The following is a 63,573-nucleotide window of genomic DNA, read 5'->3' as shown; positions in this document are numbered from 1 at the left end:
GGTGAGACGGTCTGATAGATAATCACTTAAAAACAGAACTATTCAGTTGGATATGTAGTTTTCCTTAGTCACTCCTAATTTAAAATGGAGTTTTATGCTGATTTATGCTGTGTAGGAGCCTAAGTAACTACAACAATATGTCTTATTCACAGCGTGTTTGTCTGGAAATGCCTGTAACATGGATGCTCCTGACTGAGCCAGTGACCTAAAGATGAGAGTGTCTCACTGCCTCTACGAAGCTGCTGCTGCTGCCGCAATCTTGACCTGACCTTCGACCTTTGACCTGAGATGCTGCATCCACCTCAGCTACACCCATAGGAGACCTACAGGACGTACTTGCATTTCACCGTTCACTCTCTGAGTCAAGGGTGCTGTCTAGAACCTCTAATGGTCCTTTGGTTTTATTTGCCTAGAAAAGCATTCATACGTTCTACTCTGAACATTCTGATGGACCCTTCCAGGGTTCTTTGTAGAAGCCTTTTAAGAGTTCAACGGAGTAGGAACCCTTATCAAACCTTTAAAGAGTTCAACGGAGTAGGACCTTATCAAACCTTTAAAGAGTTCAACGGAGTAGGACCTTATCTAACCTTTCAAGGGTTCAACAGAGTAGGACCCTTATCAGCCCTTATAAAACCTTTCTGCCAACAAAGGGTACTTTATATGCAAAGGGTTCTTTTTGTAACCTCTAGCTTTTTAAAGAACGGATACAGATATTTTGGGGGCATACAGGGGGCTAACTGGAGAATGCAGAAACATTATATTCTGCCCATAAATTAAATGTATTATAGGTTATAAATACAATAAAAAGAGTATATAACAGTTTCAGGTACCTATAGATACATAGATATAGAAACCCAACCAGAGAATTGTGTGGTAACTATCTGAAATCAGAGTTTTATTTCACAGGGGGTGGGGGGGTGAAACTTGAGGGTGAAGTCAGCTGCTTTAATGCAAACAAAAAAAATACCTCCTCAAAGATTCTCAAGAAGTTATGTTCCTAGTATTTATCACGTGTTGGCTCTTCTGGTTGGAAAATCTATTGATTTATGGATCTATTGATTGACAGCCTGATGTTCAAACACTGACAGATTAACCTATAAAACAGAAGCCAGGAACTGAGCAGGACATCCACACCATCAGGGCACGCAACAAAATCAGAGGATCAGAATGGACTAAAAAAAACAAACATCTTATCTGGCCGAGTGAGGAAGGACTAAATGGTGTGGTGTCCTTGACAATATCGAGCCCATTTCTATAAAGGCTTAGTGGCTGAGAACAGGTTTGTTTCTTATTTTCCAACCGAGTCATGCTATGGTAGACGGTGTTTTTGCCATTCCATGAAGTGCAATGTTTACTTTCTCGTGTTACATGTTAAAACTGTGGCAAATCATCACTATCATGCCAAGATATTTTGTGTGTTTGTGTGTGTTTGTGTGGGTGTGTGTGTGTGTGAGGGTCTGTGGGTGGGGAGGATGCAAAAGGGATCATTTGATTTTATTTTTCCCAATGTGTGAAGTGCCTTATACGCATCATCAGTGGAAACATAGTTTCTTTTCTAATTCTCTTCCATGGTGCTACTCAAGGTAAAAGATTCTAGGGCTTACAGACGAGTGGTTTACTTAAGTGATATGCAAGGATTAAGGATTGACTTGTACATAACATGAGACATATTATATCGCCCTGTTATCACCTCTACCACCTCACCCACCTTCCCAAACACAAAAGCTGGACTCAGGGGCCACAGTTGGCAGAAGTACTGTAACTTTACCGTTTGTAGAAGTGTTTTAAACGTGTTATATTTTTGTTATAATGACAACTTTATTTTTAAATGTATGTACGTGTGTGTATGTATGTATGAAGTAACCATTTTTGTGAGGGTTTTGTCTTGAATAGAAGGCATGCAGACATTGCGACCAACTTACTCTGGTGTTTAAAAAAAAAAAAAAACTACAAGTCTGCTCTCACGGAGCAGACAAGCTTAATATACAGTATATTAGCCTACAAATATATGTTTATAGCCAATTATGTATGACTGCAAAAGTTGTTGAGTGTGTAGTTGCTCTTTTTGTTACCTATCTAGATATCCACATAGCGTATTATTATATTATTAAACTGAGAAGCGAGAAGAAAAAGAAAACATTTTGCATGAATATGCCGTCACACATTCCAAAACTGTACTTAATGAAGTCTTCTCTGGGGGATACTGTGTTTTACAACTCTGGGGTGGGAAAGTATGTGTACTGAGAGTAATGAAGAAGAGTTTTCTATAAACGCTTTAAAATATAAAGCAGTTGTGTTTGTCTTACCTCAACCTCAGGATAAAGGTTCACCTTTAGGGTAAGAACACTTGGTGCTAGCCCAAGTGTCTTCTGTAAAGTACCGTATGGTGTTGAACCCATAACATTGGTGCTAGCCCAAGTGTCTTCTGTATGGTACCGTATGGTGTTGAACCCAAAGCATAGCAGGACACCAAATACAAAGCAAATACTCCCAGATAGAATTGGGTACCCATTTCAGAGCAGTCCTTTTGTTTTTCATTATATAACTATTTTATTTCTAATAAGACCGATTTACACACAGTTCACCAAGTCCCTAGATCTGTACGGAATATATTTTTGTGAGGGAAATAAACACACACACACACACACACACACACACACAGAGGTTTGTCACGCCTACCAATAGCTCACTTTTAAACTGGCATGTGCCATTTGAAAGAATAAATTCAGACACGGTTTATATAAACTCCCAAGTTTCCAGACTCCGACACCATTTAGAGGTCATGCTCATCGGATGATTCAACTGATTTAATACAATACATTTAAAGTTCTATAACCTTAAAGGGTCATCCATCATTTTATTTATTAACCTCAAAAGCACTTGTGAGCTTCACCTGAAATGAACCCTCACTGAAACATATCAGTGTTTTCATCCTATTTCAACACACATTAGGGCTGCAAAATTGCAAATACGTTTGGAAATCAGACACTTCCTGATGCTGACCGAATTCTTACAACTTGTAAGGTTTTCAGTGCACTATGGCCGAGCAGTTTTAAGGCGTTTATGAGAACACATACAGACCAAAGTGTGGGGTGTGCCTAGGCGCTTTTTATTGGTTCTTGTTTACACTTTCACAAAAGCACTTCACAGGTTGAGCCCCCCCCGCCCCCTCCCCTCTCCCTCCACCACTGGGAAGTGAGTTCCCGCCCACAGAAGGTCACATGACCGATGACTGACAGCACTGGGAAAGCAGGGATGAGCAAAGAGAAAAATCTGCAGCGTAAAATGACAGGACTATGAAATAAAAAAAAAAAGAAAGAAAACAAAACAAACAAAAGCGATGCCGTTGAGCTTTTGTAAACTTTTACCTTTTTTTGTCATTTCATCCACAAAGTGAGCTGTAACAGGGTGAGAGGAGGCAATAAAAAGCTTCACTTCTTGCAATTCATCCAAGCAAACAAAAAACAAAAACTTAGAATGGTTCTTAATTAATGGTGTGAGAACAGGAGTGACTGACTGCTCAAGTGCACATGCTGAAACTAGAAGCATTGCTTTTGTATTGGGTGACTAGTAAAATGGCAAATACCAGGAAACACACACTACACCCCACCACCCCTAAAAAAAAAAAAAAACCTTGACCGGTGACAGTAGTTGCTACAGTACCCTCGGGTGTTTTAGTCCCTTTAAGAACGACAAAGAAATTAGATTGCCACCGCTGTTGTGAAACAGAAAACTATGCACTGGGATAGCATACATCAGGCAAAAACAAACCAAACAAATCCTCAAAAAAAATGAACAAACAAAGAACACATTAAAACATTCATCTCAAATAAACATTTCCCTCATGACAAAGTGTGGTTGTGAGACTTTCCTTATTGAGGTTACAAAAATGTGAATAATTAGGCTTATTTATTTATTTATTTTAAGTGACGGGGACGTACAACATTGAGCTGGTAATGACAGGAACTGCTGCCATCAAATTAAAGAGTGCTTACTCAGCTGATGGCAGGACTGCAAGAAAAAAAAAAAAAACCCTCTTCAAAACAAAGAAAGGACAAGTTTACATTACAATGTCGAAGGCCTTGTTCTCATCCCTCTCCTCTCTTCAATCATACAACTTCCTTAAGGTTTCAATCTCTCATCCCTCCCTCAAAACACACACACACACACACTCACACTTCCTTAAACATGAACATGGACATACATGGACACACACGCACACACACACACACCAGCTCAAGCGCAGTCTTCTCATTCTGCTTTAGGTTTCAGCCCAGGGACTTTGGCCTGGATCCTGAGGAGGAGAGAGCACAGAAGAGGTACACCAAATCAGCCTGGATGCATTTGAGCCCACTGAAGAACAAACAAACAAACAGCCAAACCACACCTTCGAAACGCCACCTATTCTGACATTTGTGTCCTAATGTGCAGGTTATGAAAGGACAGAGGTGCTCAAGACACAGAAACCGTAAAAAAAAGTGGAACAAGGGTTTTGACGTAACACTGAAAAGGGAAAAGCGACGATGCCAACAGAAGGTCCAGTTCTGCCGGGGTATCTGAGCTAGTGCAAATGTAATGAATGGGTATATAACCCAGAAAGTTCTAGGGGGATTTTTTTTATAAAAATAAAGCTAAGGTCTGAATATTACAAAAAAACCTCTGCAAGATCACAACTGAGTGTCCGACAGTTGATATACCAAGACCTGGCTCTGACCGTAAACGAACCCTTCTGAGTTTGTGTGGTATGAATGCCTGTTTAATGGCATCTGACATCAGATATGCTGGCCTGGGAGGGGAACTAAACCAGCCTGGGAGGGGAACTAAACCAGCCTGGGCTCTCCACTAACAAATCAGAAACTAGCCAACTGGGGAAAAAAAAAAAAAAAAAACACGTTTGTTTGGAGGTGTCCATATTCTCCATTTATGTCTAGAAACCTGTATTCACAGGTTATCTACAGAGAGGGGGAGGATACTTACTTCCCGACAACGTCCTTGATCTGACCGCTCACCATCCCATAGTAATGATCAATCTGAGTCTGTGGGTTGGAAAAGGAAAATATTAAATTGGTCAGAGGAGGCTTTACAGGCAGGCAACAATAAATGAAGTCAATAAATGGTTTGGAGTAACATCGCAGTTTTTGCAAACTGTGGGTTAGAAGACAGATCTACACACAGTTCACCAAGTCCCTAGATCTGGATTGAATATATTTTTGTGAGGAAAGTGAATGAGTCATGGTAAGGCTGACTGTGTATGTGTGTGTGTGTGTGTGTGTGTGTGTGTGTGTATCACATACTTGGTGTTTCTCGTAAATCACTGGCCAGGCGAACACTCCAACCAGCACTGAGGAAGAGGAAGTAGAAGAGGTTACGGAAAAAAAAGATGATAGCAGGAGAAAGAGGTCACACACACAGTAAACAGTACGTTTTTTTTAATATATAATATATATATATATATATATATATATATATATATATATATATATATATATATATATATATTACTCCATAGCTTATCCCTTGGTATTTTAATGCAGCACCTTGAAAAGCAAGGAGGTCATTGTGGGCTGCATGCAGCATGGAGGAAACGAATAGACTGGGCTGCATTAGTGTGGCGTCAACCACTATAAATCCATCTTCTTATTTTTATGTGCTTGCTTTCGCTCCATTACCACGCCTGGGCAACTGCCAGTGGAATGCATTTGAGAGTAATTATATATATATGTGTGTGTGTGTGTGTGTTCGCATGCAAGACAGTGCTCAAGGTGAAAAGCATGTGCGCCATGTAAGTGTACACACGATGACCTAAGTATATAACCATTTTGAGAGAGTGCGAGTGTGAGTGGTTACCCATGATGGCCAGGGTGAGGCCGTTGAAAAAGGCACCAATGTAGGTGAGAATCCACAGCAGGGCACCAAACTGCAACAGACACACACGCCGACATTAATATTTGCATCTCGATTATGTTCTATATTCATTTCAGACCCATCTGTAGCTCAGAATCTCACAAACGACAGAAGTTCCTTGGATGACATTACAGTGCGGGCTCTGTAGGATTAAGCTGTTAATGTAACATGTTACAAAAAAACATGACATTTTAAGCGCCTGGTGAGGAAGCATTTTGTAATACAATATGGAATGAAATAACTGATAAATCCATACTAGACAGAGAGCAAGAGACAGACAGCGAGAGAGAGAATGTGGTTTATGAGGTAACTCTACAGTATCAAATGACTCAAATAGCAAAACCTGGTTTCTTCCACATGGATGTTAATATGAAGCCAGGATGGGGAATGAAGGTGGCGACTTAGCATGTGGACTGCATCATCATAGTCACGCTTTTAAATGCCCAGACAAGAGACCTCTTCTTCTTGGTTGTGTGTGTGTGTGTGTGTGTGTGTGTGTGTGTGTGTGTGTGTGTGTGTGTGTGTGTGTGTGTGTAAAAAAAAGAGGAGAGTGTGTGTCTGGGAACAAACATGGGCAAATGGGCCCATCAGTCACCGGTGGCCGCTCATTCCAGAAGCCCGTTTCTCTCCGGCCATGGCTGAGGTCCCAGACCGTGCAAAAGGGCACAAGGTCCAGAGGAAACCTTACCCCTGCCTCCCTCCCCTCCCCCACCCAACCCCCAGGCCACATACCCATCACTCCCGCCAAAGACGCCATAGAGCTCTCCATACACGGAGGGTTTTTTACTGCCTGAGGCCGGACGGTTGGCAAGCCAGTCAAGTTGGTCCCTGGAAGATTAGGACCCAGGCCAACATGCTGACGGAGAGGGCTCCCAGAAGGTGCTGACTTAACACAGCCGAGAACACCACCAGCCAACAGCTCAGGGGACGAAGCTTCACTAGTGTGTGTGTGTGTGTGTGTGAGAGAGAAACACACGGCTACTGACGCCGTCAAGGACACTCGATGGTCACTTGACGCTGAGAGCCTCAAACGGACAAGAGGCTGGTTGTAGAAAAGGAACTAGCGTTAGCGTTTTCCCATTCGACCAAAGCTGACGCACTAATGGGGCTACGTCTGAAAACAGAGATCAGATTGATTTACGAACTAATTAGTCATTGCCATGACGGCTACAGGAGCGCTTGGTATGAGAATGCCAACCAACTGCCCAATGCGACTGTTGTGCCATGTACTAACTGGCATCGTTTCCTCAGGATATGACTACATGACGACACAAGAGGAAGGTCTTGGTCGAGTTGTCTTGTTACAGAAACAAAAAGAACACAATCACAAATTTAGACATGACCCACTTATGATTCACCTCAACCAATAGGGGTCTTTCAGCAACTTTTTAAACTACAACGTAATCTCTCTTGCCCACAACACACATTGGGGATCAATAACATTGTTGACAAAGAAATAATGTAAGTTTGTGTTAACTTGCCATTTTATTTATAACAAAGTGTCTGCCCTCACTTCCATTAAAATACAAACATTAACCTGCACTGGCAACAAAAACCTTCTTACGCATCGTGTCTAGCCTAGCCTACGCCAAACACTATCTTTGAGTCCCTCTAGTTCGGACACCAGCACAGGCAACTTGGAAAGAAACGCATGTTCTCTTAACAGCAGTCCCCAGATTAGACCAGCAGAAACCTGAGGCGCAGTTAGTCCTCAGATGAGCTCTACCTCAGAGTTTCTATTCCTGCTCCACTGTGTGCGCTATGAACAGTACAACAGTCCAGGACAATGGCAACAGAGGGACAGACACAATGGAGCTAATACAGTGCTAATGCAGCCGTCTCGCACAGCATATTTGGCTAATTGTGGTTACAGCCATGGATTTACATTTCACAGCTGTCACCAGACACATCACCGAAATGATTTACATAAATACAAGCGTCAGATAAGGGGCCCCCCTTCTTTTCAGTTGTGAAGGCAGTTCTGACAGACTCCTGGACTGCCTCACAGTTCCGTGCAACCAGCTGTTGGCATAGTGACCGTAGTGCGGAGCATGTTAATGCCCACAAATGGCAACTGCTGAGGCAGCACGGACCATGAGACAAAATAAGAGTCCTGCACAGCCACTGTGGAGCCTAGCAGCAGCCCTACACAGAGGAGCCATTGTCCCACCGTGCCACATTTAATAAAGTGAGGGAAGGTGTGAATGGGAGAGAGAGAGGGGGGCGGGGGGGGGGGGGGGGGGGGGGGGGGTGTATAGGCCTATTAAAAGAGGGAGAAAAAGGGAGACGCAGAGAAGGGAGAGCCAGCTTGGCTTAGTGTCAAAAATGTCTATTTTTACATTCAAAGGCAGCGATACAAACCTCAAACCTGCATACACAGTTTGGTCTCAGGACTAGTGTTACATAACAAGAAAGGTATGCGCACGTGTGATCGTGTGTGTGATAGTGTGTGAGTGCGCGTTGGGCGGGGGAAATTTTACTAGTCTCAGAGTTGCATCTCATCATTAAGACCATTTTCATTCGAGACTAATCGATTAATGAAACTAGCTGGTGGCTCCAAAATGAACAACCGTGGCAGTTGCAAGAAACACACAGCTCCAGGGACAACCACTGACACCCAAGTACGCCAACACTTCCCATGAGCCTGAGACCGGTACAGACTGTCCAGTTGCCCCCACCTCTTCACAGATGCCCTGCCAACAACTTCCCACTCTTCCAGTCCCCCCCTCCCCCACAAAAGGACATGTGCAGACTTCTATTCCGTTGCCACATAGAGACGGGGATCTGTCAGACACCAGCCTAAAACCCCTAAATGATTCTCTCTTTCTCCCCCCCCCCCCAATCTGACTCACAATAGGCCCCTTGTGGAGCTGGAGCCACAGACACACACAGCTGCTTCAAGATGCATGAGCTTCTTTTTCTTTTACTCTAGCTGTCTGTTCCATTTACTTTTCATTCCTTTTTGTACACTACGTCCCCCTCTGGGATATATCTTTCTACCCTCCTCAGGAGCTGGTGAAGTCGAGCACCCAAAATGTGAGGGCACAAACACACAGAGAACAGACTTAACATGCATACAAAACGCACACACACACATACAGTCAGAACCTCAAAGACGCACACAACACACATTTGAAGTAGATGGACAGCTGATATTTCTGAGGGTGGGGGAAGCTGAAGCACAAGTCAGCTCTCAGGCCAATGTGTTTTAATAGGGCAAAAGCGTTCCTATTGGTCAGAGCCTTCAGTGTGCTGCAAAAGACGGCTCTGTTTGGGTGTGCTCACCCAGTGGTCAGAGCCTTCACTGTGCTGCATGAAGGGTCTGTTTGGGTGTGCTCACTCAGTTGTGGCCACTGAAATCTCCATCCTCCAGAGCCAAAGCTGACTTTTGTAAAGCTGTGACCATTAGCAGTTCATAGAAATGTACAAGGATAGGAACGTGACTGTTAAAAAAAAAAAAAAAAAAAAAAAAAAAAAAAAGAAAATGACTTCGACTTCATAAATAATATTTATATATATTTTTTAAAGATTCTATTTTCTACTTAGGTGATCTCTTGAATTTGTTTGCTTTTCAATGTTTTCTTGGTATTGGAAAGTACAACTCAGTTACATATTGTCCACTACACTGGACAACATGGACAGTTTGTCCACTATACAGGACCACATGATGGACCCTGGCCTGTTCTTTTGCCAATACAGGGTTAGCTTATTAATAGGAAGCTAGTTGCTCCTGCTCACCTTGATAGAGTCCACCAGGTCCTCCACCAGGAAGAGGCGGCGCAGCTCCTTGATGCCGGTGTTGACGTGGCGCAGACCCACCTCGCTGTACTTGTGCACCAGGTCGGCGGGCACACCTACATCCTGCTCCAGGTACAGCCTGTGGAGAGGAGGAAACACCCATCAGTGCCTCAATCACAGCCGCCACCACCATCATCTTCATCACTTTGACAACCACGCTTCCTACCATCACCCTGGCACAGTGGGGACAAACCGGTGCAGCAAGGCCTTGGCAAAGCTGCCATGATGGCGCCCCAATCTGGCCATAGCAGGGCTGCCCGCTTTCAGGGACGTGCTCTGAGTAGTCACTACTAGCGGGCTTCATTTCACTAGCTTCAGTCTTGCATGAGGCAACTGATTCGTATGGACCTAGGGGTACAAGGATTTTTTCCCACAAAGGGATGCGGTAGACTGTAGCCTTTGAAGGCAAATGGATAATGACAATTCTTCAGATATGCCTAATTATCGTTTAATATGACAACATTTGCCAACCACTTCATGGTCACTCAGACAGCAATCTTAAAACTCAAAAACTAGCAAAGCATTAGTTTATACCCTTTGGTTAGGCATCTCAGAAAATGACATCCAAAAGGGCTCCTACAGCATTTTAAATAACATTAAGGGGGCATTCCCCGTATTAACATGATCCGTTAGTGAGGGCGTTTTTCTGGCGTGTTTGAGTGGAAATTAAAGAGTCTGAGGTAAGAACTGTGGCGGTAATCGTCTCTCCACAAGCTCAAACTAAGCCCTGCAGAATCGGCCTGGGCACATAAACGCAGTGGAATGATCAAAGAGAGGATTAGAGCAGTTTCATTAGCTGAACAAGCCAGTGTGTGTGTGTGTGTGTGTTTGAGACTAAGGGTGCTCAAGGGTCCATATTTGGGTGTGTATGCACTTGTACTTCAACTGATGAGAGTGTGTGGGTATAGAAATAGGAGTCAAAAGATCTATGGAAGCATGCAAGTTTAACTGCGTGTTTGGATAGATGGTGTACACTCTTAAGACTTCAGGTGAGTCAAACTCGAAATTCTGTTTCTGAAGATCGGGGGTATATGCAGGTATAACTGAACAGTGAGGGACAACCAGAAATACACGTGTCGTGTACATTAACCAAGTAAGAATGATATTTGTGAGTAGACATCAGTGTGTATTCATCAGGGTGTAGTTTGAGTAGATATCAGGGTGTAGTTTGAGTAGACATCAGTAAACATGTACACCTACATGTCCATTGTGAACATACCGCAGAGGAAAGATCCCGTATGCTTCAAATGACAACAAAAAGGTGCACAAACAAACAAACAACTCACTTGAAGGGATGTCCCTCCTCAGACTTCTGCACAGCCTGCAGGATGCCCTTGTAGATGCGGAAGGAGATGGTGACGGAGAGCAGGGCCAGGGCTATGTAGGCGCACACGCTGACGATGCTGCACACCGACAACGACAGCAGCAGGAACAGACTCGCCCCAAACACCACCCCCGACCTCTGGGTGTCACGCCAGTACACGAGGTCCACCACTGCAGGAGAGAGAGAGAGAGAGAGAGAGAGAGAGAGAGAGAGTGTGAGAGAAAATTATTACACAGACATGGAAGGAAAGGGGAACATAAACAGAGAGAGAGGGTCAGGTCTATTAGATCAATGGTATTTCAAACTAATATAATATATATATATATATATATAGTGATGACACCTTCAGCACTATACAGTGTGATACCTTGCAAGGGTTTGTTGCGATTGTTGCAGCCAAAAGTGTGATTTTATTTAGTCCCAACCTAAATCACCTCAACTTTTGGTCTTCCGGAAATATTGTAGTAATAATAGAAAATTGCAACCAGCAACTGCAGAAATTTGCATGTAATTGTGAACACACAACATTGCCAAATCCTGGAGGGACTGACTGTAGATGTCACATTTGATTAAGGTAAGTCAAGACAACGTACATAAACGATTACATGATTCTCACCACCTGCTTCTTCCCCGAATCTACAAGGCCACACAGCCTTGGACACTTGACTACATTTCCTCAAAACGTGATCACTGTTTAAGGATAACACTGTATTAAAAAAAAAAAAATAACAGCTCAAACAAAACATGCTTGCTTGCAAGGTATGCAACTTCATCGAAGCCATTGCTCAGCCTGACTGCAGACACATCTGATGTCCATTTTCTTTTTACAGTTAAAACGTGCTCAATTAAAAAGTACAGCAGTGAAAACACTTAAGTATCCTTAGTCGGGCTCCAAATTAAAGATGTCATGACTTCTCTTAAGCTGTGGGGCAGCATATTTTAAACTGATCCAGCGGTATCGCAGCGAGATCTATGATCGCTGTAAATAGCCTGTTCCCTGGCTGCAAAGGCCTATGGAATGCAATTTCAGCCGACAACAGCGTAGCCCCACTATAAATACATATTGGAACACGGCAGAGAAAGAACCATACAAAAGGACTAACGTTACGTTAGCTGGTCACCAACATGCTGTCGGTATTTAAACATTACGGTATGCATGTTGACTGAGCCTAGACGCTTGGGGCACAAGGAGAATAAAGGTCACAGAACGTCTGTACGGACAAACTATTAATCGACAAGAAATTAAAAGGAGTCACATATAATATTACCAAATAATTGTCGAGTTAGCTAGACTCCGAATATATCAAAACGACAAACCATGGTTTACAACCAAAACGTACTGAGCGACACATTTGCATGATTCAAAGGTGTGGTGTTCTAATCAACTGTTTAAATCCTCCTTCGTGTTTACGGTTGAAGTCTATCGCGGATGATGAAATGTGGCTTAATTTGCCTATCGTAGTGCTGACACAGACTGCCAACACAGTGTAGATAAGAGAAAAGTAGCTGCCTAAGCAAGTTAGCTTTCGCTAACAGCCAACGGCAGCAGCTAACCACCTATTCAAGCTAATTTACAAACGGACTGGATGATATTCGCAGAACTAGCTCACGTTTATCGCATTTATTAAACACCGTTGCCTATTAGGTGACTAAATAGCGTGAATATGACCTGACAGTAAATATTGACAAAATGTTGTGTGGATATGGTACTTGTAACCAAATTATTGATTTACCCCAAAGAGACCAATTCCTAGAAATCCAAAATAAATGTAACTTAAGGTAAAAAGAATCGGGCCAGATAACGAAAAGATATATCATTTAACTAATTACAGAATTATAATGAGAAATGTACTACAAATGATTTTGACACGATGACAGTGATGTTATTTATCGTTGTGTTAAGGCACCCAACGTTTACGGTTCTCTAATTAGCGTAACGCATTTGCTTAACAGGCGTTTTAGATTAGCTTAATGTTTTTTTGACATCATGATGCAACCGGCTGCTTAACTAAATGCTGCCTTACTAAATAGCAAAATATTCTGACATAACGAGTTGCTTCTGAATAGGCAGTTCAAACAGACGGCAACATCCAGGTATTGATGAATCTTCCCCGCACACGAACAAATGCTGTCAGAACAAATGTCGCCGAGCTAGGCCAAAGCCCATAACCTCAGTAGCATGTTAAACAATTGCTTGCCAATTTAACTAAATATAAATACATTATCTCCGTTTTGCAAAACAGCCAAAGGAAACAATAAAATAATCTAGGATTTGGCAAGAAGACAAAAGAATGTACGCTAACCTTGTTTGGAATCCATCTTGCTCCTGCTAGTGTGCACCGTGCACCAGTCAACAGAGAGAACGAACTACTTCACTGACAAGTTCTACTTCCGCTTCTTTATCACGTCCCGCTACCTGACTTCAAAATAAAAGCCCGACAAATCGTATTCAACCATTTGACCAAGTCCACAATTCCTTTTACACAAGGCCCATGGTGTTCAACAATTTATGTGGAACTCACAATGCGACAGAATTTTTTGGACTGCCCTTGCATCCAGACTACTGCAAGAAGGTTGTAAGTAATCAAAATAGCCTGGTAGATCTAGACTACACTCTACACCAGGGCAAACAAACCACAAAGTGCAAAAGCTATGCACTCCCTTCAGGTGGTTAGGGGCAGTGGAATATTTTTCCAGTCGGTGTGGTAATGCAAAACAAAACCTACGATTAAATATAGTCATACAAATCACTCAATCTTAACTTTCTACAACAAGCATGGAAGGAGTGGTGCAGGTGCCAACTACAGCCACAGGAGGCGCACTGCCAGCATTCTTTTGCAATCACACCCCCCAGAAATGAAGACACCGCCGACAAACTGCACCGTCAACACAGCCCAGAACTTTCCACCAGCCGTGGCCTTAGTTCACCCTTCAATGGCTGTGGAGGACTCCTGTTCCAGGTCACTCAAATAGTCAAACAGCCATCATGCATTTCATTCTCATACAACCAAATTTATAAAAAATAAAAAAAACATTTAAGCTATCGAGAGGGGCAAGCAAAAGCAAAAGTTAGTTAGAATTACCAATTTCTTTCCAGGGTTTTGAATCCATCGCTTAAAAAAAATAAGAAATACGTTAAGTAAGCAAGAGTAAAATCCAAAAGAAGCTCCGCTTGAGGAGGTGCAGGTTGCTCTGCTTGAGGAAGTGCAGGTTGCGTTACTTTCTCTCAAATGTAGTTGCGCGTTCCAAAGAAACACCCTGGCAATTACCAAGCCGCAGGAGAGCGAGAGGCAGCTGAAGAGCAGGTGGCGAAGGCCTCTCGCACGCCCAGGGAACAGGAGGTGGTGGAGGTGGTGGTGGTGGCGGTGTAGGTGCTGCTGCGGCGACCGTGTGCGTGTGTGTGTGTCCACAGATACCGGTGGGGCAAAAGGGGAAAAGGGTGGGGGAGGTCCTTCACCTCTCACACCCTCCAAGCACAGCTGCCAGTCAGCTGACAAGATGACACAGAACAACCCCACCACCACCACATCCCATCCCGACCGCCTTAATATATCCATTACCGCCCACCTGCATACTCACACCATATGCCATCTGCATACACAACTATTGTGAATAACAAGTAAGGTAAGTGGGGAGTTGTTAGAAAAGACTTATGTAGACACACACACACACACACACACACACACGCTGCAGTCCTCCCTGACTGATCACAACAAACAGTTATTTGCTTAGGGCCTAAGGGCATTCACACAGCACAGAGCCAAGCTCCAAAGCCCCGAGTTATGAAAACACGTGAACATCCAATTATAAACTATCTTACTAGCGCAGCCACACTCATTATGGCAAAGACTTCTGATTGGGCCCGTAGTGTTGCAATGGGCAAACCTACAACCCAGGTGTCCCCATAGCAACACTAATTACTCCCATGCTCCTCGGCCAAGGAGTCTTCATGGATTTGGCCAAGACCTCATGAGGTCAAACTGTAACAAGCGAACAGATTTCACAAAAGGGAATTAAAGAGGACAAGAAAAATGTAAATGTACTGCCAGGCCCCATTTTCTTTTAAACAAAACAACTGCTTGTGCTAGTGGTGCTGCAGTGAGTGAACCAGGTGTGTTCTCAAGTGGCAGTGATGAAAGGTGAGAATTATTGCAACCTAACGCATATGCACCTCCTCAAGCAGAGTTTCTTATGGATCTTACTCTTTCTTACTTAACGTATTTTTTTTAAGCGATGGATTCAAAACCCTGGAAAGAACTTGGTAATTCCAACTAATTTGTGCCTTTGCTTGCCCTCTCGTTAGCTTAATTGTTTTTTTTTTTTGGTTGTATGAGGATGCAATGCATAATGGCTGTTTGACTATTTCAGTGGCCTGGAACAGGAGAATGGCCCCTAACATATCACATTCAAGAGGCTTAGAAAAAAGAATCTTGTGTTTTCTTTCCCATTTCTAAAACCATCCATATTGCCACTTTAAAAACTTGGCTTTAGAGGCCAGACCATTAACATGTACTTCCCATCGACATTGAAAGCAATACTATGCCACTTTCTGTTTTTTATTTGTATTTCTTTATGAGCAACTACTTATTCATCGTCAGTCATTATGATGCAATAATGCAAGGATAAACACACCCCTCTTTCCCACTAGCCATCCAGCCTATGCACCATGTTGTTCTGTGGTTCGGGTTGAAAAAAAACACCCCACGAAAATCTATGAAAAGCTTTGCAACATGACTGCCAAAAAGACCACTAAAAGCTTTGATCAGTGCCTAGTACTACACTACTGTTGGTGTTTGCAAGGTTTGCATGCATTTAGGTAGGTAGCTTGCTAGTTTTACACCAAAATTCCATAATGCTTCTTTAACTACATCAATATACACCTGAAGGCAGTATCCAGCGTCAGTGTGGGCAAGTTGTACAACCATCTCCTCGTCATGGTGTGCTTGTACATTTTGTACAGTATGGACTCTGACGTAATGTTGGAATAGTACACTTGCATACTATGAAAAACCTTTCAAATTGTAAAAATAAACGTAGTAGTTGCAGGAAACACGAAATAGACAGTGCCACTACGAAGTGATGAAACTGGGGTTTGCGTAGTCTTAGTTTTTAAAAAGGTCCATGTGTGCTTCCCTACCAAAACCATCCTGTACATCTATCGGTACGTCCACAAGATGGCATGCTTGTGTTGCAATACATCCATTTGAACTGGAAAAGGATGTAACTTCTCTCACTGGCGTATATCCACATCGGTACAGTTTATGTGGCAAAAAAACATACAGTTTATGATGGCTTGCTATTTATTTAAGTATTTAAAATGTGTTCTTATGTAAACTGATCTTTGTATTCTAGAGAACATATATTCTTGTGAAAACAACGTCTTGCTTCAACGAAGGCTTAACTTATTGATGACAGAGTAACAGCCTTCATAACCTTAGCTACGGTGTTTCTTTTCCCTATATTTCAACAAGAATTCTCATTAGCAGACGTTAACATAATATCTAGTTAGCTGCTTCAATCATTCTGTGAAACATCATTAAGTGATCATCCACTGATCATGCTAACGAGGTCTCAAAGCAGTCACGTCACTCTTAAGCCTTCTGACTGGAAATTGATCCTCAGCGTTAAAATGGATATTGCGTCGCTTAATCATTGAACACCTGCTCAAAAGCCGATGGGTAAAATCAGCTATGAGTCAGATGCAGTGAATCACAGTGCGCTGTTAACGTAGCAATGTTAGCAAAGTTACGCCTCGTGTTAGCTATTGTACAACAAAGTTTCCCCTCAGAACTATGCACAGATAACCAGTAAACTAAATTCAACATGCATCAGTCGCACAATAGTTACTGCTAACGTTAGTTTTGCAGTTGGCTACTTACAGGGGCCTGATTTCGCTCTAGACTTCGGAGTCACGGTGGCAGTCCTTTCTTCTTTTTGAGGGGCATCTTCCACTTTTGTAGGTTTACCGCTGACATCACCAAATCCACTAACCAGGTCGTGCACAGCTGCTTTGGGTTCTGGTTCTGGAACAGAAGACTCTGGCTCTGGTTCTGGAATTGGGTCCGAAAACGACTCAAAACTCGGCTCGTCGAACCGCGGTAACGTTGACCTGTGCCTCTCAATAGCATCTTGTGCGCCGCCAGCCAGATCCAAAATCTCCTCGTCCAGCTGCTTTGGCACAGCCTCTCTCGTGTCTATAAGGAAATCTGCTGCGTCGTCGAGAAGTTTAGAAGTCGTCTCCTCGGTTCCGTACTCGGGGCCTGACTCACGAAGCTCATCCACTGACGGCGTTGTGGAGCTAATTCCTGTAAATTCCTCCATCCTCGCTGTTTCCTAGGGAGTAAGGGATATATTTAGTCAAAAGTGTACAAGAGCAAACACCACCACGGCTAAAAGTATCTTAAACAAGAAATCCTGTAAAAGCCGAACATTTAGCTTACGTTAAAAGACGAAAGGATGACTGGTACAGGCGTGCACTGCACAGAGAAAGTAGGAACTGGAAGTTGTCAGCCTAGACAGCGCTACACAGACTAGAAAAAAAAAGTTAATTGTTCTTGTTTTGATTGGCTGTTGCTCGAGAAGGGCGTCACCGGCCACGCCTCCTGCGTTTGAAATCTGTCACTGACATCCATTAATTTGCGAAATAGGTGCGAAATATCGTTCGAACGCATGTGAAGCCCTTCATTGCTCTTAGTGGATTTAGTGGCATAAAACGTCTACTTTTCCTTGTAGCCTATATGCTTGTAACCTTGTATGTAATCAACGGACAAATTGATTGTTGACTACCTTTTTACGAAATGTTTAATTGTGCCGTAATAGACACGTCATGGCTTGCTCAATATCGATTCGTGGGCCATTATGGCGTTTTTTAAATGACACGCTACATTATCTTGAAGATCATTCCTCTAAATGCAACTCCTGTTAACGTGCAAAGAAGTTGTATTTCAATGTCTATATACGTTTTTTTTAGAAACGAAATGCCTGCCATTTCTTGATAGGGAAAAAATATACAACTGCATTTCACTGTCAGGTTAACCAGTTCAGGCCAATCTGCTGCATAACTAATCTTAACTTGAGTGGGCATATAGAAGACTCAAGTGTAAATAAGACTTTGACCGTGCCCAGATACAGCATATGTGTGAAATGTGAGCATGCCAGCACAGTTGTTCTTGGACACAGTGGTCTCTGTCATGGAACAGCCCATGAGATAGCCCAGATAAAGAAAACCACTGCGGACAGTTCTTGTGACTCAGAGAGAAAGAGTTCTTAGTAAGCACAAAAGATAGCTATATCTGTGCCTCCCTTAGTTATGGATTAAGGTAGCCTATCTAGCAGCACAGCACTGCTGTACATTGTTGACATACCGGATACATTTACATTACAGTTTTATAAACTATTCCACATTTTGCCTTCAGGTAAGCAACTGTAGAACAAAGGTCATAGTGCTTATATCCCTCAGTTAAACTGAGCTAGATAAGCACCTAAACAGTTCAGTTTAAAAACCCTTTGAATTCATGAATAACTTTGGCCCGCATCTTATTTTGTTGATTGACCTTCTACAATGGGCTTAATCCGTCATTCAGACGCACACGATATGCGCCTAATGTTGAAGCTCTCTGTGTGTCATGGTACTCGGCGTCTAATGGCTTTGACTGTACTTCAGTACCTGTCCGTCCTCAGGGGGGAGTTGATTGGCTGGTGTTGGTTTTGTGTTGTATATTATTAACCCAAGGCACTTGGAGCTGGGAGGGTAAAATGACCCATTTTGTCACTGTGTGTTTGCTTTGACCACCCTTCCCAAAACTGGTATTACCACTGCTCTATTAGAACTCTAAACATCTATATCATTATTATGCAAAATTTGGAGATTTGAGGAAAGAATTCAGATCACAAAGTGGCTTTACTAGATTTCATCTGTTAAGGACATTTAGTATGTCTCATAGCTCATGCACCCTTGTCTAGTCTTGTTCTGGTCAGGAATGTGATGTAGGCTAGTCCTTCTGATGTCATAATATGTGGATTTATGGGTTGGCCTGGAAATCCGTATGGCATGAATCATAATGAGTAATGTTTCAGGGTAAAAACAATGTGGGAATACCAATGGGATAAACGGTACTAGTTGAGTGTTATCTTTGGGTTGGAATGGGTCAATAGAACATGAGAGTTGCGGAACTTGCCAAACCACTCTAAACTATTTAGTCACACGCAGATTGAAACACTGACATGCAAACTTTGGGGAAAGATGGCAACCTTCATGGTTTTTATGACCTCCTTGAATCGCACTGACTAGCAAGAGGATCATTAAGGCAAAACTAGAACCAAAAGGCCAATGGTCATGAGCTCTAAGTGTGTACTGTCTACACTATTGAAAGAGCGTTTATGATGGTCATGAGCTCTAAATGTGTTCTGTCTGCACTATTGAAAGAGCGTTAATGACGGTCATGAGCTTTGAATGTGTACTGTCTGCACTAATGAACGAGCGTTAATGAAATTCATCACATCTGTTTACATTACTTGCACTGCACTGACAACTGTTAGTCGAGATTCCTCTCAACCGAATCAAGGGGAAACAGCATTCTATAGGAGGAGAAGAATGAGCTATTTTATCTGCCTGAATTGGATGTATGTATTAAATACATCTGTGGGCCACACAGAACCCTGCAAGACCTGAGGACTTCAGTTGTGTTTGTGTTCTTACCAGCCTAAATAGGCAGTAGCAAAACATACAAAGAATAGTTTAAGAAGAATAGCAGAGAACAAACTACAAAAACTAAATATTTTATTGGCCCCACAGCTTTTTCGGAGATATATTTACGCAGGCCAGTTGTGTTGTGTGTCTCCACAGACCTCCCCAGCCATCTCTGTCTGTCATTATTTAGCTTCACTGATGTTAATCTGTGTCCAGTCATAATGCTTCGCCTGTTGGCTTGAGCGAAACCCAAGGACAGGCTGGGCTCTGGGCAGGGTCGCACCACACAGAGACAGGCCTATGCAACCCCCCCCCCCTCCTCCCCTACAGGGTGACACTGGAGCCTTCTTTGTGCGCACTTTGAGGCACCAGACAGACAACGCCTCGGACCGGTTCTGCAAGGTCTTTGTGCTGGCCGGCTGCCGGCGATCCGTCACTGGAAGGGAAGACAGACAGATGATTCTTCAGACTTTGATTCCAGCACCGAATTTTGCACGGCAGGGTGGCAAAACATGATTTTGCAGAGCAGGGTGGCAAAACATGATTTTGCAAAGCAGGGTGGCAAAACATGATTTTGCAAAGCAGGGTGGCGAAACATGAATTGGCAGAGCAGGGTGGCAAAACGTGATTTCAATCACATGCCTCAGCTGGTCAATGACTGGGTTGGCGGCGCCCAGAGAAATATAAAAACTTTCAGAATCAGGTTGTGGAGCTGGAGACAGTAACCTTCAAAAGACTGTCAGCTCAATGATCATTTTCACTAGTGAAGCCACTGGTGGATGAAAAATTATGTATTTAATTAAAAATGAAGGCATAACTGATCGAGTGGAAATGTATGAATAATTAAATTAATGGTTTTGACCTGGAAGGCTTGTTATTCGTATGCAGTGTAAGTAATATCTTATCTGTACTCTGAAACAGGCTTTCCCACATACTGGGGATGTTTTTCTAACCACTGTTGCATTGTGGATTTGTTATATATCGAACATAGCGAACCTCTTTTGCACACACGCCAGCAAAAACAATCTGAGAAAAATATTGAAATAATTCCAGTGAGACGAGTAACAAAAACATTTGTTCAATAATAAGTACAGAAAAGCTCTGGCAGCGAATAACCACAAGGACCAAGCGATAAAGTAATCAAAATGTGTTCACTGAGACTCCTGTCACCATGCTCCCTGACAAACACCAGGTTCCTTCACAAATCTGAATTTGATCAGCAGAATGGTTACACAACAGCTGGCCCTGGCTGAGGTAAAATGTGAGTGTCTGTTTCCTGCCATATTAAAATCTGAGGACGAGTTCAGGCGCACACAATGCCTACAGGCTTCTGGCAGTACAGCGCAGATCGTGAAAGGAGCCCCTCAACAGACCAGAAGAGACAGGTCAAATAGATCTAGGTCAACCAAACATGTGTGTGGTAAGGTGCCTTTTTGGGTGGGGCGGACCAAGCCTTTGTGATACCTGTAACAGCATTGTAATTGTTGGTTTAGAGTGATTTTGTTTCTCTTGTGTTCAAGAAAACATGTGTGTCTTCGACAAGCGCAAGACTGAGAGAAGAGTGTGTAGCAAATAGGCTTAGTAGGCATATCTTTTCTGCCCTGAAAGGAAGATAATTAATATTTCACAATCACCAATTCCATTCTGGTTTCAAGCCCTGTTAAACAAGTGCTGGTCCCTTTAAAGATTCTTGCAGGTTTTTGCGATGTCATCCTCACTGACTTCATTTCCCATTGGATGTTGCCTGGAATAAGTCAGTCACTTATTCTAGAATGATGACTCATGAAATTAGAATTCATGGAGAACTACTCTTCACAAACTCTTACATGACACACATGCAAATACCTTTCTCTCACGCCCTCTCTCTCTCTCTCTTTCTCTCTCACTCCCTCTCTCTCTCTGGGTGCCTCTCTCTTTTTCTTCCTCTCTTTCTCACTCCCTCTCTCTCTCTATTGGTGCCTCTCTCTCTCTTTCTTTCTGTCACTCCCTCTCTCTCTCTGGGTGCCTCACTCTCTCTCTCTCTCACTCCTTCTCTCTCTCTCTTTCTGTCACTCCCTCTCGCTTTCTCTGGGTGCCTCTCTCTCTCTCTCTCTCTCTCTCTCTCTCCACTGCAGAATGAGAAACCCTCCCTACTCTGGCCTTCTGTAGTCTCTCGCTGTCATGTTTGCTTGACTGTTACATCAGCTCTCGTCTTGAAACCACTGATAAGTCAAGCACCTCTCAGCCGAGTGAGAGACAAGTCAGAGATTGGACCACAAGCTGAGGGACAGCTTGTGATTTTAAGAGCCTAACGACCCAGCGATGACCGGTGACAAGAAACCAAAGGAAGGAAACCGGAAATACCCTGTTAAAACAGTTTTTCAAAATTCTTCAGGCGATGCGACATATAGCTGATTGAGAAACAGTTTTTTTTAAGCTATTTGACTTTCAAATGCTGTATTTTGTTGTGTGAGTGTTGGTTGAAAGGATTAAGCCATGGAACTGTTTCCAGGGGCTTTGTTTTTGCAGCAGAAGTGAAAAAGACTACAACAGGGTTGAGTTGAGCTTCACCTCAGTGGATGTACACACATGTTTTGAAATCCATCCACACAACTTGAACACTTCCTCTCACACACACACACACACACACACATATGCACACACACACACACACACACACACACACAAACATACACTATTGTTTCTGGATTTGATCAGCTAAAGTTCTTGTTCCTTCTAATTGCTCCCAAGCCTCTTAGCAGCACTTGACTCGCAGCTTTTTAAGGAGCTAATCCTGTCTGAGGATAATACATTCCAAACGGAGGAATTTCAACAGGGGCGGATCACATCTCGCACAGAGAAGGGGGGTCAGTCTGGGGTGTGTTTGCTTATGGAGGCCCATTGGCCAGAGCTCCGCACCCAACAGCACAGCTGATACAGGAGCGGGTCGGGCCCAAGTCCGGCTCAGGTCCGGCCCAGTTCCGGCTCTGACCTGGCACAGGGCCACCGCCGCATCAGCTGGAGTTTTGGAGCCTGTCTGCTAGTTTGACTCCACTCCCCCAACACAGTGCCATAGCTTAGATATCTAATCAGTGCCCTGGAAATGGATGTTGAAAGAGTGTGTGAGTGTGTGAGTGTGTGTGTGTGTGAGTGTGTGTGTGTGTGTGTGTCTGTGTGTGTGTGTGTGTGTGTGTGTGTGTGTGTGTGTGTGTGTGTGTGTGTGTGTGTGTGTGAGAGAGACAGGAGGGCCTCGTGTAGGGGTGTGAGCATGGCCAGATTAAATCAAGCACTGCTGCCAGTTCGTAGTCAATTCAAATCAGTGCAATCCCGACCAGCGCACTGTAACGGCTATGCAGCTTTTACAAGTGAAAATGATCAACATGAGGCTTCACAGAAACCGTTAAAAAACAGATTTGCATTCAGACTGCATGATGACAAATATACCCAAAATGTATGCTTTACTTTTTTCCAAACTCTTTCCTGGTCTAACAAAATAAAACTAAACCAACTAAACTAAATTAAACCAATCAGGGTGCAGGTGTTTGATGGCTACGTAACATGTAGTAGGATAAATCAGCAACACAACAGCCTTTGCTTAGCATTAACAAGGTGGGTCAGAGTTCAACCAGACAGCCTTGATGAGCAGAGTATTAAAGGGCAAACTGGTTTTGTGATGTTTTTGACAAAACTCCACACCCCAAGCCACCTAAAGCTCACAGGACTTACATCTCTTGCAACTGGCCTGCTGAAAGTTCAGGCCTTCCAGACAGTATGAAAAAGATTTATGAGTGATGGGATAACTTTAGGTAGCGAGAGACTAAAAGGTCTAAAAGGCTCTCTCTCTCTCTCTCTCTCTCTCTCTCTCTCTCTCTCTCTCTTTTTCTCTCTCTCTCTCTCTCTCTCTACACTTAGTTTATATGTAAGCTTTATAGTAGATGCAACCATTCATAAGGTGATATTTTGATGTGTGACTTTATCAATCTCCCTGAATCTCCCTCTCTCTCTCTCTCTCTCTCTCTCTCTGCCTTCAAACAATTGCATGTTTGCTCTAGGAAATAGTGCACTTCTACAATAGATGTGCACTTATAAAGTATGAAAAAGGAAAAGCAGGACTGAAACACTGAGCCCTGCGCACCTACCCTTCGCACTCTCAGTCATCACTTCTCTCACTTTCTCTCTGGTTTTAACCCCCCCCCCCCCCCCCCTCCCCCTCCCCCCTCCCCACATTCTTTCATAAGTTAAATGGTGTATAATGAGTTTGCTCTTTCCACATTTGGACTGCCTAATCTCTTTCTTTATCCAGACACACCACCAAGCCTTGGCCCGCGGTGCACACGTTCCTCCCACCCACGGCAGGCATCTGCGGGTCAACACAAGTTCCACCGGGTTCCTTACATTTGTTCCTCTGAAGCGTTCTGCGGAACGGAACATCCAGACCTCTTAGCGTTAGTCAGGGAGAATCTTGTTTTAGTTTTTGTTCTGGTAAGTGAAGATCTATGAAGTGTGTGAGAGAAGTGAGAAATCTGACATGACAGTCTGTCGTGTTTTGTGCACATGGTGTCTCTCTCTCTCTCTCTCTCTCTCTCTCTCTCTCTCTCTCTCTCTCTCTCTCTCTCTCTCTCTCCCTCCTTCTCTGCCTCCCTCTCTCTCTCTCTTTCTCTTCCTCTCTCTCTCTCTCTCTCTCTTTGTCTCTCCCTCTCTCTCTCTCTCTCTCTCTCTCTCTCCCTCACCTGGTCTGTCTTCTCTCTATCTCACGTTTGCTCAGACCTTCATGCTCTGACCACAACCAGTCATGGCTACGCATCTGACTGCTTTATGAACCTCTTAAACCTCTCTCTATCTCGTTCTCTCTGACTTCATCTGCACTTTAAGCTCAAGCGAAAAATACACTTCTACAACATATGTGACTAGTGAAACAGGACAAACAGGAGCTCCGGAAAGGGGCAAAAAGGGGGAAAGAAGGGCAAAACATTGGTATCGAACACCGTTCCCTCCCCTCTCCTCCTCGTTCTCTCTCCCTCTCTCTCTCTCACACACACCCCTGGCTCCTCCCTCGGTGTGTAGCTATGATCCGGGGTCTGCTTCACCCCTCCTTCAGAACCAGTTATCAGTGGGGTGGGGGGCAGGAGCAGACCTGTGCACGGGGACACTGTGTGCCTTTTTGGAGCTCAGGGCAGGCTTCCACACTCACACTCCCCTGCCTCTGTGTGTCGATAAGCCTGTGTGTCTTCTAGCCTTTGTGTGTCTGTTAGCCTGAGTGTCAGTTAGCCCATGTGTCTGTTAGCCCATGTGTCAGTTAGCCTATGTGTCAGTAAGCCTGTGTGTCAGTTAGCCTGTGTGACAGTTAGCCTGTGTGTCAGTTAGCCTGTGTGTCTGTTAGCCTGTGTGGCTAGCAGTGGTGTTCCAAAGTGGGAGGTTCTAATGTTGAAGTAGCAGCACTCTGCAAACACAGCAACAAACGTAACCTTTGCTTACAGTAGAGTGTGAGGCCAAGGAGGAGGAATGGGGGTTTCTTTACAGTCTTACGGGGGGGGGGGGAAAGGGTCTTTCGTTTATCCACATAGAACGTCTCTATGGTTACACAGAACTCTCCAATAAATTTTTTTTACGGGACTACTTTAGAAGCCTTTGGGACAATGTGAACCCTGTAAGCAAAATTACGTCCCCTCGACTTCCTGTAATGGTCTCTCTGAACGTTCTAAAAACGTAAATGTGTATGGTTCCCTTGACAACTCAAGGACCTTTTGCACGACGTTCCAAGACCGTCCCGAGGACGTTGCGGTGACAACTGGGAAACAATTCTATAGGTCCTGGGGACGTTCTGCAGGACGTTGCAAGCACGTCCCGAGGATGTTGCGGTGACAATTGGGAAACGTTTTCTATAGGTCCTGGGGACGTTCTGCAGGACGTTGCAAGCACGTCCCGAGGATGTTGCGGTGACAATTGGGAAACGTTATCTATAGGTCCTGGGGACGCTCTGCAGGAAGTTGCAAGAACGTCCTGAGGGCATTGTGGTGGGAAACGTGTTTTAGACATCCTGGGGACGTTATTCAAGGACGCACCGCGGACGTAGCAGGCACGGTGGGGGTAAAGCCCGTTTTTGCTGAGCTAAATGAAAAAAATTAAATAATAATAGATCGCGGAGCCGTCATTTTGCTTAAAGGGCACACACAGACACAGGTTCAAGTTTATTTATGTAGCACATTTCACATGATATACATAGACACAGACACATACACACGCGCTTACAAACTTGATTGCGAGGCTTGGGAATTGAACCCTTAACCTTCCTATTACTAAACCTCTTCTCTACCTACTGTACTAACACTGTCTGATAATTATTTTGTCACTTTAACACGTTTACCACAGTGTGAGACAGCCAACAAACGTAGTCATTTTTTCCGAGGGTTTGAGGAAAAGCATATTGTAGCGATCTCAGTCACTACGCATTGAGGGATTCCTTTTTTAATTAACATCCATGGCACGTCACGGACGTGCGGGCAGGGAGGCAGAATAACTAGCCAAACTAAGAATGATGAAATAAAATAAATATGAATGCTTCTCTACTGATCTGTGCTATAAATCTAATGTCTGCATGATTCCAATACAATGCATACATAGGAAAGTCTATCAAGTCTCTAGCTTTAACATTGAGCTTTCCACAGGCCTTCAAAGATGCTGCAACAGAACGTAGAGCTCACCGGTCAAATTGTCTGATTGGAATTTCTTAAAAAAACCCGTCTCGCAAACACAATCTGGATTTGACAACAATCCTAATATTTAGGCCTATAAAGCAAACGTGCACTTCCCTTATTATGTTTGAAAGGAACAGGCTAATCTGCCGTTAGAAAGTTATTTAACAACACGCATATGCTGCATTTTAAAGCGCAAACCCTCGGTTACAAACAAGAAGCGAACTGAGTGAGAAGGCCAAGCAGACTAGCCTTAAAAGCTTTTTTTCAGAGGCCAAACACAACTGATGAGGGTAAACCGTCTGACGAGGATGAACCTGTAATACCTGTAGTGTTGCGTCTGAACGCGTTTCATTTCATTACTGTCTATGCCCGTGCGTGAGCGCGCAGAAGGAGCCGAGAGCGGTATTGCAGACAGAGATTTGGAAAAATTATAGCTTGCACTCGCAGCATATTGAAAATTGGAGCTGTGAACTCAAAATTTTGAATTACGGACAATGAACTGAACTAGTTCATGTAGAAAGTGAACTTTCCAAACACTGAATACCTGAAGCCCTAGATGTTCGAACAGCTTCACCAGAGAAAAGGCCGAAATGTCGGGCGTTTATGTCGTTATGGAGTGACAAGTTCTCTTGGCTAAGGTGCGAGGTAGTTGATAGTCACAGTAAATTTTTCTGTTAGCACTGCGAAAAGGCGATGCAAAGGATTCACAAGAGGGTCGAATAATTTTAGAATCTCTGCTCTCATTGAACAGAGCAATGACCATGTTGCGGCGCTCATTTTAACGCCACAGCAGGTTGCGATTAAAGGCCACTTATTGACGCGCATTAGACATTAATGTTTTTGTTTCCCATTGTAAACTTAGGAAAATAAACATGTTGCATTCTCAACTACCTGATTATGTTATTATTTAAGCTACGCAGGCCATCAGTTTTCTTCAATAGGCTAATTTAGAAGCAGAAATAGATATTTGGCCGGCTTATCATTAAAATGTCGGGCAAATGAAAAAAAAAATCTCTAGCGGAACCTCTGGTTCAGAGAGGACCATCAGAGGACGTCAAGGGGACGTTTTGGAAGGACCGAATGCGAATGTCCCGCAGAGGACCACAGGTAAAGGTTACGGGGACGTTTTTGAAGGACGACCTGGGGACGTGTGCCTAGAGACCAAATCAGAATGTTCCCTAAAAGTCCGATTTAAGGCTCATGCAAACGTCACGCAGAGGACCACAGGTAAAGGTTACGGGGACGTTTTTAAAGGACGTCCTGGGGACGTGTGCTGAGTGACTAAATTATAACGTTCCCTAAAAGTCCGATTTAAGGCTCATGAAAACGTCCCGCAGAAGACCACAGGTAAAGGTTAAGGAGACGTTTTTAAAGGACGTCCTGGGGACGTGTGCTGAGTGACCAAATTATAACTTTCCCTAAAAGTCCGATTTAAGGCTCATGCGAACGTCCCGCAGAAGACCACAGGTAAAGGTTAAGGGGTCGTTTTGAAAGGACGTACTGGGGACGTGTGCTGACAGAGCAAATTATAACGTTCCCTAAAAGTCCGTTTTAAGGCTCATGCGAACGTCACGCATGAGGACCACAGGTAAAGGTAACGGGGACGTTTTTGAAGGACGTCTTGGGGACGTGTGCTGAGAGACCAAATTATAATGTTCCCTAAAAGTCCGATTTAAGACTCATGCGAACGTTACAGAAGGACCAAACGTAGACTTGCTACGAACGTCAAAAACGTTCTGGTAACGTCCTCTAGCGAACGTTGTGGCGGGGACCAATTGGGGACGATTGGGGACCTTACGAATCTCCTGTTAACGTCCTGGGGACGTTCCCTGTTTGCGGGGAAGTCCCTTACCACCACCACAAGGAATTGATCATCTTGTCCTGTGTGGGACTGAAACTACTATGCAAAAAGAAGGAAAATGGTGGCCGGTGGAGCCTTTAAGGTAGAGAACAGTGCACCACTGCCCAGACTCAGTTACAGTAGCTGCTCTCACAGTGGAGAGCATCAATCAACGCTTTGCATGAGGCTTTACCACAGACAGCAATCTACACTGATAACAGCTGTCTATCTGGGCGCAGCTACTGTGTCCCACATAGGCACCTAAAGAGGTCGACCATGATACGAGGCACAGTCATTTCACTGGACCCCATCCAGCAACTCATATGTCTGTGTGTGTGCGTGTTTGTGTGTGCATTGGTGTGTGTGTGTTTGTGTGTGTGTGTGTAAGTGTAAGTGAGTAGTGCGAGCGTGCGTGCGTTCTTGCGTGCGTGCATTTATGTGTGTGTGTGTGTGTGTGTGTGTAAGTCTAGTTGAGTAGTGCGTATGTGCGTCCGTGCGTGCATTTGTGTGTGTGTGTGTGTGTTTGTGGGTGCGTGCGTGCGAAGTGAGTAGTTCGTGCGTGCGTGCATTTGTGTGTGTGTGTGTTTGTGTGTAAGTGTAAGTGAGTAGTGAGTAGTGAGTGTATATCCATGTGTGTGCGTGATTGTGTTTGTGTGTGTGTGCGTGCGTGTGTGCGTGTGTGTGTGTGTATGTGTGTGTGTGTGTGTGTGTGTGTGTGTGTGTGTGTGTCAGGGGAGCCGTCCAGACACGTCCCAGCAGGCGGGACAACTGAGACCGTGGCGCCTGTGGACAGCGTGAGGAAGAGCATGAGGGGTGGGGGGGGGGGAGTGGCAGATGCTGCAGACACATGCCTCTGTCCTAAACCCCTGCCTGATATTCACCAGGTTGCTCTGCAGAGGCTTCTGCTAGCAACAAACAAATATTTAGTCTGTCGGCAAGAGGCAGTCCCATTGAGCCGAGATGGAGAGAGAGGGAAAGAGGGAGGAAGAGAGAGAAAGACGATGTTCATTTCTTTATCAATGCACTGCCACCAGATAACACACAAAACCTTCCGGTTTGTGTTGCTATCGTTACTCTTCCGTATTGCTTGTTACTAGGCATTACACAACAAACCATAATAAACATTATGCAATTTCCTTGCAAGCACTAAGGCAGCACTATGTGTCAGAAGTCCATATGTGTCTTGAGTTTCAGAATGCCCCTCTTTCCCAGAGAATTCAGGGAAGGGTTAAGGTCTTATGTAACAACTAACCACAGCCAGTCAAACAGTGAAACTGTTGTAAGGGAACTCCCATTTGTTCATACGTGCCATATCTGACATGAGTCAGGGAGTAGAGCTTGAGTTGCGCCCTCTACTGAAGAAGCCGTGCTGGTTTGGAGAACGTGTTGACTTGCATTCGACTCACTTCTGCCACCTGGTGGTTATTGCAACACACACAAACTCAAAACGCTGAGCAGAGCTATGTGCATGGCAACTACGGAGCCAAATGAGAATGTATTTGTGAGATTATTGACATCCTTCACTATACCTAATTGAATGAATGAAAAACATTATAGTAAGATTTTTAAAGATTTTAGTAATTTAAAATGGTTACATTTGTCGCATATCCGTTCAGAAAATGACCAGGCTTTTGAAATGAATGTCCAAGACTATATTCGAGAGTTTCATGGGTGTCAAATAAATGGTAAATGGTTATCAGATGTCACATTTGATGCAGTCAGTTGGCCTCTCATATGAATAGGTGCATTTTCTCCATAAGTCACATCTTTTAGATTCGTCAAAGTTGCCACCTTTTGCTTTGATGACAGCTTTGCACACGCGAGGCCTTCTCTCAGTCAGCTTCATGAGGTAGAAACCAGATTCAGAGGACGAAATTAGATGAAAGTGTTGTGTGACAAACATGCGTTTATGTGTGCTTGTGCAGTCGTTTCGCACTGATTAAGATCTTGTGATCTCTTGTGTTTGTTCTTACAGTTAGCTTTCCTCCACATTTATCACTTTTCCTTTTGTGGAGTTTTTTCTTTTCTTTTCTTGTATCCTTCCTTTGTAGTGTGTGAGCCTTCACAAAGTATTGTAAAATACAGAAGTCAGCGTGCACTTATGTCCAAAGGTTTATAGTGTTTTATCCAACTGTAACAGACCAACAGCCCTGGCCGTCATCTAAAGAAACTGACAATCATTTTTTTCTTATTCATCCCTTCTTAGCTTGGTGACCTATGACCCAGTAGGCAGCATTTACAGTCTGTATCAAACAAACATAACCAAACAAGCTGTATGTTCTTTATTTCCTTGTAACTACACTTATATCTTTATCTTCCCTTTGGCTCTTATTTACGTAAAGCCCATTGAAATGCCCCTGAGTATGAGATGTGCTATAAAAATAAACTATCCTATGTGTATGAGATGTGCTATAGAAATGAACTATCCTAGGTGTATGAGATGTGCTATAGAAATGAACTATCCTATGTGTATGAGATGTGCTATAGAAATGAACTATCCTATGTGTATGAGATGTGCTATAGAAATGAACTATCCTATGTGTATGAGATGTGCTATAGAAATGAACTATTCTAGGTGTATGAGATGTGCTATGTAAATAAAGTTGCCTTGCTTTATTTATGGCACCAGGATATTAGATGCAAATAAAATTTAAAAAAAGCTCAGACCAGGTTTGGACCACGTCCCTTTTCTATCAGCATGTCCCTTTTGGGCCTCCATACTCCAGGAGTCCATGCTCCTCCTACCGTTAGTGTTCAGACTCAGGGGTAGTGCCAGGAAGAGGAAGAGGTTTTTTTAACACCACACCCAAAGAAAAAATAAGCACAAGAGGAACAGGGGTCACGTTGGCTGCACTTGACTACTACAAGCGTCTCCTCATCCAGTCATCTCTACTCATAATATTCACCTGTAAGACAGAAGAGCGTGTGTTCGTACAGAAGAATTACTCTTTTGCTATGTGTGCCCCTGGTTATCGTTCATAAAATGTGGTGGTTGACTCATGTATAGAGGGGCTGATGAGGTTCTGTATGTGATTATCACTGTCCATGGTCTTGTGCGTTTCGTTTAGCGACTGCAAGTCATCTGGTGTATTTTGTTGAGTGACAACGAGTGAATGAACACAAATATCCCAAATCAAACACAAAAAGGCTCTATGAAGTAGCAGTCAATGGCATCTCAAGTACAAAGATATTTAAAACACTAAAGGAAAGCATTTTCGTGTATCTTTGAGGGTTTAGATTCATAAATTCATAGTTCATAAATGTTTTGTGGAACTACTGTCTTTCAACATTCAGAGAGAGGGGAAAAATAAAACAGGTTTGTTTATCATAAAGCATTTTAATTATTTCACATTAGCAATATTATTTACACACTAAAGCTCCGCGTTGACATTTAGATGACAGATGCTGTTCCCACACACTGATATTTGGTGTTAGCCTTCCTGTTATGTATGCGGGTGCAGGTCGGTGAATTTCCATTGAGGCAGAGTGTGTTTCTGCTTTCAGATTTTACATTTCATGCAGCAGTGTTTTCTTTGTCCCAGTCCTGATTCAGGGTTATCTTTGATGTGGGTTTCAGAGGTGAAATAATTACGTTTTCACTTTTTTTCTTTAAAAAGAAAAAAAGGGAAATACTAAACCCTGTCTCTCTCAGAATCCTGGATCCCAGGATATTTTCTGCTGGACTTCTGAGTCCTCGTAACAGACGATGTCGTCTCCGGGTTTGAACTCCACGTCCTCATCCAGACAGAGGCCGCACTCCATGCCCGTCTTCACAGACTGCACGTCATCTTTGTGGTGCTTCAGAGCAGTAAGGGAGCCTGCAAGGGACAGAAAAGACCTTATGAAAGTTATGCCCTGTACCATTTAGGGAAATGCCTTTCCATGTTCTGATAAAAGCGTCTGCTAAATGACTAAATGTAAATATACACACATGTGAGAGACAGAGAAGGTGGGGTGATGGATGCCTTGCTTGTATGTCATTGCTACGCTACAAAAAGGCAAGCTGGTTGCCAGACGTGTTGCTACTTAGATTTGAATAAGCATTTCTGTGATAAACAATGGTACTGAATAACCATACAAGTACGAGTTAAGTGTCTACACAACAACATCAATTTTGTACATCATATTAATGTGACGTGCGTCACAGCATTCATGGGCAAGAATTTACATAATATACAGTAGCAGTAGGAAGGAAAATTAAATGGCAAGTTGCCAGACATGTTCTCTCCACAAACACCTCACCTTCCCAGACTACATCCCGTCCGCGAGTGAGCCGGAACTTCATCTTTTTGTCCAGGTAACCTTTCTGCACCCTGCAGCCCGCCACCGGAACCTTCTTCTTCCCCACCGTCACGGTGAACATAGCCAACACCGACGCTTCCCCTGAGAGAAGCAGAGACGACACCAACAAAATCAAGGCTTTAAACGAATCACATTACATTTGGATCCACTGTCAAATACTGTACTCTTGTGTGTGTGGGGGGGGACACAGGTCTATACAAATGCAGTCCACTCCAATACTCTTGTGTGTGTGTGGGGACACAGGTCTATACAAATGCAGTCCACTCCAATACTCTTGTGTGTGGGGACACAGGTCTATACTAATGCAGTCCACTCCAATACTCTTGTGTGTGTGGGGGGGACACAGGTCTATACATATGCAGTCCACTCCAATACTCTTGTGTGTGGGGGGGGGGACACATGTCTACACCAATGCAGTCCATTAATACTTGGAGGTTTGTGTGTTCAAAAGCACCACCTGCACCAAATATCGAACCAAATCATGATCCTGTTGTGGTGTGTTTTTTTTTTTCTGCCTTTTTTAAAGGTTATTTCTGGGCTTTTCTAGGCTTTAAAGAAAGGACAGTGAAGAAATGACAGGATGTGGATTTACCAATAACCTTCTCCTGGATGATTGGGGCTAGTTTGCTGCTCAGCTCTTCCTTCAGGTCATCAATGAGCTTGTAGATGACCTTATGCAGCTTCACGGGGACAGACTTCTTAGCAGCCATTTGTTGGATGGGCTTATTGGCCTCGACGTTAAAACCGTATATTACACCTTAAAAACATACATACAAAAACACAGAAAAAATGTACTTACACAGACACTGGCATTTTACTTTTTAAAGCAGTGCAGTCAAAATTTGCATTTGATCGTGGATGTTGCATGGCTTTATTGGCCTCAACTTTAAAACTGTAAAGTATACCTCAAAAAACAAGGACGTAGACAAAGGTGTGCTTACACAGAGAGTAGATATTCGTAAATGTTCAAATTTATGAATTATTTTTAAAGAGCAGTGCAGTCAAGAACAGTTTATCATGTAGCTATGGCTAACCTGAGAATGTTTCCGCCATGTTGATGTCATTCTCTGAGATGTCCCCGACTCCAAAGTGCACTATGTCCATTTGGCACTGGTGGTGGGCATCGTAGCTCTCCAGGATGTTCAAGATGGCCTCCACAGACCCATCCACATCACCTAGCAATAAAAGGATAGAAACATTAACAACACTTTTTCTATCTGTATGCACATACAGTACACACAGACACACATTTACTGACGGCATGGCTAGGTGCTAAAATATAACAGTATAAATAATATTGGTATAGATGTGTGCCACTGACTGTGTGTGCACATACAAAAGACACACAGACACAGACACAGACACAGACACACAGACACACAGACACAGACCTTACCTGATGGCATGGATAGGTATTAAGATATGTACACCTACCAGTATAAATAATAGTTGTATAGAGGTGTACCACTGACTGTGTGTGCACATACACACAGACACACAGACACACAGACACACACACACACACACACACACACACACACACACACACACACACACACACACACACACACCTTTAATGATGAGTGGCATGGTGAGCTGGTCGCTCTCAGTCTTCTCGCTGGGCCTCTGGGACATGCGGTGCTTGTTGGCGCGGTACATGGCCGCCTTGCGCTGCCTCCAGCTGAGGTGGGCCAGGCTCTCGCGCTCGCGCTGGTAACTCTCCTGGTGCTCGCGCGTCTTCACCTCGATGGCCTGCTGCTCCTCCTTCAGCTTGTCCTGATCCTCCGCGTACGCCCGCCACTCCACCACCTCACGTGCCCTTTGCTGGACAGGACGAGGAGGAGGAGAGGAAGAGGAGGGTTGAGGACAAGTGGTGAGGATAAAATGATCGAGGATGAAAGGAAAGGAATAGAAACAGAAAAAAGAGTATACGCCAGTGGAAAAGCTGGAGGGAGAGAGGGGACTTAAAGATAGGCAAAGAAGAGGAGAACACAGAAAACATGGGTGTGAAAAAAAATGAAAGTGAGTACATTTGAGAGGGTTTTCCTTCACCTGAGGAGGGGAGGGGAGAGGACAAAGGAGGAGAGGAGTGCAGGAAGAGGATGAGCAGGGGAGAAGAGAGGGAAACAGTGAACAGGGAGGAAAGGGATCCAGGATGAGCAGGAGAATGACGGTACGGTGGAGAGGCAACAGAGCGATGAGGAGTGTGACAGGGGAGGAGAGCCAGTGGGCAGGAGTGCAGGGAGAGGATGCAGGATATTAACAGGAAAAAGAACAGGTGATAGAGGGGGGAAGAGAAGACGAGGAAGCACGGACAAAGGGGGGGTCTTCCACTGACATCACTTCCTTCCAAAGGCCTCACCTCTGACTCCACCTCCAGGATCTCCTCCCCGGCCGAGGGCAGCTCCTTCCAGCCCACGATCTGCACCGGCGCGCCGGGCCCCGCCTCGCTCACCAGCTGGTCGTTCTGGTCGAAGAGGAAGCGCACCTTGGCCCAGGTCTTACCCGCCACCAACGTGGAGCCTCGCCGTATGGTGCCGCGCTGGATGACCGCTGTAGTGACCGGTCTGAGAAAGGGGGGGGGTGCAAAGCATCATGGGTAAGGTTTAGCACATGATGTACATCACATTTGTTGAGGCGGGAGTATTGATGAGCCACCCCTCACATCATGCAAGTCAATTAAGGTAACCACTAAAAGGAAGCAAAAAAAACAAACACACAAACACACAAACACAGGTGACCAGAAGAACACAGAACACAGAATCACACACACAAGGAACCACATCAAAGAGAGACCATTCCCCCATTCAGGGTTCATATATACACTGATGGTGAGAGGAACTACAACAATGGACTGGTTGATAGATTAAAAAAAACAAAGAAAAACTATGCAAGAGGGGAATAAGAGGAGACGCATACCCTTTGCCCTTGTCGGTGCGGCTCTCGACGACGGTGCCCTCCACCAGACACGAGGGGTCAGCCTTCAGCTCCAGCACCTCTGCCAGGGTCACAGTCGCCTCCGCCAGCTCCATCAGGTTATCACCCTGGAAACACACACACGCATACACACACACACACACACACACACACACACACACACACACACACACACACACACACACACACACACACACACACACACACACACACACACACAGCCAACAGTGAACATTTCATACACATAGTGGCTCAGACTGAGCCATGTACAGTCCCAGCCAATCAACACGGTGATTCAGGAGCACAGAAAGGAGGGGTGTAATTTCATTGGCTGTTAAGCTCAAATATCAACAACCGTGGACTGCATCTTTAATGAGACCGGAGCTGCCATGAGGCAAGGGCTGGCCAGGGCTTCCTACCTTGAGAGCTGAGACGTGGATGGCCTGGACGTCTCCTCCGTACTCCTCGCAGACGATGTCATGGGCCAGCAGCTGCTCCTTGACGCGCTTTGGGTCCGCCTGAGGCTTATCGCACTTGTTCACCGCCAGGATGATGGGCACTGCAGACACATCAGCGCAGAGATTACTGTTTAGTTGGTCCATGTTGTTCAGTTGGTACGCACTTCTAAATGCTTTTACCACCCGTTAGGGCTTAACATAGAATAAGTATGTAAACAATAACAATGTCTATCACAGACCTGCCGTTGTTCAGTTGGTCTACATTTGCAAATGCTTTTACCAACAACATAGAGCTCTCTTAACTGAAGTTGAATGTCATGTCTACATACAGGCACTGTAAATGTTTACATACTTTATTCAAGTCTCTACTACAACAAGTCGCACACACCTTTGGCTTTTTTGGCATGCTGTATGGACTCGATTGTTTGGTTCATGACCCCGTCGTCCGCAGCAACCACCAGGATGACAATGTCGGTGACCAGGGCGCCTCTCGCCCTCATGGCCGAAAAAGCTGCATGACCCGGGGTGTCGAGAAACGTGATCTTCTCTCCTGAAGGCAGCTCGACTGGAGAGAAAAAAAAAATCTAAATACATCATGATACATGTACTGTGTGCATAAAACATGGGTAATGAAAACATGAATATATGCTGGTAACATGAATGAAAAACAATTGGAAAAGAATTCAAAAGGCATCAGAACAAATGCGCAGTGTCAATAATGTGCAAGAAAAGAGGTGCCCCGAAGTAACCCTAGGAGTCTCTTCTCCTGGAATCTTTTGCTGTTTAATGCAGAAAACCAAAAGTGAACAAGCAAGAATATCTTTGCTTTGCGTAAATTGGTTTCTACGAACAATAAAAACAACCAAAATGGTCTGAGATGCTAGTACATAGAATGGAGTACTGCAAACAACAACGTCTAACAACAACAACAAGCAACAACAACAACAACAACAACAAACACCATAGACTGATCTATCTCCATAGACACAACTACACAAGGTTTTCCTTCAAATACTATCATTACTATCATTACCCAGAAAGGCTCATATGAGCTGTGTGATGCCCCCGGACTCCATTTGTATTTGTAGTTCTGATCTATGTCCATAGACAGAACTACAAATACTATCATTACTATCATTACCCAGAAAGGCTCCCAGTCCTATGTGCTGTGTGATGGCCCCCGTCCTCCATTTGTATTTGTAGTTCTAATCTATGTCCATTTGTATTTGTAGTTCTGATCTTTGCCCATAGACAGAACTACAAATACCATCATTACTATCATTACCCAGAAAGGCTCCTATGTGCTGTGTGATTCCCCCGGCCTCCATGGCTGCCACCTGGGTCTTGCGCAGGCTGTCCAGCAGGGTGGTCTTGCCGTGGTCCACATGGCCCATGATGGTGACCACCGGGGGGCGGCTCACCAGCTTGGCAGGGTCTCCCGGCGGCCTGGAAACACCCAGAGGAAAGAGATCATCATCATAACTAGATATGCATTTCCTGAAGGAAATACCAGTGCAGGCAAAGGAAAAGTAGAAGTGGTTGCTAGGATGTTGCTATGGTAGTTCAAGTCATAATAATAATGATACATTTTTTTTCAGGACGGGCACTTAGAGAGGCATCTCGGAGGAGGGCTGTTGGCCTTTCCATGGGAGGGTGCGACCCAAGATATTTACATTTACATTTAGTCATTTAGCAGACTCTTTTGTCCAAAACGACGTACAAGGGAGAATATAAATTGGGAGAAGCCCTGAGCAACTATTAAACCAAAGGATGAAGCAGCCCGGCGTCACTATGTTCAGTGAGCACTTTTAAAAATTGTGTGCATAGAAGAAAAAGCGAGCCCTTAAAGAAAATGCTGAAGCCAACAATTAAACCTCTAACTAAACGGTACAGGGTGTAACTTTCATAATGTTGTTTCTGTCCCTTGCAGGCTCCCTTACTGTCTTTGGGCGTCTTTGTTCTCCCGTACTTTGACCTCCGCCAGTCGGGCGTATTTGTACTTCATGCCGGAGCGCTTCACCACCTCCTTGATCCACTTCTCCTCGAGGTACGCGTCCGGCTCCAGGTCGTCTATGTCCACCTCTGTATTCAGGAGGGCCTCGTACACATGATCTGGCCAGAGGGAAGTGGGGTAACGTTAAAGCAGCAATACGGAGTTCTGTTCTAAAACTAGTAAGCTAACTACCTAAAAGGCATGAAAAAAACACGCAAAAAGCACAGACAGCTCAGCTGACACTGGTAGAAGTTTGCAAACACACTAGCTGGTGTCTTTTGGCAGTATAGCTGCCAATGTCATGTGTGTGAAAGCTTCTGGTCCATTTTTGCAGGGTGTTCACAGAACTACATAGGGCATATCTTGGATGGCTAGGGGAAGACACAGGTGTTTATCTGTCCTTCACATGACCATATGTGCTATCAAAATTAATTTGAGGATGGTACCAAAACTAGTCAAAAAGTGTCAAATTGGTGCATAGTGTTACTTTAAGCTTCTGTCATTTGTTCAACCCAAAGATTTGATATGCCAGCAGTGCCAGTGTGTGCTGTTAATACCAGTATGACGGATTCTTTACTTTATTCCAATGTATAAAAAACGTTGAGCTAAGGACTCAGATGTTCCTGTTCTTTCGAGGCCATGCATTGTGTGGCGGCATTCAATACTGCAGGTTATTCAGATATCACTGTACTTGAAACGACATTCAGACAGAGAATAGTTGTAAGGAAGAACATTGCTTTGCACAGTCATAGCTCTTTAACAGAGGAATGTGTGCCTTTACTGACGTGGTGCCTTACCAATGTCTTTATTCATAGCCCGGGCCAATTCAGACACGGTCATGTGCAGCTTTATTTCCACCTCCTGTTTCTCCTGCTTCTCTGATTTTGTTGGTTTGGGATGGAACTTCTTGCCTTTCCCATGAGGTGGTTTACCCTGGGATCATGATCACAACACACACACACGCACACGCACACGCACACGCACACGCACACACACACACACACACACACACACACACACACACACACACACACACACACACACACGCACACGCACACGCACGCACACACTTGGTTTTACACTTTCAATTACTACATTGAAGGACAGACCAGTCTTTACGGTTCTCAGGAGATATAAAATGAGTCTCTCCATTCTATTTCTTGTCATGTCCAGCTGGTCATGTAGGTAGGCCTACCTGCTTGGCTGCTAGATAGCGAGTCTGATAGCAGGTGAACGGGGGTGCGGGGGTCCTGGCTGGAGAGAAGGCTGGATGGGGCCAGGGGGAGAGGGCTACCTCTGGGCGTGGTATCAGGATCGCCCTCCTCATCAGAGTAACCATCCTCTTCATCACTGTGCTGAAGAAACAGACAGGATAAGGCTAAACGAGTACTTGGTCCTTAAGTGAGTGTTGATCATAAACTGTGCACACGCAAGAGATTATTGTAATGTGTAACAATATTCTGTATTTGAAAAGACGTTCCCATGAAAAAGATTAACGTCTCTTAAAGCTGTTTAAAGCAGATTATCTTAAGTAGCGTGCAGGTTACAAATAATGGAACCTCAGCTGTCAGCTAACAGTGAATGGCATTTGTGGGTTTGATCAAATGCAAACAACTTCAGTCAAAACGATAACCTTAACTAAACCGTATTATACATGTGCTACTTGTAATGAACTCAGAGCTGGTAGCTACATGAACAAATCCTGACCAATGTGAAAGCAAATAAAGATGTGCTTTGGTGACAGGAGATTAACTCCATCCTCGGGTTTATTAATTATATAGAAAAGAAACTCACTTCAGACTTTTATGGACCTTAAAGAACGTGTCACTCCATGTTCGGAGATCCGTGGGCTGACGAAAATGTTAATAAAAGTAAATGTGGTACAGATCCACCGGTTTCAGATGTCATCGTAAGGGCGCCGCCATGACACATCTCCCACAATGCTATTCGGTATCACAGAACGTCATTGACACTGTTCAGTACAGAGGATCCAGTGTTCAGCGTTGACAATCTGCTTGGTCTGCCTGCCTGTTGAGTTATTGTGTGTTAAGGAGCATTAAGTTCCTTTAGCACTGAATTATTTACTTCCCTAAAGAAAGAAACATGGAACCTTCTCCTCCAGATACAGTAAGCTTTTATTTGATTATTCATAATAAAACGCGATGGTCTTTCTTTCACTGCTTTCTGAAGAGCTATCACATTACTTTACAAATTAGAGCTGAACGTAGATATAACTTTGAATTGATAAGGGTCTGATGCAGATGTTAAAGCAGCATTGCGGAGTTTTTGTTTAAAACTAGCAAGCTACGTAAAACTCCTGCAAAACCTTAAAATCCACCACCTACAGACCAGCTGGCACTGTCAAAAGCTTGCTAAGATGCTAATTGTGTCTTTTGGCGATACATTTGCTGTTGATGTGCTGTGAAGGCATTTCTTACATTTTTCACGGGGTGTCACGACCACAAAACTACATAGTTTATTTCATGGACGGACGGCTATCGGGAGCGAAAGATGTGTTTATATGTCACTTGAATTTACATATCAAAATGAACTTGGAAGACAATACCGAAAGTAGTTGCCTTTGAAGACATACCCCGAACGCGGCCAATTGTTTCATAATGTTGCTTAATGACCAATTTATTTATAATATTAAGAATCACCAACATACGTGTGTTTGTTAACCTTGTATTGTTAGCATGATATAGGTGAGATGGACGCTGCCCCCAACCGGGATGAGAACCAGCATATGCGGGTGTTGCTTCTCCGGCTGGACAAGAGGCTGGTGGAGTTGAGCCAGGAGATGGGCGTCCAGGAAAATATCAACAGAGTGCTGAGGCAGGAGGAGCGGGAGCTGGAAGAGAACCTCGAGGAGAGGGAGAACAGACTCACTGAGGCCCACGAGGTAGACCTACATTTCCCTCGGGATTACTAAAGTATCCATCGATCTATCTATCTAGACATCACATCAGAGGGAGAAAAGGGGAGCAGGATCGCCCTTACACACAGCGCATACCCCCACAATGCTGATGCTAAGCAGCAAACGTGCATTCATGTAATGTTACATTTATGGCAAAGCATCCATAGCGTTGCCAGGAGGTCACCAGTTTTATGTACACAGTAGCCATTGTAGCCAGGGATGGATTAACGAACAGGCCTCCTGGGCCCAGGCCCAGGGGCCCTATGAGCTCAGGGGGCCCATAAGCCAGAGCCTCTGCGAGAAGTCGCTGTTATGTATCTCTTATTTGTGGGTGAAAAGTTATATTTTGTTCATTTGCTAATGGCTTTAATTGAGTGTACCTGTGCTGTGTTAGAAAATGTGCATGTGCACCAGGGGCGTAACTATACGCAATGCAGCTAGCACGGAAGGTTCCTAGGCAAAGCAGACCTTACTTACTAAATATTTTCAAACATATGGTTGTCAAAGTGTCGCCTGTTAAATGCGGCAGTGATCAAGGGTTTTCTTTAGGACTGTGAAAGATACCTTATGCTATTTATTCCCTTAAAATGGCAAACCTGTCTCGTTACCTGTTATGGTTTTCATAATCTAAGGGGGGGCTTTAACATGTCCAGGCCCAGGGGCCCGTGGTTTCTTAATCCGTCCATGATTGTAGCAATGAGTTTGTAACAGGGCCTACTGCTCATCACTCTGACAATGTGTTCCTTTGACAGACTATCAGTAGCCTGCAGAGAGAGAGGGAGAATCTGCAACGACAGCTTCAAGCAATACATGAACAAACAGAGACAGAAAGCAGGTATGATTGAGGCATCCACCCACACGTGTATACTGAAAGACAGACATTTCTTACGGTCTGTGTTTATTTCAAGAAGTGTCTTTCTTTTCTTTTCTTTTCTTACTCTGAAGTGGGGGTCGCGTTGACCCACAAACACCTCAAATGGGACGACTGTAGAAGTGGTTTCTAATTCTGTGGGAACCACTAAGCATAACAAACCAATCTGCATAACTACAGATGGTTACAAAGGTCTAGGCACTAGTGCGTTAAAAATATAATGAATTATTATTATTATTCAGTTTTCCTGTTCCGTTTCAGAAACAAAGCACGATTTCAACACAGCAATACCTAGATATTACTGACTTTGTCATTCTTCAGTCAATGACTTTGGCTGCCGTTTGACCCCCTAGAAAGCATCAGAATGAAATGTCTTCTCAGCCATGCACGGCCAACAGCGACACTGAAGACAAGGTATTCCATCTCCTGTCTTCATGTTGTCATTCTGCACCACAGGGTGATAAGTACGGTCTTCACACTACATACATACAGGTGCATCTCAATAAATTAGAATATCATCAAAAAGTTGATTTATTTAATTAATTCTATTGAAAAAGTGAAACTCATATATTATATAGATTAATTACACACAGACTGATCTATTTCAAGTGTTTATTTGTTTTAATTTTGGTGATTATAACTGACAGCTAAGAAAAACCCAAAATTCAGTATCTCAGAAAATTAGAATATTGTGAAAAAGTTCAATATTGAAGACTCATGGTGTCACACTCTAATCATCTAATTAACTCAAAACACCGCAAAAGGTTTCCTGAGCCTTTAAATGGTCTCTCAGTCTAGTTCAGTAGGCTTCACAATCATGGGGAAGACTGCTGACTTGACAGTTGTCCAGAAGACGATCATTTAAACCCTGCACAAGCAGGGTAAGACACAAAATGTCATTGCTAAAGAAGCTGGCTGTATCCGAGCAGTGCTGTATCCAAGCACATTAATGGGAAGTTGAATGTAAGGAAAAAATGTGGTAGAAAAAGGTGCACAAGCAACAGGGATAACTGCATCTTTGAGAGGATTGTGAAACAAGGCCCATTCAAGAATTCGGGGGAGATTCACAAGGAGTGGACTGCAGCTGGAGTCAGTGCTTCAAGAGCCTACACACACAGACGCATCCAGGACATGGGCTTCAACTGCCGCATTCCTTGTGTCAAGCCACTCTTGAACCAGAGACAACGTCAGAGGTGTGTCACCTGGGCTAAGGACAAAAAGGTCTGGACTGCTGCTCAGTGGTCCAAAGTTCTCTTTTCAGATGAAAGTAAATTTTGCATTTCATTTGGAAATCAAGGTCCCAGAGTCTGGAGGAAGAGAGGAGAGGCACAGAATCCAAGTTGCTTGAGGTCCAGTGTAAAGTTTCCACAGTCAGTGATGGTGGTGCCATGTCATCTGCTGGTGTTGGTCCACTGTGATTTCTCAGGTCCAAGGTCAGCGCAGCCATCTACCAGGAAGTTCTAGAGAACGTCATGCTTCTCTCTGCTGACAAGCTTTATGGAGATGCGGATTTCATTTTTCAGCAGGACTTAGCACCTGCACACACTTCCAAAGGTACTAGTACCTGGTTTAAGGACCATGGTATCCCTGTTTTTGATTGGCCAGCAAACTCACCTGACCTAAACCCCATAGAGAATCTATAGGGTATTGTGAAGAGGAAGATGCGAGACACTAGACCCTGAAGAAGGCCACTATAAGAGCAACATGGTCTTCCATAACACCTCAGTAGTGCCACAGACTGATCGCCTTCATGCCACGCTGCATTGCTGCAGTAATTCGTGCAAAAGGAGCCCCGACCAAGTATTGAGTGCTGTACATGTTCATACTTTTCAGTAGTCCAACATTTCTGTGTTAAAAATCCTTTTTTCTATTGGTATTCAGTAATATTCTAATTTTCTGAGATACTGAATTTTAGGTTTTCATTAGCTGTCAGTTAAAATCATCAAATTTAAAAGAAATAATCACTTGAATTATTTCAGTCTGTGTGTAATGAATCTATATAATATATGAGTGTCACTTTTTGAATAGAATTACTAAAATAAATCAACTTTTTGATGATATTCTAATTTATTGAGATGCACCTTTACTTAAGAAAAAAAGGAATAAATGCTTGACATAACATTGATTAATCACAAAAGCCAATGCAATGTCATTCCTCAGGGCAAGTGTGTGTTAGTATTTAGTCAGTATTCAGATTTCAAAACATCTTAAGCCTTTTATATGCATGTTTGTATACTGAAATTGGCATCACTTTGCTTTTTTTTGTCTGTGCCTAATTCCTAGGCTTGTGCACATTCGTCAAACACAGCCCCTCTCAGCTCTGTTGTGTCCAGTTCCACAGTCCCTGACACAGAGAGTTCACCAAGCCCAGCCCCTCTGAGGATGGCCTCATTATCAGTGAGGCTGGTGGACTGCCGGGCCAAACTCGGACCAAACGGATGTCTTAACGTAGCACAGTGAAGCCATTTGGTTTGTCTGAACTGAGGGAATGTATGACCTGGGGTGCAGTGACAGAGACAGAGACCCGACCCTGAGGAAGCACAGCAGAACCAGAAGCAGTGAGACGGTCCAAGTGGGTGTGGACTCTTTGCTGACTGTGGTTCTACTTTACTTGTCTCACAGAGGAGCACTAACTAGCAGTGTTTCCCATGTACAGCCATGAAACTGATGTATAAAATCAAGGGGTGTTTTGTCATGTACAGCCATGAAACTGATGTATAAAAATCAAGAGGTGTTTTGTCATGTACAGCCATGAAACTGATGTATGAAATCAAGGGGTGTTTTGTCATGTACAGCAATGTCACTTCAGTTACTGATGTATGAAATCAAGGGGTGTTTTGTCATGTACAGCAATGAAACTGATGTATGAAATCAAGGGGTGTTTTGTCATGTACAGCAATGTCACTTCAGTTACTGGTGTATGTAATCATGGGGTGTTTTGTCATGTACAGCAATGTCACTTCACTTACTGGTGTATGCAATCAAGGGGTGTTTTGTCATGTTCAACAATGTAATTTCAGTTCCTGATGTATGAAATATAGGGCAGTGTGTAATCAGACCATTTTGAATAGAATTCATTGGGAGAGATGACAAACCAGTGTCGACTGTGCCAACAATTTGATGCTGCTCTGCTATTCATAAAATAAACACATAAAAAAAATACTTTCTGATGGTGAATGATGAGTCTGTAGTGTCTTGTCACATTCCTTGAAACACCAGCCAGAGCTGCCTTTTATTAAAATCTCAAGACATTATACAAGCATTACAATTCGTTGACTTGCCATTACAAATGATGGCACCATTATTTATTTTTTCTATTTAGTTTCCTTTTCCTCCGTCTGTAATAAAATACACAACTGCAGCGTATGAATAGTTAACTTTGAAATAATTATCATCGCAAGTTTACATTTGAGCAGGAAGAGGTGTCAAACAGACAAAATAACTCGAGAGTCTCTGGACTCTAGTTTTCAAGTCAAGTAATTTTTTTCTTGTGGTATCTGGGAAAATACCATCCTCACACACAGCAAATCCTTTTTATACAACCCTTGTTTCACTGACCCTTTTGACTGACTTCTCTCACCCTCCAGACATTTCAACCAGTCTATGTGCTGGCTTCAACAGTGCCTTCTCCCTGCGCGTGCATTCGCATCTGGTGTGACTGCAGGGTCTGCACGTAGCCAAATGTCTGGCCACACACGGCGCAGCTATAGGGCTTCTCACCGGTGTGCACCCTCTGATGTGTCTTGAGCACCTCCGGCCGGGCAAAGGCCTTACCGCACAGCGAGCACAGGTGTGGTCGCTCCCCCGTGTGCCTGAGGTGGTGCTTCTGCAGCGTGATCCTCTGGGCGAACTTTTCGCCGCACTCCGTGCACGTGAACGGCTTCTCCCCCGTGTGTGTCCGCCGGTGCGTCTTCAGGTGCTGCGCGCAGCTGAACGACCTGCCGCAGTCATGGCAAAGGTACGGCTTCTCGCCCGTGTGCGTTCGCTCGTGGTCTTTGAGTCCCGACGTGTTCCGGAACTTTTTGTCACAGTAGGAGCAAGAGAGCGTCCTCTCTGCCGCATGGACTGCCTTGTGTCGTTTGAGCTCGGCCGTGCTCGGGAAGGCCATGTCACATTTAGAGCACGTACTTCTGTTTTCTTTTCTGTGGGTCATAACGTGTTGTCTGAGCGACGTCGGTGACGTGAACGTGTCCTTACAGTGTGTGCACGGCATCGGCGTGTCCGTGCTAGCGTGGGATGCTAGGTGTGACACCATGCTGGTTTTCTGTGCGAATGTCTTCTCACACAGGGTGCAAGCGTAAGGCCTCTCTCCCGTATGAATTCTGTGATGCACACTGAGGTGACTGAAGGTGCTGAAACGCTTTCCGCACTCGTTGCACTTGTGGGACTTCCCATGAGACGACGACTTTCCGGCTTCTTCCTCTTCCACTTCCTGCTGACAGCGACCCCTTTGTGGTGGACTTGTTTGCGGTGGACTTGTTTGCAGAGAGGTCTTTCGGTTGTGCGTTCTCTGGTGTGCTCTGAGCCCTGTTAATTTCCAAAATGTCTTATTGCATATACCACAGGTGTAACGCCGTGTCTTGACCACAATCTTCTTGTGTTGCCGTCGTTTCTTGGATGGTGAAGTGACATCTTTATCCTCAGAGTAGGACTGAATGTCTTCATCTAAAACACATCAACATACACAAATACCAAATGATTGTATCATTTATCAGGCAAAGCAATTCGCGATAAGAAGTCCATATGTATAATAAGGCAGTTATAGGGTATGTCTATATGACTTGTGGCCTATTCATGCTGAGATTGTTTTGTTTTGTTTTTTGCATCCAAACTTACTTTTGGGGATGTAGTCGCTATCTCCATCATTGTCTTCATCTCCTTGAAGATCTCCTTCAGGAGCCTGTCCACTGTAGTCCGCCTGTCTAATGGGCACCTCCTGTAAAGACCTCTTTCTGGTGTCAATCACAGATTTAGGACACTTAGTGGAACTGGGCTCGGAGATACTTGATATGGACGCGGTAGGTGGGTTTGTGTGAGCCTTAAAAAAATAAATCATACACACACTGTAGAAAGAAAATGGCAACAGAAAAAATGTAAGAGAATGTTGATAAGAGTATGTACCTGAGTCTCGATGTCGTCATCATCACTTCTTGTGTGTGGAGCCTTTTCCAGTACATCCTGATGGTTTCTAAAATGGACAAGAGGGGATGAAAAATAAGCCTTTAGATTTTAACTTTACTTTTAGTGCCTTGACTAAATGTTGAATAGCATGGCCCCTACTTTACACAAGTTTAGTTTCCAGCTAGCAAAATAATACAAGTATTTTTTCCATACCTTTTCTGCAGCTCCACCTGTTCCCTCAGAGCTCTGATAGTCTAATTAGAAAAGAAAAGCTTAAAATTAACCTCCATGCAGGCAGAGCTAAATTAAACATACTTTGTCATCTCTGTCACCTTATGTGCCTCTTTAAGTTTATCCTCCTTCTCTTCCAGCCTTTTCCGGAGGTCTTCAACTTGCAGCTTCAACCGCCGGTTAGACTCGACCTGGTCCCGCAGAGCACTAACGAACTCCACTTCCCTCTCCCTTAACTTCAACAAGTCTTGTAATGCCAAATTAGGTCCATCACACTGAAAATGAATTCATATTACAGTAGATAATGTTTATGTTCGAGTAATAAATTAAGCAGATAACCAGGGAAGGGGTGGTTATGCCCATCATAGCCTTTTCATTTAGATTATAGTAGTAGACCTAGCTAGGGCTAAGATTATAGTTATTCTAGCATTTATGTTGTTATAGAATGCAAAAGCGATTTTACGAAACTTACTGCATCCATGGCCGCTGTCCCCTTTCTCATATCTCGAACTAACAGTGATTTAAATTAAACTTTCTTAACACTAACGTTGAACTCCATACTAGCCCGAATTCGTAGTTCACTCAACCGGGAATGATGAGTAAGACTGAGGTCGACTCGTTGTCAGTGTAAGCTATTGCTTGATCACATACTTTTATAGATGTTTCCTGATCGAGTATGTTTCTTGTTGATGTTGACATACGGATGGCTAGATAGCTTATCTGTAGTGGACAATATCCTTCCTCTTCGTTTCTATCGAGAAGTAGATCAAATGTAGTATTCATCAGTGCCCCACGTGGATGGGGGTGAAAAAAAACAAGCAAAAATCCACAAAAAGGTATTTCGGAACAGGCCGAGTCACCTATATGATGTCTATGGGGCGAGTGGCCTTCTCTCTAGGTTTAAAAATATCACATTTTTACTTTGCATAGATGTGTGAATGTTTCTAAATGAGGCAGCATTCTTAAATTCCCTTGAGGTGTACTGTACATGTGATCCGCTACAGGTGCCCTTTAAAATTCTAGGTAGTCAATCTTGAGCGTCTTTAATTTTGTATCTAATTTTTAAGCACAAAATCAGTTACATATCATTTGTGTTGTATAGAAAATCATATTATTAATTAAAATAACAATAAGAATAACAACAACAAACCTTGATCGATGTCAACAGTGTTAAGTAGCTACTTTTCACCAACTAGCGTTACTTCATGCATTTTGAATGACCCAGCATCTATAAAGACTTAAATGTGTGCTTGAAAGACGAATCATTTATGCATGGGGCTACTCTGAGAGAACAAAAAGTGGCAAAGATGAAGTTGTAAAGGAAGGGGAGGCAAACTGCAGCTATGCCGAACTCACATGATCATGAACGGGCATATATACGTTATTCTCATTGGGTGACATTGTCAAAATATGCATTATGCCCTTTAGTTACACTATACAATAAACAGGCTCCAATAATGTCTATTTTTAAGAGAAAGACATTTAAGCCTCCAATGTTCACCCCAAAATGCTTGCCACATAACACCATGTCTAATTAATTCCATAATATTTTTTAACAAATTTACCATGTAGTGAATGACGCAACTAAATTTGATTGAGTTTTCGTTATAAAGGCATCAGTCACAATTAACCATAAACATCTCCAGTTGTCACTGGAAGTGCAAATTAAAGGCTTTCAGGTTTGTCAAAATATATTACATACATCACAACAGAAATACATAAAAAATACCAAAATAACAAATATCTAAATACAGTGATTTGATTGATTTTTCTAAGTCACAGCTGTGTTCAAGATGCATACAGTTCTTGTGCAAAATAAATGCTCCATGTAAAAGTACCACTTTATATATTTAATATATATATATTTTAAAGGATCAATTAAACCTCTTCTTCTTGGACCGCCTCAACAGCTTTGCTCACACCCCCTTCTTCACTGTGACCTCCCTGACCTCTTGTTTCATGCAAACTCACTACACAAGCAAACACAAAACTCATACTGGGACCCAGAAATAAACAAACAGCATTTCATCTGCAAATATGATTATTTTATTTAAACAGCCGAGTACAAAACACTGGTACAGATCTGCATTGTGCCCTCCTTATCAGTACGTCTTAACCCCTGCAGCACAGAACACTCAGGTTAACTCAGTGGACCGCTGTTTTTTTTTGAAGTCCAATAGGTGACAATAGAGGGAAACCGGATAGATGAGCATAGCGTGTCTTCGAACCCGAACAGTTGATTTTACTACACAAGGGAGAACACCCTGCAGTGAGAAAGGTTGGTCTAACAGAGCTAATCTGAAAGCGGGTGCATATTAAGATGTATCGAAAAACTGCAGATGCTCTAACACAACGTGATCCAAATCCCCTTTTCTGAACTTTGTAGCACAAAATCTGACAGAAAGTGTAACTCCACCCTCAAATGTGGTATTTGAGCAGTAAACTAAATTAAATGACTTAGCTGTGCTAAAACACATGTCTCTGTGTTTATATTGACAATATTCTTATGTTTATAAAAATGGGCATTTTATGCGGTGAAAATCCACCCATCCATCACCACAAAGAAGACTTCAGGAGATTGGCGTTAAACATTTAGACCAGTTATTCAGTAGCCAAAAGGTGGGCAATCTTCATGTTGAATGCCTGGCCTGTGGGTTTCTTAATTTCTGTGGCGATTGAAACCCCTCTGTACATTGTGGATGCTGCTGATGACCCGTGTGCTGTAGCTGATGCCTTTTGAGGTTCAATGACCTCGAAAAGCTCTGACCGCAGTGCGAGCACGCATACGGCTTGTCTCCGGTGTGTGTTACCTGGTGACTTCTGAGATCGGCACCGTCCCTAAACCTTTTGCCACAGTGGTGGCAGAGGAAGGGTCTCTCTCCGGTGTGAGTTCTCTCATGGACCTTAAGGCTGGCCCGGTTGCGGAATCTTTTGTCACAGGATGAGCACCCATAGGGCATCTCACCCGTATGGATTCTAAAGTGTTGTTTGAGGCTAGAAGAGTTTGAGAAGGCCTTTGAGCACTGGGAACATGGATAAGGCCTCTCCCCCGTGTGTATACGCATGTGTCTCGTTAGCGCCGATGACGTTAAGAACGCCTTCCCACAGTGAGAACACGGATAAGGCCTCTCCCCTGTGTGTTTACGCATGTGTATCGTTAGTGTCGATGACGTTAAGAACGCCTTCCCACACTGAGAACATGGATAAGGCCTCTCCTTGGCATGCCATCTTTCGTGCACACGAAGGTCGCCTGAGCAAGAGAACGCCTTTCCGCAGGTACTGCAAACGTATGGCCTCTCCCCCGTGTGTTTACGCATGTGTATCGTTAGTGTCGACAACGTTAAGAATGCCTTCCCACAGTGAAAACACGGATATTGCTTCTCCTTGGCGTGATATCTTTCGTGCACACGAAGGTCGCTTGAGCAAGAGAACACCTTTCCGCAGGTACTGCAAACGTAGGGCCTCTCCCCCGTGTGTTTACGCATGTGAATCGTTAGTGTCGACGACGTTATGAACGCCTTCCCACAGTGAGAACATGGATAAGGCCTCTCCCCTGTGTGTTTAAGCACGTGTCGCTTTAGTGACCATGACGTTAAGAACGTCTTCCCACAGTGAGAACACGGATATTGCTTCTCCTTGGCATGCCATCTTTCGTGCACACGAAGGTCGCTTGAGTTAGAGAACGCCTTTCCGCAGGTACTGCAAACGTACGGCCTCTCCCCCGTGTGTTTACGCATGTGTATCGTGAGTGCCGACGACGTTATTAACGCCTTCCCACAGTGAGAACATGGATAAGGCCTCTCCCCTGTGTGTTTACGCATGTGTATCGTTAGTGTCGACGACGTTAAGAACGCCTTCCCACAGTGAGAACACGGATATTGCTTCTCCTTGGCATGCCATCTTTCGTGCACACGAAGGTCGCTTGAGTTAGAGAACGCCTTTCCGCAGGTACCGCAAACGTACGGCCTCTCCCCCGTGTGATAACGCACGTGCACACAAAGGGTGCTAAACCGAGAGAACGCCTTTCCGCAAGTACTGCAAACGTAAGGCCGTTCTCCCGTATGGGTTCTCCGATGGCGTTGTAGTTTACTTTTGAATGAAAAGACCTTCCCACAGTCCCTGCACTTGTTACAATCCGCTGGAGATATGTCAGACACGTCTTGAGCTTGCATGGGAGCATGAACCAAAGAGCACTTATCATGTTTACTCTGGTGTACAGTAAGGCCGCTTAACTGAGTGAACGCCTTTCCACAAACAGTGCAGGTGTAAGGTCTCTCTCCAGTGTGCACACTCTTGTGAATACGGAGGTATGATTGTTGTGGAAAAAGCTTCCCATATGTGTCACCTTTATGAAAGCTGATCTGACTGGACTTTCTCTTGTCTTTAAGTTGTCCTGTAGCTGAACGTAGACGTCTATGCGTTCTCTGGTGCAACTTAAGGTGATTTAAGCGAGAATATGTCTTACTGCATTGATCGCAGGAAAAGGCACCATCCTGGGTAGTCTTTGTCTTGTCTTGTGCTTGTTCTTCAGGTTCACTGGGTCTGTTGAGGGAGGGTTTCTTGTTGTGCGTCCTCTGGTGCAGTTTAAGGTGATTTGACTGAGAGAATGTCTTAATGCATTGATCACAGGAAAAGAGACTTCTTTTAAACTCTGATTTTTGTCCAAATGAAAAAGGGAGAGGACCATCTTCAGAACAGGATTTGGAGCCCACATCTGGAAAACATTTAAAAATTAAATATGTTTGGCAACTCACCTTATGATAGCACAGAAGAATGTTGCCATTTGTTTTATACATGACAAACTTACACTGTGTAGACCCAAACCCAATGCTTGATTTTTTTTGTATTCATGATTTTTTGTAGCATTTTAACAATTGATTAGAGAGCAGAGATGTGTCTACAGCTAGGGAGGTTCTTACAACTTACTTTCAGGGGTGTTGTAACAATTTGCATCCCCTCCACCGTCATCATCATCATCATCATCATCACGTCCAAGTTCTTGTAAAATGAAGACTCCATTAGGTCCCAGCTTGTGTCTGCAGTCCTCCAGCCTCACCGATAACATCCTCAGTGGAGGCTGCTGTGGTGACCTTTCTGTGTTACTGACAGAGTCTAGAGTGTCAGTGGGGTGGGGCTCAGAGGAAGAGGGTCTGGGTTGGTCTACCTATAGTGCAAGGATGGGAAAGATACTTAGAGCATGTCCACAATGAACCGTAATAACCCATAATTTGTAACTGACTGATGTTTATTTAAATTTATTACACGGCTCTTCTTAATGCTGTAGAATGCTCCATTCACTTGAATGGGGCTTCCCAACGTTCTGCGGTCAACTATTTTCCGATAACTGACCGTTGCTATGCAGTTAATGACCGCTGTCAAGGAAAGTGGCCTTTTTGCCTCTAATTCACGTCTTTCGTAGCACTCCGCAAGTAGTACGGTAACTTATCAATGGAGTTTCAGCGGACGGTTGAGCAGCTGTGTTCTAAAGAATGTTCAACTGTCTTTGAAGTTCAACGTCTTTGGCGAACTATTTCTCTCCTTTTAAACACTACGTATAGTAACAAATGCATTGTAAAAAGACACACGGTGTTAAGTAATTTGTTTGTTTTAGTTGTAACCGTATAATAAGCGGGATAATGTATAGAACGCAGGTCATTGTCGGGAAAATAAGCCCCTTCAGGGTGAAGCAACACCCCTCCGCTTTCGCGTCGGGGTGCTGTTCGCCCTGTCGGGGCTTATTTTCCCGACAATGACCTGCGTTCTATACATTATCCCTTACATAACAATGGATTAGGGTGACATTTTAGGACAACAAATTGTGACTTTCACTGGTTACTAATTAACTAGTTTTTTGAACTTCCTTAAATCCATTTTGATGTCACAGTGTTATGCAAAGGAGAGATGAAAACACCTCTTTACCACTACCCACCCAGGAGTTCTGTGATCCAGATCCAAAACCCAGTGAAAGGGTATGAACAGCTTTTGGAGCATGTCGACAGATCAGTAAGATATACAGCCGTGGAAAAAATTAAGAGACCACTTCAAAATTATCAGTTTCTCTGGTTTTACTATTTATTGGTATGTGTTAAAGTAAAATGTACATTTTTGTTTTATTCTTTAACCTACTGGCAACATTCCTACCAAATTTCAAATAAAAATATTGTCATTTAGATCATTTATTTGCAGAAAAATGACAATTGGTCAAAATAGCAAAAAAGATGCAGTGTCTTCAGATCTCGAATAATGCAAAGAAAACAAGCTCATATTCATTTTTAAACTACACAATACTAATGCTTTAACTTAGGAAGAGTTCAGAAATCAATATTTGGTGGAATAACCTTGATTTAAAATCACAACTTTCATGTGTCTTGGCATGCTCTCCACCAGTCTTTCACATTGCCGTTGGGTGACTTTATGCTACTCCTGGCGAAAGAATTCAAGCAGCTCGGCTTCTTTTCATGGCTTGTGACCATCCATCTTCCTCTTGATCACATTTCAGAGGTTTCTTATGGGATTCAGGTCTCGAAATTGGGCTGGCCATGACAGGGTCCTGATCTGGTGGTACTCCATCCACACCTTTACTGGCCTGGCTGTGTGGCATGGAGCATTGCCCTGCTGGAAAAAACACTTCTCAGAGTTGGGGAACATTGTCAGAGCAAAAGGAAGGCTGAGGTTTGTAAAAGACCATAAGGATTGAAAAAAGCGGACTAGAGGTTCTTCTAAGTTCGTCTTCTCTGATGAGTCTGAAATGTGATCAAGAGGAAGATGGATGGTCACAAACCATGAAAAGAAGCCGAGCTGCTTGAATTCTTGCGCCAGGAGTAGCATAAAGTCACCCAACGGCAATGTGAAAGACTGGTGGAGAGCATGCCAAGACACATGAAAGTTGTGATTTTAAATCAAGGTTATTCCACCAAATATTGATTTCTGAACTCTTCCTAAATTAAAGCATTAGTATTGTGTAGTTTAAAAATGAATATGAGTTTGTTTTCTTTGCATTATTCGAGATCTGAAGACACTGCATCTTTTTTGCTATTTTGACCAATTGTCATTTTTCTGCAAATAAATTATCTAAATGACAATATTTTTATTTTAAATTTGGTAGGAATGTTACCAGTAGGTTATAGAATAAAACAAAAATGTACATTTTACTTTAACACATACAAATAAATAGTAAAACCAGAGAAACTGATCATTTTGAAGTGGTCTCTTAATTTTTTCCGCGGCTGTATAATTTAGCCAGCTAGTTAGCTTTTATCATTAGCAAACTAGTTAGCTTTTATAATATAGCAAGCTAGCTAGCTTTTATCATTTAAAAAAGCAAGTTAGCTTTTATCATTCCCAACTAAACATATGTGTCCAACGTCTGAAAGGGCAGAAACCTTGCAAAAGTCCTTACATCGCTTTTGATTTTTATCATGAGCTTTGTGGGCCTGGGCTCTGAGGTACAGGACAGGGCCAGTGATGGTTCGTCTTTGCATTCCTAGAAAACACACATGGAAAAGGGCTAATGATTTACTAGCGATGCACTTCATTTAAATGTTTGACTCATTGATATTGGTTGCATTAACAATTCAACAAGTCACCTCATCTCATTCTACAGGTTTCATAAATGGGACTTCACATAGCTCTATGATCATGAATGTATTGAAAGAGAGAGGAGAGAAGAGGGAATGCTATACTTTGATCTTGGGTTCACTGTTGGATCGGGCCAAGTGTGATCTCTGGGCTTGCTGTTCCAGTACATCCTGGTGCTTCCTGTGCAAAGTGAATGATAGACAGTTTCATGGTGACAACACCACAAAAGCAGGATGTGTGTTTGTAGCTAGCATTCGCATTAGCATGTATGGTGCCAAATAAAAACTGAGATTGCTCAATCTCACCTAACTGTAGCTCAACCGAAGACTTGAGGACAGTTTATCATGACCATATAGGTTGTTGTGGAATGACTCAAAATCTATACAATGAAATCGATAGGACAGATGATGCTAGTTCTCATTATCTGGCCCAGCAGACAGATGCTAGGCCCTACAACCTGTACTTTAACTGGCCTAATACAGACAGCAGCAAAGCATGGACCATTCCACACATCTGCCCCTGTGTCCTGTGCTACCTGCCGTATGGCAGAACTACCCAGCACATTAAAGGCAAGTTAGAAATCCACAGAAACTCATGTTTCTCTTGCAGTTCATACCCTTTCTCAGAACTCAGCAGCTCCTGAAGTGACTGGACCTCATCTCTCAAAGCTCTGATAGTCTGTTGGAGAACACACAAACACAAGATAAACATTACACACACACACAACTGTTTCACCCACTGAATCAGTGTAAAAGGGTAACAAACGTTCCTTTAGACTGGACATTAATACCTCCTGGGCCTCTATGAGTTTGTTCTCCTTCTCCTCCAGTCTCTTTTGAAGGTCTTCCATTTGTAACCTGAGGAGCAAATTGGACTTGATCTGGGGCCTCATGTACAAAGCGTTCATAATACAAAATAATGTATACTAACACGTGGCACGAAGTTGAAAAGCTGTTGAACAGCTGCAATATCCTCTAATAAAGTTAAAGCTGCCATCATTATTAGATTCTGTATTGCATAGCATGGCATCTGCGCATGCTTACACGCCCATGTATGTACCTGCATGCATCTTGATGTGTTATTCTTTGCAGTAAGGCCCATGTGTGAATACAGTGTCAATAATTTTGAAGTCTTACTGTTAGATACATTATATTAAGAGGCTAATATGAATGAGACAGAGACCAGGAACCAGCACGTTATCTTTTGCAAAATTAAAAATATCTTTATTATAACAATATAAGTGAAAGACAAACTTAAATTTCTCAATTGACCTACCGCTAAGCCCCGCCCCCCTTAGTTACTGTTGCAGTACTCTCTGACAAACTATAGGAGCTGACTAGAGTTGACAGCTTTATATCCCAAGAGGCTCTAGGCAACTTTTGGAGACAGAAGGACCTGATTTCGCCTAAAAGCCTTCAAAAGGGACTTAATTATGCAATGGAGGGATATGTACAAAATGTAAAACTAGATATGATTGATGACAAGCTTAAATTGGAGGCGAGAATTTACAGATCACAATGCAAGAGGGAGAACGTGTCTTTAAAAAGTGCCACCCCGTGCCTAAAACCGCCCCTGCTTGAACGTCTACTCCTCATGTCACGAAGTGGCTAACTAACTCTCCGTAACACTATGACATCTAATGTTAATATATGTTTTTTTGGTACTGCTTCAAGTCTGTCAGTTTTCCCGCTAAAACTACATAGGTGCCAGTCTAATTCGTTCGGTTTGATTACGCTTACCTGAAATTTTTGTGTTCTCCCACGCTTAACCAGTTCCTAAATTTAGCTTAAAGTTACCTCTAAGAAAATTAATTTCAGGATGCGTCAAAGAAAAGCGTTATGTGAGAAACTGTATATCAGACATAGACATAGATGTCTATGCCTGCTTCAGACATTCAAATTAACACAAACTTCCGTCCACGGTGTGACGAAAATAAACGAAAATAAAAGTTATCATACAGTTTAACAGTGCGTGAATGACAGCGTAACCATACGCGTCCAACGCTTTGAGTGGGCGTGGTGTAGCGTGTGGAAATAGTATAACAGACTGGACTGGTGCGCTATTTAGCAGGCTAGCCCGTAAATAGGCTATCTTGTCACTTGTCTTTATATCAAAACTGTCATTCTGTTCAAGTAAGCCCAGGATTAATCATACCAGGAACAACAGCAACGCCTTGCAAGGCCATCCAAGCCTTTTTTTTTTTGTTAGCAAATTTAACAACCGAACAACGCCAGAGTCCTGCAATCTTCAAACTCTCAGAGACAACTTGAAATCAAATTATGTTTTGACTGGCTGTTATTAATCCCATCCAGAAATCTAATCGCTGATTACATTTATTTTCGTGTATCTCGACTTCGAAACGTTCTAGGCCGTTTCCTATATCTATGTTTTAGCAGATACTAATGGGAGACGGGCGCTGGTTTTACGGACAGATGTGTTCCCTAAATAGGCGTCTTCTTCCAAGTAATTCATTGCGATTGAAAAGGTTTTTCACCAGTGGCCCAGACGTTAGGAGCAGGTTGTACTTGTATTCGATATATTCTATGTGGTGTAAAAATGTTAAAAATATTAATTTATGATGCATTATAATCTCGACATTTTATATTCTCTAAACGTATAAACTGTCGGTTAAACGTAACATATAATCTTAAACGTATTTGTTCTCGTCTCAATTTGCAATAGTCTCTTCCTCAAATCCAAGCAGTCCTACTTATTTTCCTGTGTGTTAAAGCGGCAATAAGTAGTTCTGTTCCAAAACTAGCAATCTAACTACATTAAAGGCATGCAAAAACCTTGCAAAACGCCACCAACAACCCAGTTGGCACTGATAGAAGCTTGCCAACACACTAACTTGTGTCTTTTGACAGTATAGCTGGCAATGTAATGCTGTGTAAGCTTTTACCCATTTTTGCCGGGTGTTCCAGCCCGTTACCCAGACCTGCATAGTGCATCCTGGGTGGCTATGGGAAAGACAGAGGTGTCTATCCGTCCTTCACATGACCATATGCTATCAAAATGAATTGGAGGATGGTACCAAAACCAGTTGCCTATAAAACAATATCTCAAAAAGTGTCAAATTGATGAATTGTGTTGCTTTAAAAAAGTAGTAAATTTTCCAGTCTTCAGCCATGTTCATATATAGACCTACTTTGGTAACAACATGTTTCCTGAGCATGCAGTCGATGTTTACATATTGACGCAAACACTTGCAGCTGTCAATAAAGCCGATTCATTTCACAATTTGAAAATCTGATTTAAAAACACATCACAGGCAAACTACAGGACTTCAAGTTACCACTATACAATAAATTGGCGGATTTTTTCCTCTCTTTGACCAAATTCCACATACATGTTCACATGCTATAGCAAAATGTCTATACATTATTACAATTTTTATCATTGTAATGGATGAATCTTAACATGGTAAAGTCAAGCAAATAACACAACCTCATGTTACAGCTTCTCTGAATAAACACATAAATGAAAACATTAATAATAATAATAGTAATACACTTCTTGAAGTTATTACTGTCCAACATCCTCTTGTTGAGGAACAGCACTGTCCAGGCAACACTCCTCTCCATTTTCAACACATCCATGTGTCTCTACACCCTGTGGAGTTTCTAAACTCTCTGCGTATGGTGAGCACTGGATGTCAGCTTCCCCAGTTTGCGGCGTGCGTTTCTTGCGTGACTTAATGCGAACATCGACCACAGGGTTCCCATCTTCGTGTTTTCTCTGGTGCACTGCACGGGCACTTGCTTGAGTAAACGCCTTCCCACACACACTGCAGCTGTAGCGCTTCTCTCCGGTGTGTATCCTCTTGTGAATGCTGACGTAGGCTTGACTTGAAAACACCTTCCCGCACAGGTCACATTTATTAGATTTGACTTGACCAGACTTTCTCTTGTCTTTCTCTTGTCCCTTTGTATGTGTTCTCTGATGCAGTTTGAGGTGATTTAATTGAGAATAGGCCTTACTGCACTGATCGCAGGAATGAGATTCACTTTGGGTGGGCTTTTTCTTGTCTTTGCGTCCAGATTCACGGCGGCTTTTGATGAGCGGTTTCTTTTTGTGTGTCCTCTCATGCAGTTTAAGGTGATTTAGTTGAGAAAATGTCTTACTGCACTGGTTGCAGGAATAGTTTCTTGTGGTTGACGCCGTCTGGTCTTTGTGTGTTGGTTTCCCGGATAAAGAAGGTTTGCCTCCACCTTTAGAACAGGACTTGAAGCGTTTACCTGGAACACATTCAAAAGGTGAAGATGTTTGTTATTTGCTTTGACAGAGCTTATATAGAAGTCACTAATTGGTCAATGGCTGACATTCTTTTGATTTAACAAAAAACAACTGACAGCCAATCAGTGAGGCACCACAAGCTACCATTCATACTTACTGTCAGGGACGTAATCGCCATCTCTTCCATCTCCATCATCATCGTCTTCGTCGTCGTCTTCACTCTCATCAGCATCATGACGTACCGGTTCTTGCACAAGGAAGACTCCATTAGGTCCCAGTTTGTGTCTGCAGTCCTCCAGACTCACTGTTACCGTCTTCAGTGGGAGCTGCTTTGGTGACCTTTCAGTGTTACTGACGGAGCCTGACGGGCCAGTGGTGTTGGCTTCATAGGTGCCGGAAAGTAAGCGGGTGCTTTGGTCCACACACTCCTACAGTGAGAAAGGGTGTTAGGTGGATGTTTCAGCATAACCACAGTAAAGACAATCATATCAAATGTGACCAGAAAATGATGATGTACAATGTTCCATTTGTTTCCGTAGTTACACAGACTATGGGTGCATTCCAAACAAAAGGTTGTTGCCTCGTTGCCATAATAGACAGGTGTCTCACAAGACATGACTTCGAGTGAGGGCATCTTCTAAAAAACTTTGGTTTTCGAACAGCCGTCGATGCCTTGCTGTCCTGTTAGACACCCTACTGAAACAGCATTGTAGCCCGTTTCGAACGCACCCTATGTATTGGCCATATCTGTTCTGTTCTGTTCTAACATCAGTATTTTTTTTTATAATTCGCCATTTTTACCTCAGCATAGAAATTTGGAAAGCTACTGTCACGTTTCTGCTAACAGAGTACAATATTTTCACCCCTTCTGTGTTTATCAGACAAAGGAGCAGAAGCCTGATACAAAAAAATATGAATGTCCAAACATTGTTCTTAATTAACATTTTAAAATGTTTTATCTGAATTGAAAGAAGTACAAAGACGTACCCCAGTCCTCACTGTTAGTTCTTGCTGGCTGATGTTTGGGCTAGTTCTATGACATTCTGACCCTAATGTGCAAGAGGCTAATAGCATACGCGTTTACACACTCACGAATGCAGTAAAACAATGATAAGAGAGGGAGGGGTACCATGGCCCCAGTTTCAGTGTTGGATCCGAGGACACGGGGAGGTCTTGGGGCTCTGGACAATGTCCTGTTGCTTTCTGTGTAAAGGAAACGGCAAGCAGAGCTTAAAGGGATGTTATTACAAAAAAAAAAGAAAAAAAAACAACACTAGCATTCACTGTAATAAACAGAGGATGTGTATGTGTGGCGGTTACTTCATTTCATGTTACATTGGTTGTGAGGTTTAATTCCTTGTGACCAGGAAAATTATAAAACAAGCCAGCTTCTTCAGCTGTACATATGATAAACATCTAGATACAGACACCCAGCATACACAAATGTATTTACTTTTGGCTGTGCCTTGGGTGCAAGGCTTGGTAAAAATACACTATCAATACAGGGTTAATTTGACGGTTATAATAACACGCTTGTCTTTCAGGTCCCACCTGTTCCTCAGAATCCAGCTGCTCCTGTAGTGACTGAACCTTATTCCTTACAGCTCTGATAGTCTGTTGGAGGACACACAAACACATGATTAACATCTCACACACACACACACACACACACACACACACACACACACACACACACACACACACCTGTTTCAACCACTGAATCAGCGTAAAACACACGTTTCTTGAGACAAGACACTTATACCTCCTGGGCTTGTGAGGTTGTCTTCCTTCTCCAACAGTCTCTTCTGAAGGTCTTTCACTTTTAACCTGATGAACTGACTGGACTTGATCTGGCCACTTAGTGCCTGGATGGACTCAGCCTCCCTCTCCTGCATCGCCTGCAATAGGACCTGGGATGCAGAGTTTCACGCCTTGCAGAAAAAACAGAAACAGACCGACACAATTTGATACACATTGGCTCACTTGTCTCTCAAATGCATCTTAAGAACAGACAGTGTGTAATGTAATGACAGAAGAGGCGATGGTTCTTTCCAATACAAGTTAATTTACAGTGACTAAAAATATGTAAGCTACATGTTGCTGGAAAGGTATTCTGTAGCACGAACCGGTTTTAATGGCAGCATGTAATTGATTTCAGTCCCCAGGTAAGGTTTTTGCTTAGCAATGTTATTTTTATGCGGAGTTTTTGGGAGTATTTGCATTTGTGGTCCTTAGAAAGCAGTACAGATTTGGGTAGGAAATCCGGTAGGTAATTTTGCTTTCTGGCCTCATCACTTACCTCTGTGCAGTCAAGGCCCGGGAACTAAATTACTGTGCTTCTCCGACAAGTCTCTGCTCTGCTCTGAGACAGTCGAGGCTACAGTGCGCAGACACAGTGAAAGAGGAGAGATCAAACTACACCATTTTTCGTACCTTAATGTTCAAATAAATGATCAATCCGATTAAAAAGCAAACGTTACAGGAATATCGTTCCAACCCACTTGTCCGAAACAACCAGTCGGCTGGCGAGTCTAGACACTACATTAAGCAAGTTATGCTAGTTTGTGGACAGCCATATATTTTTTTATATACGCAGACGGATTCTGTACGAGCTTAACGATGGAAAGCCATTACAACACACATGAAGTTCTTATTTTAGTAGGCTAACTTACCGCATCCGTGTTAGCGTTCTGTCGAATGCGGCAAGCAGCCAGTATTGATATCAATACGAATGTCAATCCACTGTCCAGGCTACATATTTCACTTCCAAAATACCAAAAATTATACTGCCTCTTGTTCAATGTTGCCAGAGAGAAAATTGTTTGGTCACGCCTTAGATTTTATTCATTGTTTGTGACCATGTGGCTGAACATATTTCGTTGGTAGCACCACTATTCGGCTCGGAGGAGGTTTGACTTGATGACATGAAGGGGTTTCTGTGATCTGTAGTGGCTTTCCAATAACACGATTCCTGTGCAGAGAAGCAACCTTTTAATTTGTGCCCCTGTTATACTGTCTTTTGTCCAGATTCCATACGTCGACTGAAGTGCAGTCAATTGCATATAGTGTCATTCAGTGTACAGAACCCCCCAAAATATCAACCTGATCTGATTTAGTTACACTACATCTGAACTTGGAGTAGCAGGAGTGTAACGGTGACAGCACACTTTGTATCCAGTGAGTTATTACCGTTCATCCCATTAATCTTCCATCCACACACACAAATTCACTCCTAGATACATCCTCACAGGCAGAAACAAAATATTACAAAAAAACAAGCAATGGGTTTTTAGCTAATTTCCCCACTCTCTCCTGTATACATAAACACAATGTTTGGCATCCACGTGATGATTAGACGCATAGGCAGATTCTGACAACTGAAGTTGTACTTTGGACTTTGGACTTACTGAAATCAGTTGTTTCATTAGTCCTCTGCTTGGTTGAACAAGTTCATTCCTTGCTCTATATGTAGTAGATGGAACTGGGCAGCAGAAATCAACAGTGACATGAAGAAAATACACCAAAGCACCTCCAGCAGTAAGTCCCAATCAGTTTGTGACTATATTCATACACAGAGATGGGCAGTATTTCAATTACTTGTATTTGAAATACTAGTTAATTTACTTTTGAGTATTTTGTCATTTGTATTTGATATGGCCGGTAAAAAATTGAATGCAATTTGTAACCAAATACTTTAGAGTGGAGTAATTTTGTATTTAAGATACTCAAAATACTTTCTCCAGTGTTTAGGCAGAAGGAGATTTTTTTCTGTCGGATTCTAGACCATCTGATCTGCCTCCGAATGTCATTGTCGCATGAGGCATCAGTCAATTGGCAAAATGTGGCAAAAGTGGTGCTTCTTATGACCCCGCCCCTTTTTGGGGCGGAAAAGGAAATCGCCCCAGATCTCTCTTATTGATTCTCATGTTAAATCCATTTTTTTCACAAAACAGGGCTGTGTTCGAAAACATAGCTGTCTTGATCCTTGTGAATTTATCTTCATGCATAAGTACACCGACTAAATGGAGGTTCTTTCAAAGAGCGAATCAAGTTGTTGCACTGAACGTTAGCCATCTTTACAGAATGTAACTTGATCAAAGCAGTATGATGTCCTTATACGCAATTACGTATGACGAAAGCACGGTGGGGATAGCCCTCCCGGAACAGCACAGGGGTGCCAATATTTGTGTCCATCACTGTACATAATAGCAGAAAGACACAATCAGTGTGTGACTATATCCCTTCTTTAAGCAGAAAGTCACAATTATTCCTACTCAAAACAGAAATTCAGAATTAGTTTGTGACTATATACCTCCTCAAAGAATGAGGATGCCCAAAATATTCCCCTATTCCCTCATGCAATTCACAAATAACTCACTCCACCTCTGCCTTTCTGAACAAAACATGTTTATTTTATTGTATTCAATCTCATTATGAATTTACAGACACTTTGGTATTCAGGCCAGTTTCCTCCTAATATTGCTTGCTCTTAATAATAATCTGGAATCACTCACAACAGTCCACTGTTATATATTACATTTGTACTTCACGTCATTCAGTGAGTGTTTGCAAATCGACATCGCCGCTATCACAAAATTGTTGCACACTTGCATCAAAAAAGCTCTAGTGCAAAAGCAAAACAAAAAAATAAAACACTTCAAATCAACATATATATATATATATATATATACATACTGTAT

At 43.2% G+C, this 63,573-nt stretch overlaps 6 protein-coding genes across 8 annotated transcripts in view; 2 read left to right on the top strand and 4 right to left on the bottom strand.

Moving 5' to 3' along the window:
• Positions 1-177, top strand: part of eml6 (EMAP like 6) — a gene marked incomplete at both ends in the record, with an annotated part of 39,406 nt that extends 39,229 nt beyond the window's left edge. Inside the window, one exon of the mRNA XM_080843227.1 lies at positions 153-177. Within this exon, the coding sequence (XP_080699353.1) occupies positions 153-177 (25 nt within the window). The remainder of the gene's footprint in view (positions 1-152) is intronic.
• Positions 178-3,341: 3,164 nt separating this feature from the next.
• rtn4a (reticulon 4a) lies at positions 3,342-14,427 on the bottom strand. 2 transcript variants are annotated; one of them, XM_080840554.1, is made up of 8 exons: positions 14,296-14,427; positions 14,110-14,139; positions 10,989-11,196; positions 9,643-9,781; positions 5,848-5,917; positions 5,295-5,341; positions 4,978-5,036; positions 3,342-4,294 (listed from the first exon to the last, which is right to left on the bottom strand). In XM_080840554.1, the coding sequence occupies exons 2-8, from the start codon at positions 14,135-14,137 to the stop codon at positions 4,252-4,254; spliced, it is 594 nt and encodes a 197-aa protein (XP_080696680.1). In that variant the 5' UTR covers positions 14,138-14,139; positions 14,296-14,427; the 3' UTR covers positions 3,342-4,251. The 2 variants fall into 2 exon arrangements, with proteins under 2 accessions (XP_080696680.1, XP_080696681.1); XM_080840555.1 differs by lacking the exons at positions 14,110-14,139; positions 14,296-14,427 and adding an exon at positions 13,330-13,450.
• A 17,178-nt stretch (positions 14,428-31,605) lies between these two features.
• Positions 31,606-39,843, bottom strand: mtif2 (mitochondrial translational initiation factor 2). Of its 2 annotated transcripts, none has more exons than XM_080840446.1 (14): positions 39,714-39,843; positions 39,115-39,274; positions 38,717-38,852; positions 37,867-38,038; positions 37,212-37,372; positions 36,315-36,491; positions 35,888-36,027; positions 35,451-35,575; positions 34,894-35,098; positions 34,103-34,355; positions 33,566-33,706; positions 33,124-33,288; positions 32,472-32,612; positions 31,606-32,047 (listed from the first exon to the last, which is right to left on the bottom strand). In XM_080840446.1, the coding sequence occupies exons 2-14, from the start codon at positions 39,265-39,267 to the stop codon at positions 31,878-31,880; spliced, it is 2,139 nt and encodes a 712-aa protein (XP_080696572.1). In that variant the 5' UTR covers positions 39,268-39,274; positions 39,714-39,843; the 3' UTR covers positions 31,606-31,877. The 2 variants fall into 2 exon arrangements, with proteins under 2 accessions (XP_080696572.1, XP_080696571.1); XM_080840445.1 differs by having other exon boundaries at positions 39,115-39,269; positions 39,714-39,825.
• A 64-nt stretch (positions 39,844-39,907) lies between these two features.
• LOC308366817 (uncharacterized protein) lies at positions 39,908-44,812 on the top strand. Its single transcript, XM_080840571.1, has 5 exons — positions 39,908-40,046; positions 40,615-40,821; positions 41,589-41,671; positions 42,061-42,121; positions 43,991-44,812. The coding sequence occupies exons 1-5, from the start codon at positions 40,023-40,025 to the stop codon at positions 44,165-44,167; spliced, it is 552 nt and encodes a 183-aa protein (XP_080696697.1). The 5' UTR covers positions 39,908-40,022; the 3' UTR covers positions 44,168-44,812.
• Positions 44,813-45,008: 196 nt separating this feature from the next.
• Positions 45,009-47,679, bottom strand: LOC308366727 (uncharacterized protein). The gene is made up of 6 exons (XM_080840464.1): positions 47,532-47,679; positions 47,161-47,334; positions 47,042-47,082; positions 46,829-46,895; positions 46,544-46,745; positions 45,009-46,372 (listed from the first exon to the last, which is right to left on the bottom strand). Exons 1-6 carry the CDS (start codon positions 47,559-47,561, stop codon positions 45,309-45,311), a joined length of 1,578 nt encoding a protein of 525 aa, XP_080696590.1. The 5' UTR covers positions 47,562-47,679; the 3' UTR covers positions 45,009-45,308.
• A 10,380-nt stretch (positions 47,680-58,059) lies between these two features.
• LOC308366775 (uncharacterized protein) lies at positions 58,060-61,349 on the bottom strand. The gene is made up of 6 exons (XM_080840524.1): positions 61,173-61,349; positions 60,636-60,804; positions 60,425-60,487; positions 60,003-60,076; positions 59,031-59,301; positions 58,060-58,875 (listed from the first exon to the last, which is right to left on the bottom strand). Exons 4-6 carry the CDS (start codon positions 60,003-60,005, stop codon positions 58,163-58,165), a joined length of 987 nt encoding a protein of 328 aa, XP_080696650.1. The 5' UTR covers positions 60,006-60,076; positions 60,425-60,487; positions 60,636-60,804; positions 61,173-61,349; the 3' UTR covers positions 58,060-58,162.
• Between the last annotated feature and the right edge of the window lie 2,224 nt (positions 61,350-63,573).

This window comes from Sprattus sprattus, assembly GCF_963457725.1.
Source record: "Sprattus sprattus genome assembly, chromosome: 1".
Classification (NCBI taxonomy): Eukaryota; Metazoa; Chordata; class Actinopteri; order Clupeiformes; family Clupeidae; genus Sprattus; species Sprattus sprattus.
This window is presented reverse-complemented; position numbering and strand designations above follow the sequence as displayed.

Coding starts and splice junctions, on each gene's coding strand:
- rtn4a (XM_080840554.1), bottom strand. CDS start 14,137: ATGGATTCAAAACCCTGGAAAGAAATTG. Junction 5,342..5,847: donor CCTCACCCTGGCCATCATGG/GTAACCACTCAC, acceptor CCTCTTCCTCAG/TGCTGGTTGGAGTGTTCGCC. Junction 4,295..4,977: donor ATCAAGGACGTTGTCGGGAA/GTAAGTATCCTC, acceptor TCTCCTCCTCAG/GATCCAGGCCAAAGTCCCTG.
- mtif2 (XM_080840445.1), bottom strand. Junction 35,576..35,887: donor TCCACGTCTCAGCTCTCAAG/GTAGGAAGCCCT, acceptor GTGTGTTTCCAG/GGTGATAACCTGATGGAGCT. Junction 33,289..33,565: donor CATGGCGGAAACATTCTCAG/GTTAGCCATAGC, acceptor TATGTTTTTAAG/GTGTAATATACGGTTTTAAC.
- LOC308366817 (XM_080840571.1), top strand. CDS start 40,023: ATGGAACCTTCTCCTCCAGATACA. Junction 41,672..42,060: donor CAAACAGAGACAGAAAGCAG/GTATGATTGAGG, acceptor TTGACCCCCTAG/AAAGCATCAGAATGAAATGT. Junction 42,122..43,990: donor ACAGCGACACTGAAGACAAG/GTATTCCATCTC, acceptor CCTAATTCCTAG/GCTTGTGCACATTCGTCAAA.
- LOC308366727 (XM_080840464.1), bottom strand. CDS start 47,561: ATGAGAAAGGGGACAGCGGCCATGGATGCA. Junction 47,335..47,531: donor GGACAGCGGCCATGGATGCA/GTAAGTTTCGTA, acceptor ATTCATTTTCAG/TGTGATGGACCTAATTTGGC. Junction 46,746..46,828: donor ATGACGACATCGAGACTCAG/GTACATACTCTT, acceptor TATTTTTTTAAG/GCTCACACAAACCCACCTAC.
- LOC308366775 (XM_080840524.1), bottom strand. Junction 58,876..59,030: donor TGGCGATTACGTCCCTGACA/GTAAGTATGAAT, acceptor AATGTGTTCCAG/GTAAACGCTTCAAGTCCTGT.